The sequence below is a fragment of the Triturus cristatus genome, chromosome 1_1 (assembly GCF_964204655.1).
Source record: "Triturus cristatus chromosome 1_1, aTriCri1.1, whole genome shotgun sequence".
Classification (NCBI taxonomy): domain Eukaryota; kingdom Metazoa; phylum Chordata; class Amphibia; order Caudata; family Salamandridae; genus Triturus; species Triturus cristatus.
The window spans coordinates 534,293,119-534,365,207 of record NC_140579.1 but is presented as its reverse complement, the minus strand read 5'-3'; the positions used below and the strand labels follow the sequence as shown (position 1 = coordinate 534,365,207).

The 72,089-nt window shown below is 46.8% G+C and overlaps 2 protein-coding genes across 3 annotated transcripts; both read left to right on the top strand.

Moving 5' to 3' along the window:
- Positions 1 to 31,439: 31,439 nt before the first annotated feature.
- LOC146870561 (G protein-coupled receptor 37-like 1) lies at positions 31,440 to 32,186 on the top strand. Its single transcript, XM_085643217.1, has one exon. The coding sequence runs from the start codon at positions 31,440 to 31,442 to the stop codon at positions 32,184 to 32,186; it is 747 nt and encodes a 248-aa protein (XP_085499343.1).
- Positions 32,187 to 39,644: 7,458 nt separating this feature from the next.
- GPR37L1 (G protein-coupled receptor 37 like 1) lies at positions 39,645 to 69,582 on the top strand. Of its 2 annotated transcripts, none has more exons than XM_085643140.1 (2): positions 39,645 to 40,744; positions 67,595 to 69,582. In XM_085643140.1, exons 1-2 carry the CDS (start codon positions 39,965 to 39,967, stop codon positions 68,402 to 68,404), a joined length of 1,590 nt encoding a protein of 529 aa, XP_085499266.1. In that variant the 5' UTR covers positions 39,645 to 39,964; the 3' UTR covers positions 68,405 to 69,582. The 2 variants fall into 2 exon arrangements, 1 of the variants encoding a protein (XP_085499266.1); XR_014978320.1 differs by lacking the exon at positions 39,645 to 40,744 and adding an exon at positions 58,764 to 59,085 and having other exon boundaries at positions 67,595 to 67,731.
- The last annotated feature ends 2,507 nt before the right edge of the window (positions 69,583 to 72,089 follow it).

The following is a 72,089-nucleotide window of genomic DNA, read 5'->3' as shown; positions in this document are numbered from 1 at the left end:
AGCCAACTTTTGTGAACACGTCCCTTGCAGAGTGACATTTTTTATGAACTAGGCAATTCTTGGAAAAATCTTTCTTCTTTTAATATAAAACATGCGATTTAACATTGTAAAACAGAAACATTTTCTGGCTGGAAAAATCGTAGGTATTTGTTATTTTGTCAGATGTGGTCTTGGCTAGTCAAAGGTCAGTGAGAGATTTAAAAATCTTAAATAAACCCTTAAATAGTCTGATGTGACAATTAACATCTGGCAACATGCCGTCCGCATCTCATTTGGATTTACAGAAGTATGCGAGAAAGTGATTGCTGTAACCGTGGTGGCTGGTGACATTTGAAAGTGGTGAGGCGTAAAAGTTAGGGATGACTTTTGAGGAGCCAGCGAGCACTGCATTTTCATTTACTTTCGCCTTGTTATTATTTTGAAGACTGTGCACCCCCTTAATGGGGGTCCTATCACGCCCATTGGCACAGAATCACAATTACAACAGGAGTACATGACCACTGCCCTGTGCTCTCTGCAGAGAGGCCATGGATTGGATGGGCATGTATTCTGAACACATTTTTGACTGACTGGCACACACTGTGAGAAACTCGCAGTGCCTTCAGCCTCAGCTCTAGAGCTCTCAATTGCGGCATAATACATAGTGCTGCTGGTGTGACTCTGTTCAAAGGATGAGTGATCAGGAATGAAAAACTGCTCCGATGTGTTCTGGCCTGAGATATTGAGTGAACTGATTTATAAGGCAGCTGCATGCCTCTTCTGCAATATCAATTCTGTAGTGTAAGGGCAGCACCTACAATGCAAATCATGTAATGAAGCTGGCACTGTCTCCTTAACTGTTTATTTTGGCGTGCTGCTGGCGTACATGTGTTTCTGAACAGTGTGTGGAAAGTTAACACCACCTATGTTGCGACTGCAGTCAGACGTATTTGAACACATTCATTAGATAATGAGTGGGCCAGTGCGAAATGTTAACTGAGCCCCTTTATTGAGGAAACTACAACTAGTGCCTCTATTGGCATATATGGGAGCATAAAACGGCTTCCTGCAGTGGCTCACTGTGGGTGTACATCATGGTACGTACTGACTGTGTTGGTCTCCAGCCTTGCCACCGGCAGACAAAGGCCAGGCAGGATGCAATCACAGAGTCGGGTCCATACAAACAGCTGAATTTCATGCTGTTGGCAGATGTGGTGGCAGATTTGAGATTTAGTACATTCTGCTAAGTAGCTCTGCTAACAATCACAGTCCGATCTTTTTTTTTCTTATTTCATCCTCAGGTTTATCATAAACAGCCACCTCAGATTCAGTCCTTCGCTGAACTATGTATCATTACTATATGCATCTAGAGAGACCGATGCATACAGATTACGTCACATGGTCTCAGCCACACTTTGGAAAGATGCAGGCAGGCATGGCAAGGCAAGTAGTGCACCGGCCTGTCTGTCAGCGGCAAACCTCAATCAGAGCTCTCAGATATCAGCTACTACTAGTATGGATGTCAAGCTCAATCTAATATTAAATCTACCTCCCTGGCAAAAAGTGAATGCAGTGTGTTTTCACCTGAGCAAAAAAAGACTTCTACCCTATGTAGCATCACAAGTGTACTCGTGAGAGTCTGAGTCCCTGTGCCGAATGATAACCTTTCATACCAATTAAATAGCTTTCCAGATCCATCCCAGAGTAACTAGGGTACAGTTTTCTTTGCATTCTGGAGATTGCATTACAAGAACTACAAGTCCCAGAATGCAAAGATGCAGACATGTCAGCCCTTTAAAAAAATCTGTGATGGCTCACTGTTTAAGTGCACTCTCGGTTATATTAGAATAAGGACTTCAACAAACATTCCCTCAGTGACACAGATATAACTATGCATTTAAGCGCACTCTGTACTATTAGAAAAATATGTATTATCGAATTTATCGCTGCTGGAAAAAGAGGTAGCTGGCGCACATCTGAGGGGAGAGAGTGAGCAGGGGCCCCTGAGGTGGTGAACGGTCAGGCAGCTTGTTTTCAGGAAAAATACAGGTTTCTTTCAAGTACAGCACAGACACAACGCTAGCAAAGAACATATATGATATGGTGCCATGAGCCTGCCTATGGACCAACCGGTCCTCAGAATACTTCACCAGTCACCCCAATAGCGAGTAAAAAAGCTATAGCTATGCTTGGAGTGAACATTAGCTATACTGCTTATAGCTCATCAAAGGCAGGCCTGAACCCGAGTGACCACTGTGCCCTCGGCCTGGTCGCTCACACACCTCCCGCCTGCTCCTTACCTGCTGGACCTCCTGCTGCCGCCTGCCGCCTGAGCCTCCACAGGGCCGCCGAGCGCCGCCCCAGCCGCCACAGGGCCGCCAAGCGCCGCCACCGAGCCCCCTGGTTTCCCGCCGCTGCCCACGAGACCCCGCCCCCCCGCCCGCCGATTGGTTCCCGCGCTCCCCGCCTCCCCGCAGACCCTCCCTCCCGGCTCCCCTCTTAAGGGGACCCTCTCCCCCGTCCCAGGTGTGACCACTGTGCCCTCGGCCTGGTCGCTCACACACCTCCCGCCTGCTCCTTACCTGCTGGACCTCCTGCTGCCGCCTGCCGCCTGAGCCACCACAGGGCCGCCGAGCGCCGCCCCAGCCGCCACAGGGCCGCCAAGCGCCGCCACCGAGCCCCCTGGTTTCCCGCCGCTGCCCACGAGACCACGCCCCCCCGCCCGCCGATTGGTTCCCGCGCTCCCCGCCTCCCCGCAGACCCTCCCTCCCGGCTCCCCTCTTAAGGGGACCCTCTCCCCCGTCCCAGGTGTGACCACTGTGCCCTCGGCCTGGTCGCTCACACACCTCCCGCCTGCTCCTTACCTGCTGGACCTCCTGCTGCCGCCTGCCGCCTGAGCCACCACAGGGCCGCCGAGCGCCGCCCCAGCCGCCACAGGGCCGCCAAGCGCCGCCACCGAGCCCCCTGGTTTCCCGCCGCTGCCCACGAGACCCCGCCCCCCCGCCCGCCGATTGGTTCCCGCGCTCCCCGCCTCCCCGCAGACCCTCCCTCCCGGCTCCCCTCTTAAGGGGACCCTCTCCCCCATCCCAGGTGTGACCACTGTGCCCTCGGCCTGGTCGCTCACACACCTCCCGCCTGCTCCTTACCTGCTGGACCTCCTGCTGCCGCCTGCCGCCTGAGCCACCACAGGGCCGCCGAGCGCCGCCCCAGCCGCCACAGGGCCGCCAAGCGCCGCCACCGAGCCCCCTGGTTTCCCGCCGCTGCCCACGAGACCCCGCCCCCCCGCCCGCCGATTGGTTCCCGCGCTCCCCGCCTCCCCGCAGACCCTCCCTCCCGGCTCCCCTCTTAAGGGGACCCTCTCCCCCGTCCCAGGTGTGACCACTGTGCCCTCGGCCTGGTCGCTCACACACCTCCCGCCTGCTCCTTACCTGCTGGACCTCCTGCTGCCGCCTGCCGCCTGAGCCACCACAGGGCCGCCGAGCGCCGCCCCAGCCGCCACAGGGCCGCCAAGCGCCGCCACCGAGCCCCCTGGTTTCCCGCCGCTGCCCACGAGACCCCGCCCCCCCGCCCGCCGATTGGTTCCCGCGCTCCCCGCCTCCCCGCAGACCCTCCCTCCCGGCTCCCCTCTTAAGGGGACCCTCTCCCCCGTCCCAGGTGTGACCACTGTGCCCTCGGCCTGGTCGCTCACACACCTCCCGCCTGCTCCTTACCTGCTGGACCTCCTGCTGCCGCCTGCCGCCTGAGCCACCACAGGGCCGCCGAGCGCCGCCCCAGCCGCCACAGGGCCGCCAAGCGCCGCCACCGAGCCCCCTGGTTTCCCGCCGCTGCCCACGAGACCCCGCCCCCCCGCCCGCCGATTGGTTCCCGCGCTCCCCGCCTCCCCGCAGACCCTCCCTCCCGGCTCCCCTCTTAAGGGGACCCTCTCCCCCGTCCCAGGTGTGACCACTGTGCCCTCGGCCTGGTCGCTCACACACCTCCCGCCTGCTCCTTACCTGCTGGACCTCCTGCTGCCGCCTGCCGCCTGAGCCACCACAGGGCCGCCGAGCGCCGCCCCAGCCGCCACAGGGCCGCCAAGCGCCGCCACCGAGCCCCCTGGTTTCCCGCCGCTGCCCACGAGACCCCGCCCCCCCGCCCGCCGATTGGTTCCCGCGCTCCCCGCCTCCCCGCAGACCCTCCCTCCCGGCTCCCCTCTTATGACGCCCCCAGAGCGACCGCGCAGCGGACGCGCGCAGCGGGAGCACCGAATGAGCGCCGAAGGTGCGCCAAAGGTAAGCCCGTCTGCGCCCGTCCGCGCCTGGACCGCGCCCAGCGCCAGACCCCCTGGCCCCCGCGCCTGCCAGCCCCCCCGCAGGACCTACGATGCCGCCACCCTCAACGCACTCAACACCGGCCGAACCCCCGGGTGCTACCGAGCCACTCCGAGACGCACCCACGGACCCTTCAGCTGCCTCACCTGCAAGTTCACCTGCATCCGGACCTGCCCCGCACCAGCACCCGCCAAGCCGAACACCAGCAGCAACCACCTCAAGTGCATCCTGCTCAACACCCGCTCCGTCCACAGACACGCCGTTCAACTCTGGAACCTCCTCGACACCACAGCTCCTGACGTTGCCTTCCTCACGGAAACCTGGATGAACGACTCCTCAGCGCCCGACATCGCCATCGCCGTCCCAGAGGGCTACAAGATCATCCGGAGAGACCGCGACAACCAGACTGGAGGAGGCATCGCCATCATCCACAGAGACACCATCCGTATCTCGACCAACGCCGACAACACCCTGACATCCGCCGAACACCTGCACTTCCAGATCCACACCGACCCCAAGACCACCCTCAGAGGCACCCTGATCTACCGACCCCCGGGACCACGCACTCAATTCAGCGAAGACATCGCCGACTTCATCAGCCCGCACGCCCTCCCCTCGGCCGACTACATCCTCCTCGGGGACATCAACTTCCACCTGGAGAACAACAACGACCGCAACACCACCACCCTGCTTGACAACCTCGCCACCCTCGGACTCAAGCAGCTGGTGACCACCCCCACCCACCTCGCCGGACACACACTCGACGCCATCTTCTCGTCCAGCAAAGACATCTCCTTCAGCCACGCCACTGGACTCCACTGGACGGACCACAGCTGCATCCACTTCACCTTCAAAAGAACCACGGTCCACCACCACCAGCAACAGGCCGCACGAAGAAGCTGGAACAAGATCACAGCCGAACAACTCACCACATCCCTGAGCCAGCACCCTCCCGCCAGCTCACCGAACCCCAGCCAAGCCGCCGACAACCTCACGAAATGGATCTCCACCTGCGCGGACGAGCTCGCCCCTCTGAGGACCCCACCCAGCAGACCCGGAAGCAAGAAGGCCCCTTGGTTCACCGACGAACTCAAGAGCTCCAAGAAGAACTGCCGAGCCCTCGAGAAAGCATGGAGAAGAGACCCAACGCCGGACAACATGACTACCCTCAAGCTCGCCACCCGAAGGCACCATCAACTGATCCACGCCACCAAGAAAACAGCATTCAAGGACCGGTTGGACAACAACGCACACAACAGCAAGGAACTCTTCAACATCGTCAGAGAGCTCTCCAACCCCAACGCCGGAACCAACGACATCACCCCATCGCAAGACCTCTGCAACTCCCTCGCCTCCTACTTCCACAACAAGATCGCTGACATACACAACAGCTTCAGAACACAACCAACGCTCCCCACGACCAAACCAACGCCCCCCACCACCACCCTCAACGCCTGGACACCGATCAACCTCGAAGACACCATCAGCACGATGAACTCCATCCACTCCGGTTCCCCAACCGACCCCTGCCCTCACCACATCTTCAACAAGGCCGACGCTGTCATCGCACCCCACCTGCGGGACATCATCAACACCTCCCTCAACACCGCCACCTTCCCTGAGAGCTGGAAGCACGCCGAACTCAGCGCTCTACTAAAGAAACCAACGGCGGACCCCACCGAACTCAAGAACTACCGCCCCATCTCGCTCCTCCCGTTTCCAGCCAAAGTCATCGAGAAGACCATCAACAAGCAACTGGCAGCCTTCCTCGAGACGACTGGTTCCCTCGACCCTTCCCAGTCAGGCTTCCGGGCCAACCACAGCACCGAGACCGCCCTCATCGCTGCCACAGACGACATCCGAACCCTGTTGGACAACGGAGAAACAGCGGCCCTCATCCTCCTGGACCTCTCCGCGGCATTCGACACTGTCTGCCACCGCACCCTAGTGCAGCGCCTCAGCAACGTCGGGATCAAGGAGAAGGCACTGGAATGGATCATCTCCTTCCTCACCGGAAGGACACAGAGAGTCCGCCTGCCCCCGTTCAGATCAGAAGCCACGGAAGTCACCTGCGGCGTCCCTCAGGGCTCCTCGCTCAGCCCCACCCTCTTCAATGTCTACATGAGCCCCCTTGCGGCCATCGCACGCCAACACAACCTGAACATCATCTCCTACGCCGATGACACCCAGCTGATCCTCTCCCTGACCAACGACCCCGCCACCGCCAGAGCCAACCTACACGAAGGGATGAAAAACGTGGCCGAGTGGATGACGACCAGCCGCCTGAAACTGAACACAGACAAGACGGAAGTCCTCATCCTGGGCTCCTCACCCTCCGCCTGGGACGACTCCTGGTGGCCCCCTGCCCTGGGCAACGCACCCAAACCGACAGACCACGCACGCAACCTGGGCTTCATCCTGGACTCCTCCCTCTCCATGACCAGACAAGTCAACGCCGTCTCCTCGTCCTGTTTCAACATCCTGCGCATGCTACGTAAGATCTTCCGGTGGATCCCCACCGAGACCAGGAAAACAGTCACCCAGGCCCTCGTCACCAGTCGACTGGACTACGGCAACGCCCTCTACGCCGGTACCACCGCCAAGCTCCAGAAGAGACTCCAGCGGATCCAGAACGCCTCGGCGAGACTCATCCTCGACGTCCCCAGACGAACTCACATCTCCAGACACCTGAGAGACCTGCACTGGCTCCCGATCAACAAAAGAATCACCTTCCGGCTCCTCACCCACGCACACAAAGCCCTACACAACCAAGGCCCGACCTACCTCAACAGCCGCCTCAACTTCTACGCTCCCAAACGCCACCTCCGCTCGACCAGTCTCGCCCTCGCAGCCGTCCCCCGCATCCACAGAGCGACTACAGGAGGTAGATCCTTCTCCCACCTGGCCGCCAAGACTTGGAACGCCCTCCCCACCGAACTACGCCTGACCCAAGACCACCTCTCCTTCAGGAAGAAGCTCAAGACCTGGTTGTTCGAGCAGTAGCGGACCCCCCCCCCCCCCCAGCGCCTTGAGACCCTCCGGGTGAGTAGTGCGCTTTATAAATGCCTTTGATTGATTGATTGATTGAGTTAATAAAGGTTTCTTAAAAGGGTAAAATAAATGTAAAAACATTATTTTCCGGTGATATTCAGTCGGGCCTGCATCTACGCCTTCCTTCCACTGTTGGCCCTTCCTTCCCTCTCGCCGCTGTCTCTTCCTTCTCACTACCGTCACTTCCCTTTCCTCTTACTGCTGTTGCTTCCTTCCCTCTCACCACCGTCGCTTTTCCTCTCACCACTGCCTCTTCCTTCCCTCTGACGCTGATGCTTCCTTTCCTCTGACCTCTGTCGCTTCCACCGCTCTCACCGCTGTCGCCTTCATTCCCTCTTAGCGCTGTTGCTTCCATCTCTCCTCTGTTGCTTTCCTTACCTCTCACCGATGTCGCTTCCTTAGCTCTTATTGCTGTCTGTCACAAAAGATCAGCAGTCACTATCTTTCCTCCTGCCCTCTTTTGTTCTTGCTTCTTCTCACATCTTACTCTGTCCTTTTCCTACATTCTTCCTCCTTGCCTCTCCTCAGGCTTCATCCTGGCCACCTCTCATCCGTTTCTCCCCACTCTCCTCCCCTTATCTCGTCCATAGATCCGGGACTTTAAAGCGGACTCTAGTTGCTGACATCCCCTGAGGGCGTCAGAGGAACTCATAATATTTTATATTTATAATGCCGGTTACTGTTTTTAATTGGGAACAAGAACGGCAAGTGGTGTCATGTGGCAGGGGCAGCGGGGCTTCGGATCAGCAGATAAATTGCAGAATGCCTCTGGCAATTAACCCGCTGAGCCATCGTTCCGGATAATTGCATCACCAGGCACCCTGCTTGCAGTATCACGGAGGCACTGCATACTCACAGTATCACGAGGTACTGTGTACTCGCACAAACCCAAAGCACTCTAGAGTATCACCAGGCACCGTGCACGTAGTATCGCGAGCCACAGAGGACTCACAGTATCACAAGGCACTCTATTCGCACTAACACAAGGCACTCTACAGTATCACGAGGCACCGTACATGCAGTATAACAAGCCACTGTGTACTATCACTACTACAGAATGCGCATAGTAACACAACGCCTGGTTCAGTAGCAGCAAGTACTGTGTGCTCACAGTCCCACCTGGTACTTCTGCTCACAGCATCAGTGTCACCAGGCTCTGCGTGCTCACTGTGTCTCGAGGCACTGTACAGTATTACCAGGCACAGTGTGTCTCATAGTGCCTCCAGGCATCGTGTGCTCACAGTATCACGAGGAGCTCTGTACACACTACATCACAACTAAAGGCCCTGTACAGTATCACCAAGTATTGTCTGCTCAGTGCTCACAGTATCGTGTACGTTGAGGCAGTGAATGCGCAGCAGCGGGGAAAAGGAATCCAACTTTAAAACCGCCTGACCAGCTTCTCTGATCAATGCTGGCGGTTCCACTGTACCAAGTTATTAAATGCAAACATTCACTCACAGTCTGGTGGTGCCGGCCTAGACCGTCAGTCAGAGACAGCAAAGAACACTTGCGGACTCCTGCAGGTTTGCATCGAGCTTGTGATTGTGACCGTTAGCTCAGCCCTCATTCCCGCCCCCACGACTCGGGAGCCAATCTAAGTGCTGCCCCTTTGCTGTTAATGTTTGGAAACAGCATTAAAGCAGTGCAAGGATTGGCTTGGTCAGACGCTGCCAACGCTCCAAAGGAGACTTGGGGGCTGCGGCAGCAATCCTCGAGTCTCCGTACGTTGTGAATATATGCAAGGGATTAAGTGCGCATGTCTGGTTGGGCAGAGCAAGGCACCCGTCCAAGCCGACATGCCCACTTCACTCCAATGAGGCCGGGCACCTGACCTGTCAGTTACTCAAGCTCCCAGTCCCCGCCCCCCTCCCTCCCTCGCCTCACTTTGCTGAAAAGGAAAACTTTGCCAGGGTGATGCTGTGACACACACTACAGCTAAAAGAAAATTGAACACAGTAAAGTCAGCAACCATGATTTAATATGGGGCAAATAAACAGGGGGGTGACGCTACCATGCCCATATGGGGAAACCGCCACTGTCTTATAGGCCCATAAGTAAAAGACTACAATTGAAACTACAAGTCCCAGGATACTTTGTCCTTTCAGAGAAAAATGAGACATGCTTATTTATCCTAATAGGTGGCGGATGATAGTGCATCGCTTTGCTTTGGTCCCATCCTCCATTCTTGCTCCTTACTAGTTACTCAAGATCTGCACCTCATCCTTTCATGATATACTAGACTACAGCTAAGTAACTGGTCTCCAACAACATCCCTACAAGTGTTTGTGGTAGGCTGTGGTGTAGCTTTGGGAGGCTTCAGTTATAAAAGTGGAAGAAATAAATGACATTCTGCTTCACCGAGGCAACTGAACATGAAAGAATAAAACAATGCTGCACTTTATTTGCCCCATTAATATTGCCAGTTTTGCTCTTTTTTCACCTAGAGGTACCACAGTATAGTTTATGCTTGCTCTTTGCTGCCAAATGATTTAGCTTCGTTTTGCCACTGAAATTTTTGCACTGATTCCATAATAGTGATGCTAATAGCTATAACCAAAATAATCATCTAGTCATAATTTAAACAGCGCTGTCTTTCTATACCAAATAAATACCAGCTTATCTCTGGTAACAATGTGTGCGTGTTTTCATTTCATCATTGCTGATTGTAGTTATTGTAGCATCTTCCCAGCTGGGGCACCCGCCAGATGACTACGCCACACACGGAGCTTATTAATACACATCTTTGTTTGGGTGCCTGTAACTGCAAACTCAACATTCTAAAGCAGCCTTCACTGCAATACACTCTATTCATATCGTAATAGCTCTACAGAGTTCATCAGGAACCAAAAGGGTTCAGCCATTGTTAATTTACAAGACACTACAAATCCGCCTCTGTTAAATGAAAACTTGTCACTTTCACAAAAAGATACACATATATATATATATATATTCACTGAAAAAACCATAGGTTTCAGGGACGTTATAGTTAGGATTTAGCATTTAAAAAACCTTAGAAATTCACTGAAGAAACAATAGGTTTCAGGGGTGTTATAGTTAGCTGGACTTTTCACTCGTACAAAACCATTGAAATTCCCCCGTTATAGTTAGTTCAGCTAACTATAACTCGCGCACCCGCAATGCACTGCTGATGACGTCACATATTACATCACTCATCACATGGTCAGTGACATCACTCATGACATCACTGATGACATCTCAAATGACATCACTGATGACATCATCCTGTGAATGTGTGTTTTTCTGAAAATTACATATGTTTTATATATGTATATCTCAAGGTCGATGGAAGAATAAATGGGTATATAAGTGTCTAAATGGATAATTTGTTTTTGAAAAATTGATTGTATAACTGACTGCTTAAGTGTATCTTAGTGAATACATGGCTTAGTGAGTAATGTTTAAATATGTAAATATCTGTATCAGTCTCTCACTTTGTATATAAGTGGCTGCATGGGTTGGTGAGTAGCTACATGAGGGTCTATATAGGTTATTAGTTGGTTTTTTGAGTATCAGTATGAGTGTCTGTATGGTTCGGTGGGGGGTATTGCATAGTGCATAGGTGCATGAATTAGTGACTCACTGTTTGTATGTGTTGAAGACAGCATGTGTGCAGGACTGTATGGGTGGATGAGTGTGTGCATGGGTGTGTTAGTGAGTGAATGACTGTCTCAATAGTGTCTTTATGAGTAACTACATATGTTTTAAACTAGTATATGTGACTATTGGTGTATATAAGTGAGTATATGCGAGAGTGAGAGATTGGAAGAGTTCCTGTATGAATAAGTATGTGTTTCTATAAGTGATTGTTTAAAAGACTAAGTATGTGTAAGTTTCTGTAGAAGTAAGTGTGGTGGTGTGTGTATAGCTGTATATGCAAGTAAATGGATGTTTGATTCTTTATTAGCATGAGTGACTATGTGTGTGAGTAACTCTATGGATGAGTGGTGTTGTGTAACAGGATGTATAGGTGTATGAGTACATATGATGAGTGAGTACATGTATGAGTGACTGTATAGGACTGTTGGTGAATGAGTGGATGTGTATGTGGATCTTAGAATTACTGAATAGGTTGTTGTAACTGGTATTGGTATGTCCATTGTTTTGAAAATTTTAGTTTCTATTTTTGAATGTGTGTATCAAAGATTATATTAGGGGGAGAGGAGGTCTGTCACTCTATCACAAGGATGATGTCATCAGTGATGTCATTTGAGATGTCATCAGTGATGTCATGAGTGATGTCACTGACCATGTTGTGAGTGATGTAATATGTGCCGTCATCAGCAGTGCATTACAGGCGTGCGAGTTATAGTTAGCTGAACTAACTATAACGGGGGAATTTCAATGGTTTTGTACGAGTGAAAAGTCCAGCTAACTATAACACCCCTGAAACCTATGGTTTCTTCAGTGAATTTCTAAGTTTTTTAAAATGCTAATTCCTAACTATCACGTGCCTGAAACCTATGGTTTTTTCAGTGAATATCAAAGGTTTTTTAAATGCTAATTTCAAACTATGCCTACAGAGATAGGACATGTGAAGAAAGAAGAAAAAACGCACAGAAAGAAAAAAAAGAAATGCAGAAAGAAGCAACAGAAGCCCTCAAAGACGAAGAAAAGTGCAGGAAGAAGGATAACGTGCAGAAAGAACAAACAGAAGAGCAAAAAGAAGCCTTGTTGCAAAATCATCCTGTACCTTCAACTTTTTCAGACGGACACTAGTGGTAACTGAGTCTGACTAACCAGTCCTAGAGCCAGTGCTATGTTAAAAGACACTCAGAATACAGTTAAAACACCTACATACACTAGGGAACACTATGCGTTGAGGTCCCCCTGTGATTAGCATGACCTCCTCTGTAAGCCCCTAGTATATAATAGGGCAGGGGATTAAAACTACCTCTTAAAACGCGCCACAGGGCGTGTTTGCACACGTCACCTCAGGTCCCGTCCCCTCCCTTCACCACTGTGTAAACGCACCCTGTGGCCGTTCTAAGTTGAGAGATTAAGTCCCCTTGAATCCTAAGGGTCCCTAGGGGCAAACTAGCCCACTAGGTACCTCCAGTAAGCGCCACAGAGCTGCGTTGCATAGAGGTGTAAAAAGGGGCATGGCCTCAGAAAACCTGTCTGCAACGCAGCTCCCTGACGCATACTGGAGATACCTGTTGGGCTAGTTGGCCCTCAGGGACCCTCAGTATTGAAGGGGAATTAATTCCCCAACTTACAACTGGCCAGGGGGCGCGTTTGCAGAGTGCTGCAAGGAGGGGGCGTGGCCTCCGGCGCGATGACGGTCTTTCATTTATTTAATTTTTTGAAGAAGGAGGGCTGTGTGGCCCCCCTTCTTTTTCTAATTTATTGGCCCTGAGGACCCCATCCCCCAGGGCCTGCACCCTAATTTTTTTTGTTGAAAAAAATAAATTTGGAAGGAGAGCGCGTGGCCCCCCTCCCAAGGCCTTAATCGGCCCCAGGGACCCCAACCCCCGGGTCATGGCCTTTTTTCTTTTTTTATTCTTTAGGAGGGGGTCTGCGTTGCCCCCCTCCTCAGGCCACTTATGGCCCCGGGGACCCCATCCCCCGGGGCAGCCTTTGTTTTTTTTATTTTATTTTTTAAATATATTTATAGAAACACCTAGGACATGCTGGACAAACTGTATATACCTATCACCATGACGATTTGTGTGATATTCATTAAAAGGCGACTATGCATTCAATGAATCCACGTGGAATGTATTTACACCGCTAGTGAAGCTCTGACATGTCTGACGCCCTACCGTGCCTAATCCCGGCGCCCCTGCCGGTGGGTACTAACGAAGTAGACACCCTTGTTGTTTATTTATGCAAACATGGGTAGCTGTTGACGGGTACATTTAATACACACGCACACCAAGCCATTCGAAGGGGATTTGACAAAAATTCGACCACACTATGCAAGAAACCCCCCTCACGGTTAATAAAACACACATCCACCGCCGGATGTGTAATACTTTTTATTTTACTCTCTGGAAAGGAGACGAACCTCACTTGAGAGTCACAGCGTGCTCCTGGCTGAGCCCAATGCTATGTTACACCCACCAGTGCCCGCCGAGTGCCACACACCTCTGTGTTATATTCCACCAGCTAGTGCATATGCTATGACACTCTCTAGCCCATGTGCACTGTAACACCACCCCGTGAATATGTCATGCCACACTTGCCTTCGCACGGGTTATATTGCCCCATCTAGCGTGCCTTCCTCAATGCCTATGTTATAACGCACAGCTCTATGCCATACATATTACAATCTGGGATCTATATCTTTGTCACAGTGCATATGCAACGTTACACTCCCCAGCGCATATTTTATATTACAACTTTAGAGACTAGTTAGGTTACACAACACTGCCCTGTGCATATTACACTCCAAGGCGCATATCGCATAGCACGCGCTAGTGCCTGTGCTATCTCGCGCTCTCCAATGAATCTGTCATTGCGCACAATGTATTGCATATTATATTTCACGCCCCGGTTCATCTTATATCACACTTTTTGGTGCATAGTTTATACCATATACTATATCTAGTTTTCATTTTCAATCGTCCTCTCAGGACTATGTTCTATATAACACTGCGTCCACCTACCCTTTTCACGGGCATTACATTTTGCGATGGGGGGGTGGATGGTCAGGGGGTGTTTCTGCCAAGTGAGCCCGGAGTCACAGTCACAAACGTCCTCTTCTTCCTGAATAAAAGTGAGATTATGCTGCATACTTGTTCATATTTTAAGTAGTTCACAGACACACATTTTAAAAACAATAAAGTTCCTAATACCCACCTTCTCTGAACAGTTAGCTTGCTGCCCCATCCACCTCCTCCCTATCCTCTGTTGTCTGAATCCATGGACTAGCCTCCTCCCTCCTGCCATGTATGGTCTGATGTGCTGCCACTGCCCTCCATTTAGCATGATGTACCAGTTATCGCCTCCTGCCCTCCATTGCCCAATTCTATGGCCCATCATTGACCTCCTGCTTAGCCTCTGTGCTTAGCTTGCTGCCCCTATTCTCCTTCCCCCTGCCCTCTGATGTCTTTGTGCATGCCCCTGCTCCATCCTTTTTGCCCACCAAGTTCCATGGACCTGCCACTCCTATCTACTCTGAGTTTTCTGTTGAGCTGCCACTCCCCTCCCACCTGCCTAGCATTGTCAGATGACTGTAACCTGTCCCTGCCACCTGCACCCTGCCTGTCCACATGCCATGCCCCTATCCCCTTCCTCCTGTCCTCCATGGTCCATTTTACTGCCACACCCTTCTGCCCTCCATGGTCTGTTGTGCTGCAACTGCTCCTCCTGCCTGCCCCGCACGGTCTGTTGTGAGGCCCCGTCCCCTGAACTCTCTTGTCTGTGCCCAGGTCCTGACCCTCCCTTCTATCCTCCATGGTCCTTTGTGCATGCCCCTGCACCCTCCTTCTTTCCCATCACAGCCATTGAGCTGCCACTAACCCTCCCGCTTGCCATGCATGGTCTTCTGTGCTGCCTTGGACCCTCCCACCTTCCCTGTGTGGTCAGCTAGCTGCCCCTGACCCCCTCCCACCTTCCCTCCATGGTCTGTGTGTATGCCATCATAGTCTCACTGTTGCTCTCCATGGTGTGTCTTGTTTCTAGTGCCCATCCTGCCTGACCTCCATGGTCATCTTGCTGCTCCTGCCCTGCCCCCTTGCCCCCAGCCCTCTGTTTCCATGTGCAGACCCCCTATTCCCTCCCTCCTGGCTTGTCTGTTCCATTGTAATGCCCCTGATCCGTCCCTCCTGCCCTTTATGGTCTGTTATGCTGCAGCTTTCTCTCCTGTCTGTCCATTATGGTCAGCTAGCTACCATTGCCTCTTTCCCCTCTGTTCTCTGTTGTCCATGTGCATGGTCCTGTCCCCTCCCTATTGCTTTCTGTGGATTGTTGTGCTGCACTCCCGTCCCGCATGCCCTGTGTGGTGTATTGTGCTGCTGCAAACCCTGATGCCTGCCCTGTAGGGTCAGTTTGGTGCACGTCTCCATGTCCCTCCTGTCCTCTGTTATCCGAGTCCATGTCCCTACCCCAATTCCTCCTGCCTACCATGATCCAATGTACCATACTTGCGAACATTTTGAACTTGGTAAGAGGGAGATTTTGAAAAAAAAACTGGGGTATTGATTTTCCCCTTTGAGTTACATTGAAAAAGAGGAGATTGTAGACAGGAGACAGATCAAATAAAGCCCATTTGAGCTTAAAAACATTGGACGTTTCCTGGCTGAAACGGGTCTGTTGGCATGGATGGTTGTACTACCACTGCCTCTTCCTTCTGCCCACAATGGTCTATTATATTGCCACAGCCTCTCTTGCCAGTCCTGTATTGTTGGTTTGTTGCCCCTGCCCCCCTTTACACTGCCCTCCATAGTCTGTTGTGCTGCCACTGCCCTTCCTGCCTGCCCAGTGTGGTCAAATTGTTGCCTCTGCACTCTCCTACCTGCCTTCAATTTTCAGAGTCTGTGCCCCTGGCCTCTGCCTCTCAACAGTATCCCAATGAACAACTAGATTGCTAACATTCTATATTTATTACAAAAGTGTGGAACGCCTGACGTCATCTTGATTTAATCAAAACTGTAATACCTAGAGTATTTCCTTTAGAAATTACATATATGAGAGGGTCTTATTTGCATCAAAATTATGGTTAGTGTTCTAAAAAACTAAAATGAGGACATATTTTCTGAGTTTTCAAATAGCGACATTGAATTTTTAAATTATTTGTAATCTTTCTGTTTTTTTATCCAATTGACCACTTGATTAAATGTTGCACCTAGGGGAGAGGATGTGGTGTTACTTCCAGAGCTGCAGACTTTGCAACTGGGGAACCAGGTTGGAGTTTCTGCTTCAGCTCAACATTCTGTGATTCTGGTCAAATCACTTAATCTCCCCATGTCTACAACTAAAATGAATTTGATCTTGTGTGATGTAACCAATCCTCATGTGAAGCACTCCAATACCTGACAAGTCTGCACTATATAAAAATGCAAATACACAAAAAATAAGTGTTTTGCACACTTCTGTCATTGGGCTACATGTGGGCTACATGTGGGTGATATTTATGCTGCATTTGAGCTCTTTTGTCTCTGGTGGCCATCTTGGGAGATTTATTTGTTATGAAGTTTCCTAATTTCCTCCTTTACTACAGTCTCCTCAGTAGGAAATACTTTCAGTTTTTTACTTTGATTCCATCAAGAAGGTATTCAGATATGTCACACATTTGCCATCAATTCTGAATGTTAGCACTCTAGTTGCTCATTAGATCACTGTAGTAAAGCTACTGCTCACCACAGAAGTCTGCTGCTGGTATTAAAAGTTCATGTTTCAGTTTGCATATCAGAATTTTTTAATGAAATAGGATTTGAGAAGTCACTCAAAATGTGCCCTAATTTTTCTTTCTTCAGCACTAATTATAATTTCTATGGCAAAATGAACCCCCTCATTGTGTTTCTTTTTAAATTAAATGTTTTAAGTGTTACCAGTTTATTCCAATCAAGGTGGCTTCAGGTGTGCCATACTTTTGTCATAAGTAAGACAGTAAGCGCTCTAGTTGTTCTTAAGAACACTCTGGGACATTCTGTTATTGGACTATACTTGGGCTACATCTGGGTGATATTCGGGCTACATTTGGGCTCTTTTGTCTCTGGTGGCCATCTTGGGAGATTTATTTGTTATGAAGTTTCCTAATTTACTCATTTTCTGCAGTCTCCTCAGTAGGAAATACTTTCAGTTTTTTACTTAGGTTCCATCAAGAAGGCATTCAGATGTGTCACACATTTGCCATAAATTCTGAATGTTAGCACTCTAGTTGCTCATTATTAGATCACTGTAGTAAAGCTACTTCTCACCAGGGAAGTCTGCTGCTGGTATTGAAATTGCATGTTTCAGTCTGCATGTCAGAATCTTTTAATGAAATAGAAGAGGATTTGAGAAGTCACTCAAAATGTGCCCTAATTTTTCTTTCTGCAGCACTAATCATACTTTCTATGGCAAAATGAACCCCCTCATTTTGTTCCTTTTTAAATTAAATGTTTTAAGAGTTACCACTTTATTCCAATCAAGATGGCTTCAGGTGTGCCATACGTTTGTCATAAGTAGGACTGTTAGCGCTCTAGTTGTTCTTTGGAACACTCTGGGAAGCTGCAGTAGGACACAAAGGAATCAACTGACAGTCTCTGCCCTTGTTGGATGTACATGTTTTACTGAGAATGTCAGACTTCATTCTCACATGACTGAGAAAGATAATGTGAATTTACAGAAAATATGCTCTCAGTTTAGCTTATAGATCACCTTCCAAACCTCTGTGGGAAAAGCATGAGAAAATTGTTTTCTCTCAAACATGATTCATGATATCACAGCAGAAGGCTTTTTCACATGGTAAAATCACCTTAGAACACACCACAATTCCTAAAATGAGTATGGCACCATCAACAAATGATTTATAATGTAACTAAAGTCTTAAAACCTTCTATTAACTGCAATGCTTTTTAATGAGGTGCTATCATGTATATTGGTCCCAAGATGGCTGCCAACACTTCTTGGATTAAGTACTGACAGCCAATCAGATCTCACTATGAGATGTGTGGTTAGGCTCCGCCCAGATATATATATCTTTTTAACTCTTATTTTCTCAGGAACTACTTAACGGATGTACACCATTTAAGCAAAAGGCATGAGTCTGAACTGAGGACTACCTCTTTGCCAAATTTGGTGTAATTCCGTTCAGCAGTTCGGGCTGTAGCTGCGTCAACAGGTCCAATGGGAAAATGCATGGGGAAAACACGTTTTGTGACCCCCCTTTTTTCTCGGCCCCCGCTTGACGAATCACCGTGAAATGTTCTGAATAGGAGCGTACTGAAGCTGGCCAAAAGTTTGGAAACTTTTGCAAAGATTCGGCAATCGGCGCCAACGTTATTCCAAATAGAATGTTGCGGATTTCCTATGGAAAATAGGTCCTAACTATAACTACCTACTGGCGACTGCCAGTAGGTAATATATATACATTTAAATTACTTCAAAGAATCTCTATGGTGCTGTAATGGTTTGACCTGACCATGTCGTGCGAAGTTGAGACCCACCACCATCATGGTCCAAGATCTGCTGGGATGGTGAAAAGGCAGCAGCAGTCACTGGTGTTTCAGAATCAGTCTCTGCTTCACCATGGATGCCATCAAATGCCGATAATGAAAAGAGGCTCTGGTAATAGACTTCTCAGGGCACTGGGCAGTCACCATGTGCGCTTTGATCAACATGACTTGGAAAGGTTCTGCATCAAAGGGAGCATCAGAATTTCTTTTCCGCATCTGGAGGGCGAGAAATCTGTAAAGATGGTGTTTTTCACTTGTCTTTGATGAGCATGTGTTTCGTCTTTTGTTTCTGATCCAAGGCTGTCGTAAAAAATGCCATTCTCATCTCTTTCTCTTTGACTGATTCTCTGGGGTATCTTACTTGTCATTGCTCTCCTGAACATCAATGTTGCCAGACTTTCACTGTTGGTTGAGTGAGGTGTAGAACAAGTAAAGTGTCAATGTAGATTTTAACACAGTTTGTAAATTGAGCTTTTCTAGTGTAGCATGCTGCACCGCTTTCTTTAGCGTGCTCAGAAACCTCTCAACCAGTCCATTGGCCTGCGGCCACATAGGAGTGCTCTTTCTATGCTTTATACTCAGATGCTCTAAAAAGTCTTTGAACTCCAGACTATTAAAAGGAGGGCCATTGTCAGATTTTAGTATGGCTGGAACACCTCATGTCACAAAGATGCCATCCAGTCTCTCAATGACTCGTTCTTGAGTGGTGGATTAGAATTCCTCAAATAATGTAAATCGTTGGTATTCTACCACAATCACCATCAGGGGATGTCCATTGTCCATTGTTGAGTGGACCGAAAAAGCCAATGGTTATTCTCTCCCAGGCACGCTTTGGTATTTCTCACATGTTTAGGGTGTGTTGTGTAACTTTTGTTGATAAGCAGTTCCTTAGATGACAGGCCTTTAATTCCTTCTCAACTCACTAGTTGAGATATGGAAACCAGATTTGGCCTTGGAGAGCTCATTTTGTGGCAATTATTCCCCTATGTCCTATGTGGGCCCCTTCAATCGTGTTCTGTTTCAGGCTCTCCGGAATCAGGATTCTCGATCCTCACATTACAATTCCCTCTTGAGTTATTGGCAGTTCAACTTTGACATTTCTGTATTTTTGATATTAACTCTCACTGGTGAGAAGTCAAGTGTGCTCATTCCAAAACTGATGTGTAATTATATCTTTCAACTTTAGCATGTCACTATCGTGGCTCATGGCAGTGATAATCTGGGCTAACAAAATGGCAGCTGGTGTGTTTGATTTTATGTGGAAATTGATATAAGCTTCAGCTGACTTGGATAGAGTGCTCTGACTTTGGATGGGTACTCTGGAAAAGTAGTCAGCCGGATTCTCAACTTTTCCTGGACAATGCACAATGTCATAATTGTACTATTGTAGATGGAATCACCAGCGTTCGATGTGAGGAGGCATCTTGGCCTTTTGATTGCCAAATATTTAGTAAAACTTGATGATCTTATACCAGCCTAGAAGGCTTTCCATGCAGGAATACATGGAAGGGTTCACACGCCCACACCATGGCTAAACTTTCTCTATCAGGTTGTGGGTCAGCACGTTCTGGTTGGGACAAACTCTTACTGGCGTACGCCACAATATGCCTTTGAACATTCGGGTGTCCACTGTGCTGTGCAAGCATAGCACCTAACCCAACTGGACTAGCATCAATGACAACCTCTTTTTGAAGTTTTGTATTGAAATAAGCCATTTCAGTAGCATTATCAATCGCTTGTTTCATTTTCTTGAAACTGTTCTCACATTCATGGTACCAATATAAGAAAACATTATTTTTTGTGAACCCTCTCAATGGAGCTCTTACAATGGCAAAGTCACATATATATCTAGAACTGTAGCGGGCCATGCCAAGAAATGAACACACCATGGAAACATCTTGAAAGGGATCAGCATTTGACCACTCTAGTACTTTAGCAGGATCTGGTGTCATACTCCCATCAAAAAAGATATCGCCAAAGAATTTTAGCTTTCTCTTATGGAACTCATATTTGTCTGCATTCAAAATCAATCCTGCTTTGGCAAGTAAACGACATACTTGTCTTAGAGCTTAATCATGTTCTTTTTGGGTAGTTCAGAAACCCGCTACAATTGAACCATTAATGACAGGTTGTATGATACATCGAATGACGTCTTGAACAGTTCTGCAGTGGATGGCACACTAAAGCTTAGTCTTTTGTATCGAAACAGAACAACATGATTAGAAAAGGTTGTAATGTGCCTGCAATCTTCATCGAGGTCCAACTGATGATAACCTTTATTTAAATCAAGGTGAGAGAATACCATTGCTCCATGTAGCTGCATTTTCATGTTAGCAATGTGTGGACCTGGATGTCGTACTCGTTCAATTGCCTTGTTTGCCTGACGCATTTCAACGCATATGGGTACCGCCTCTTCACTATCCTTTTTGGGCACTACCACAATGGAAGAAACCAATGGCGCTGGACCAGTTGAATGCTCAATTATATCATGCTTAAGTGAGGTTTCAAGTTCTTTTTCAACAGGCTCTTATAAATGAAAAGCAACTCGCCTGTGTTACAGAGCAAATGGCCCGACATCCTCATTAATTTGCAGCTTTACTATCATAGTCTGATGCTTTCCCAAACAATGAACAATGAAGGAAACTGACTTACTATTTCATGTTGAGCATTCATGTTGTACTTCATGGAAATCAGTCCCATATCAGCAGCTGTGCTGAAGCTGAGTAGACAGGCACTTGACGCTGTCCCTTGAAGCACATGGATGGGTGCTTGAACCTTCGTTTTCTTGTGTTTCAATGCTGCTACAAATTAACCTTGATTTTTAAGGGTGTTGATGCAGCCCATGTATACACTTTGTTTTTCAATTGCATAAGTTGTGGTAAGAGATGCAATTCATTATATTTCTCCTTGAGCATAATGTTTATTGAAGCACTACTGTTGATGAAGAAAGTTCCGAACAAACATTTACTTTCAATGTAATTTACATACGATGTTGGAATGACTTTAGTGCTTTATCATGTGGACTGTTCTTTGACTGACAGTTTTCTTCACATGTGGCCTGTCTGACATGCACACACCTTTCTGAATTAAACCTCAATATGGCACAACCATCTTCTTCACTTTCACTTGATACTGATATGTATAAACTGTTTGACGATAATTTAGATGACAATCGACTGGGTCTTGTGGGTGCGTGTCGAAAATTCCAGTGCCCATTTTTCCTTCACGCCGCAATGCACTTGTTTTACCCTGTGCTTTGCGCATCGTCACAAAATGGTTCTCCTTCCCACAGCCCTTACGTATCTGTCCAATGGCGGTACATTTGTCTTCATGTGGAAACATTCCACATCTAAAACATAACTTATTTTTAAGTGTAGACATCACTGTGTGTCCTTCAGTCTTTTGCTTTGACTTGCTTTTCACACTAATGACTGATTCCTTCTGGGTATCTCTGGAATTCCATGTCAGTAGCTTGTCATGTCAACGGCTTGCATTATGGCCAGTGGCACCACTGTCGTGCCACCGGATATGCCTGGGTGTAAATCTCAGGTTATTGTTTTTGTGCAACCATGGGGGAAAGATTAATTGTAAAAAAAAAAGTAATTAGGAAACAGCAAACGATCAGAGGAAATGAGCATCAGTACACTGAATTCTGATGTACACTGAATTCTCATGAGTACAAAATAAATTGGATATATTTGCACAAACTTGGAAAGTTAAATCATACAGAACCAGCATGAATTTTAATAAGAAATACTTTAGAGGAAGGTGTTGTGGTACAAGACTACCGGAGCATTGATGAACGTGCATTAAATATAGTAAATAGATCATCCTTTTATGTCCTGTCTTTTTGAGGACTTACACGACTGAGACAAAAATTAGAATTGTGAATTTAAATTCAGTTTTTATATTATGATTAATACTAGATGTTATGTTGTCTTTGGAGCAGCTACATTTCTGAAAGAAATTAGAACTGAAGCCCAGGGAGCTGGTTATTTTGTCGAGAATCAAACAGGTTATAATATGGCAATAATGTAGAGTAATCGAATGGTTGAATATTGCTTAGCTAATTATGTAATCATGTGCTTTTATTTGTACATGTTTCATTAAAAATTTAAATAAATTGAAAAAAAGAGATTCACTCAGGTTATCCAAGAGGGGGACACAGGATTTGGACCATAATACCTATTTATGAAGTCAGCAAACTAGCCAGTTTGCGAAGTCTTCTCCTGGGCTATAAACTGGGCCATCAGAGCTTATTGGGGAAGTCTTATGCCCTTCTTACATCAAAAATAAAAGTGGAATTATTGAGAGAGGAGGCTACAATTTCAACTTTGCACTCATTACCTTTTCCTTGTTGGAAGGGAATGCCCAGAAGCAGAGTATCCTGCATTAACATACATATTAAGCATCATATCTATATTGTAATTAATTTTACTTTTAAATTTAGGGCTGGCATATTAAAAGTAAACAGTCAAAGGCCCTTAAAACCTATGATAGTCTACTCTATTGTGAAATATGTCTTCTGAGCATTAGATTTTTTTTTTGCAATTTTCCCATTACCCTACTGATATCTTCAATCATCACTTGATCCCCACTGAGTCCCACGCACAAAACACTGTGCACTGCTTACATAGCACCTAAAACAACTGATAGAGGGCTGATCTAAATGCTAGCCTTAGGACTTTGAGTACGCTGACACTGCAATTCAGTTTCAAAGTGCTGTGCTTGTCATATACATACTGGTGATCGGTTTATGCATGATTGACTTATTTGAGTTTGCTTTAAGTCCCTTGCCCAGTGGTAAGACATATACCTAGAGCATGTAACTCAAATGTTACTTGTTGGGTCTGCGGCACTGGTTGTGCCACCCACGGAGGCAGCTCTTCAAATGTACCACAGGTTTGCCATGACGGTGCCTGTGTTTGCAGGTATGCTACTATTACTCAGCTTGGCATTTAAAAGCCAAAGTTCTGCATGTCTCTCGCTACATCTGAGAACACCCTAGGGGCAGTGTGCAGGGAAGCGGTAGGGCATGTGCATGTGTGTGCTACATGCCCTAGTTTGCGAACAGTGGCGTAGCTAGGGGGGGGCGGTGGGGGCGGTCCGCCCCAGGCGGCACTATTTTGGGGGCGGCGGCGCGCGGCACTTGTGGCCCATGGCGGCGGCCTTTATCATTTATTTGTGGTGGACACTCACTGACACTACTGTCAGTCGCTACAGTAGTGTCAGTGTCCCAAAATAAATTATATAGGCCGCCGCCACTGAGGAGCCGGGAAGTGAAGGTCTAGCAGGCTTGGCTGTTATCCGCGTCCGTCCGATGACGCGACGGCTGCAGGCGCTGTCATTCACTGTGATGAAACCGTGACGTGTGCTGCAGCGGTCAAAATAAATGTAGGTTTAGTGCACATTATAATTGTGACTTTATTCCAAATCATTACCATGCCCACCTGAAAGGTGGTGAGTGTATTTCCTTTTAAATAGCACAGGTTTTCATTTACGTGGGCCTGGGCGACGGAATTCACACATACGGCGCAGTCTACCGGTTTGCTCGTTGTTTCTGGGTACTGGGGGGCCGATGTACAAGCACCTTGCGCAACTTTTGCGTCACTTTTCCCATGTTAAAAGTGACGCAAAAGTGGCGCAAGGGGCATGTAAATCTGCCCCTGTGTTTTTATGTTAGCATCCTTGACTAGCTTAACTCAGAGAGCTAACAAAGGAAGAGATGAAATATGCTAATGCGAGCTTTTAGCTATGTTTTTTCGTGCGTGAGAGGCAGAAACGCGCATTTATATCTGAAAAAGGAAGCTGATAAAATGTATCCTGGCTGATGGGTGGCAGGTGACAGACAGCCGTGCTCCGCCCACACCACGAGGTCAGAATATCGTGACCGCCTGAAGCAGACCGCCATACAGGAATGAAAACGCCACCCAGGTTTCATGGCTTCAATAAACTTAGCTTTATATCATTTTATTTTTTTTGTTGCAGTTTTATATAGCGCAAACTCGACCCGACGGTATCAGAGCGCTTTACATGAGCACCAGTTGCATCATAGACTGACATTCATTTTTTTAGGCACGGGGAGAATAATTGATTTGCCAAGAATCACAGACTGTTTGGGCCACCTGCCAGACTCAAATGGGGTTCCCCGCATTAAAAGTCGGCCGCTCTAGCCGTTAAGCCACATCCTCCCACAACCCTGGTGGGAGATGGGACTAGGGAAGTCACAGCTCCCTACGGCCTGATAGTATTTAAGGGCGTTTATTGATTTACATACATTTGCTGATAACACAGAGAGGGGGAAAGTACCAGAGACCAGAAAGAATAGAGAGAGAGAAAAAAAAACACGGACAACCAGGCAGAGATGCAGAGGAAAACAAACAAGAATAGCGCCTGATAATGGCAAAAAGGCAGAGAAATTTGTTGGAAGATGCAGAAAAACAGCGAGAAAGACAAAAACATGGGGCAGGAAAATCAATTTAAATAGGTAACATCCGTTTTCACCACCTCGCAGGCCCATGGGGCAGGAAAATCAATTTAAATAGGTAACATCCGTTTTCACCACCTTACAGGCCTCTTAAATGTAAACAGTAAGCTCAGTTCTCCAAAATTGGACCTGTTGGCGGGCAATACCAACTGCTCTTCCTTACCAAAGTGCAGGCTGTAGTTATCAGCTTTCGCATAGAGTCCATTGTAACTAGTGTTGAATGTTAAGCACCGTATTAACTTATCTTGACCGAGTGAGAACAGGATGTTACATTAACAATGCGCAACCTACCCCGTTTGTGATTGTGGGTCCCGTCCCAGGGCCGTCAATCTTGTAGCGCGCGAAAGCGCTACCAATGACGGCCTGGACGTAATGTTTGGCCAGCCCTTGCTGAAAAGTAGCGCAGCAATTACGCCTCACGCGCTCCTCCAAATCGCGCTCGCCTCTTTTCCGGCACAGGCAGTACAAGGGTTTTGCTGCAGGCATCAGAAGGATGATTTTCTGCTCACGGCGGTTCGCATCTGGTCCATCAGTTGGCGAGCAGTCGCGTCGCCGTGGTTCGATTCAGAATAGAGTCAAGTTGTTTCAGGTGAGCCGTGACTTCCATGCCCACGCCCGGTGTAATTTCCACATTGCGCCCGGCCTAATAGGGGGGCCTGCTTTACTTAAGTTGCTCTCCCAATGCACCCTCAAATCCCTGGGCGTTTTTGGCATGTGGTTGTGCCGGAGACGGAGATATATACTTTGCTGGTTTTGTAACCGGATGGCCTTCAGGCTTCAACGGTGCAGCGGGGGCCTGCCGTTCATTGAAGACTATGTTATCTTAAGTTACTCTCTCCAATCCACGCTCAAAACCCCTGGGCGTATTTGTATACGGTTGTGCCCTGGGATTTATACTTTGCTGGTTTACAGGCTGCTTATGCACAGTATGTAACTGGATGGCCTTCGGTGGAGCACCTGGGGCCTGCCGTTCGTCGAAGAAGATGTTTGTTTTGATCTGTTCTCCCGATACACTCTCAAATCTCTGTGCGTTTTTGTATGTGGTTGGACTTGGGATATACTTCGCTGGTTTCCGGCTTCACGTGCACAGCATGTAACCGGATGGCTGAGGGGGCCTTCGGCAGCACAGCGGAGGCTTTGGTTTCTCACAAGTTAATGGCAGCAGAGTGGCCAGCCGCCTAAGCGCCGACCGAGGCAACAAGGTCTATTGCTGCGCTTTGGTCGTAATCAGGTAGTAATGCTTGTTCTCAAATGCTGTCGGATATGGAACAGCTGTAACGTTCTTTTTTTACTGCGATGTGTGGGGATTTTGGGACGCAATCACGTATAGCGTGGTACTACGATCAGCATGGTTGAACGTTTGATGCCCATACAGGCCAGGTATGTTATCGAGATACATAATCGGTATCGCCATGGCAACACTGTCCATCCCTGGTTCGACCCAAAATGGCCAGGCGGCGAAAATGGCGGCCGCCTCATACATGATGTTCATGTTTGAGTGGTTGGTTGCAGCACTTCGTGGTAATGGTTCAAACAAACAAAATGGTTATTATGGCTTGGGCGTCAGTTTATTATCACAAGCGTTTATGTATTGTCCGATAGGTTCAGTATTTAAGGATGCAGAACCAGCGTTTCAGATGGCCCACCTTTTCACTGTTATCCCATGGTGCAGGCAAGTCAACGCGATGTGCTCATTCGCACTTATTTACTTATTGCATTTACAAAATGTATATAGCTTCGTGGCTGTTTTATTTAAAGCGAAATTTCCATTTTATTATCGGAGCAATGTGCGCTTATTTGCTTGCAGCACCTACACGTGCCGGGTGTTCCCATGGCCGCGCCGTGCAGGGGACAAAGGGGATAGCTGATTGGCACCTATTGGCTGACTGCAGGCTCGACCAGCGCAAACCAGCAGCGCGGCCTCTTGCTGCTCATCGAGGTCGAGGATATTTCACATTCTGTAATTGTGTGAGGGAAGTTTTTATTGTTACAGGGCGTCTAGAGGAAGCACAAGGGTGCTAATTCACATCCATCCATTCCGGAGGTATCTTGGCCACCAGATGACACTAAAGGCCATTTAGGTTTGGCAAAGGCAGCGCTTGAGTGGAATGGGCAACCGTAAGTCAATGGTTATATGGTTTTGTAGTAGTGAATTGTTGAAGAGGGAAGTTTGCCTTATGGTACAGAGGGTTTCAGGCCACCAGATGGCACTGACCCACTGTTGCTCGATAAATTAGGACGTCACAATGAATATTTGCACGTTGTTTTCAGTGTTGTGGCCTAAACATGAGGGCACTACAGGTATTTTAGGATTACAGTCTCTTATTTACATCTAATTCGGCTATCTGCTAATCTACTATTCCGCGTCAGGGCAATGCTGTGTGTTTTTGGGATTGCTGTTTAATTTATTTATGCGCCAGACTATAACAGGGTGTGAGAGGCCCTAACACAAATCTCAATTGCCTCAGGCCTATACCATAAATTCATTAGTCAGCTGACTCACGGACTCCGGCTGCCGCAGTGAGCATCTGCGTGATAGCATGATGGCTGGGTAAGCCTTGGGAGAGCCTGTGAGACACATATACCGATCAGTCAGGCGGGCTGACAAATGTGTTTAAAAGTATTTTTAAAAATCACACCAGTATAATTAAGGGAGTAGCCCTGGTGTGCTGTGCGCAGCCCTCCACAACGGCGAGTTCACATGGTTAACACTTACTTGCACTAGTTAATAGACCAATGTAAAACTAGCATTCCAATGATACATGCGAGAAATATTTGTGCCCGAAATTTGACAGTGAGTTGAGATTCAAAATTCGAGTCCGAGACTTAAGCTCACACAATCACAGGGCTGCGGATGCCATGGGCGGCAATCTGAGGGATAGCCCCGGGCGCCACAAGCTCTAGCTACGCCTCTGTTTGCGAATACCACAGGATGGTGCGTTCAGTACTGTGAGGCCTACTTCTCGCATCATTGATTACCATGGGGATCTATGGAAAAGCTATTGAGCTGTATTTCCTACATGCAGAAAAGTAGCAGTGTGGTCTTTGGTATTGATGGATTAGTAATGGCACATCCTCTCTGGTAGTGAGAGTGTTTAGACATTACTAATGTGAAAATACCATTTTGGGAATGTGGGTATTTCAATGCTCATGGCTCTCTGTTTGCCTGTCAGCCCGTTTCCAATCCACTTCTGGGTGCTGGGGGCAGAGCTACATCTGTGCATTTCTGATAGACGGCCATAAACAAGGGCACTCAAGGAAAACTGCAGGTCTCTGACTTTGAGGGGCCTTCCTGGGATGGATAAGAGGGGGTGGAATTGACATATGCATTCCAAGGGGTAGGGTCCTGGCCCCACTAAAGATATTGGTCAAGCCTCCCAGGGTAGGATGGGAGACAGGACTAAATTTAGAGGTGGTCTGTGCATTTCAAAGGTGGCTTTTTGAACTGATATAATCTTCAAAGGCCATTGTGGGTATATCTACTGGAACTCCGTCCTCAAGAGTTTAGAGACGTTTTTGGGATTGGAAACATACTATGCTGGTTTGACTATGGGACATCCGCAAGAGAAACCATTGGGGCAGGAGGGACTGCAAATGGAGTATTCGCAGACTTGTGGTGGGCTGGGGCTTGTTGTGCTCCAGAAAGGGGACTATCACTTGGTGGATTTTGCCTGGATGTTGCTGGCCTCCAGCTAACTGCCAACTGTTGTGGCCCAGGTCCCTAAGCACCCTCCAAGGGCCAGTTGTCTGGCCTCCTGTACACGAGATCCCAGGGACAGATATGATCTCCCTGTTTCCACAAGATCATAAAGATCACGCAGGATGTGGCGGAAACAAGTGGAAATTATTAGTGGTTAGAACAAGGACTGTACTAATGTATGCAGTAATCACACTGTGCAGAGTAGTGTGCTCGTAAAGATCAGCGGCCCACCAGGGGTGCCATAACGTGAGGATCAAGGAGTGCTTGGGAAGTTTGCCGAGTCCAAGGGACCTGAGCTTGCAACTGGAAACCTGTGCTAGCTCTCACTTCCTAGAGTGCTGTGTGCAACGGGAGTTTGGGGACATTTCCGAGTCCGTGGGACCCGAGCCGGGAGCCTGGACTGTCTTTGACCTCCATATCGGGAGGACGGCAGTCCCTAATGTCGCAGCCTCAGTCTGATGTTGGCGGGCTCCCTCTCTATGGACCCACACCACAAGGTGCTCTCTTGTTGGTAACATCGTGACTGGACCCAAAGGGTCCTTGCGTTGCCTTGCGTTCACCCACAGCTGACTGCCTGGAGCAACTGTGGCTCGCATTGCCAACTGCGGGGTACATTTCTCCTTCTTGGAAGTGTGCTAACGTCCGGTGCCACAGTCTTATGCCTACGGGCGGGATTACTGTTCCCACACTTGTGAAGGAGCAGCTGGGTGCCTTGACGGCCTAATCTGGATGAACAAAACAAAGTAACTGTTTCCTTCCACTGTAGGTGGTTCCGACAATCTGATCACAGTGTCTCCAGCGGGTGAACGTGTATCATTGGCTGGTGTAGTTTGAGTGGCTAAGGGGCTAGGTCACAAGCGTAGTCAAAACCTATGATTTCCAGACCATTACAACTGTAAGGGGGATGCAATATTTAGGAATGTTGTGGTTTATGCTAATGTGATATCACCAAAGTGGAATATCTCTGAAGAACCTGCATATATGTTTCTGTAGTTTTTGATGTGGGAGGGATCACTTGGATTGTGAATACCTCGGGGAAAGGATGCGCATGGTTTTCTGTCGCTTTTGAGGCTGGGGAAAATGGAGCAAGTGAATTCTTATAAAAGGTACATATATGTTCATTCCATCTGCTTCTAATGGGAGAGTTCGACAATTGCATATAACTGTAAAGCATATATCCAATGTGTATGTCCTTTTGATTTCAATGTGTGTGTGTAATACAAAGACCAGCGTTTTATACATACAGTGTGGAGTCTTTTTGGAGTGTACTCAGTGTGTTGCAAGGGTGGTGCTGTGCCAATACTTTACATTTTGACCTTGAGGATAAGCCTGACTGCCCTGTGCCAAACTACCAGAGGGTGAGCACAGGTTATCTAACGAGTGCATCGTCCTCGTTCTATCTTGGATGGTGTATTCTGTCTGGCTTTGGTGTGTCCCAGCTAGCCAGAAACCACTAGGTCTAACATTGACCCCTACTGAATCATTACTGGAATCTGGGGACCTCATTGGAACATTGGAAGCTGGATACCCTCGGCTTAAGCAATTTCTATGATTTAAACCTCACAATGATACACAAAAAATACGTAAACAATCATACACCAAACCAATGCTCACATTTTTTAATATTTTGTTTAATTCACAATCAGAAAAAGACAAAGTTTTCACATTTTTAATTGTGCTTCTTTATTTTTGCACGCTGTATTAACTTTGATATATTAATTTAATTATTATTTAATTTTGTAATACCCCCTGAATATGCCTCGCGGACCTCCCAGGTTCTCGGACCACAAGTAAAGAGCAACTGATCTAAACCCTTAAACCACATATGTTTTATAGAGCTATCCTGGGTTCCAAAATCAAATAGTATTATTCTGGAGCAGAAAGGGAATTGTTCAGAGATGTAAGGCAGAGGCCAGAGGTAGACCAGACTAGGGCCTACATGAGGCAGCAGCGCCTGCTTTGCATTAGTAACAGGTTAACATAACTTGTACTGTGCGGTATCTGGGTAAAGAGAAACCATAAGCAAAAATACTGAATAATATGGCCAGTAAAGAAAGTATGGATGTATTTTGTGAGTTTTATATTGCAGTGTTGTTGCGGTCTTATTGTCACATGGCCCAGATGTAAACCTGTATTTTTTTGCATAAAGCTTTATTATCATCACAAATTAACAGAACTCATTCATCTGTCTGGGAAGATGAAATGGCGAGTCGCGGATTGCTTTAAATTCGTTAGACGCTGTCACTCTTTCTGCTGCTGTTCCTGAGTAGTGAAGCACTACAGGGTCGTGGCCACCAGGGGGCCTTAGAACGCCAGACAGCTTTGGGATTTCATAGCGGGGCGGGTTGCGCGGGACATGGAGAAATGCGGGGAGTCTAAGCGAAGGGGAGAGGGGCGAGAAGAATAGAAGAGCCGCTTCATACGCGTGTATGGGGATCTAAATAGCACTCAAACCAGCAGGGGAAGCAGGCAGAGACGACTGCAGTCAGTCAGTGGTTTCAGTCCGAAAATGCATTTTCTCCTTAGTGTGTGAACTTGTGTCCTCGCTGACCTGACTAAAGGCGCATAGAAGATTGAAACAAGGCATCATCAGTTGCTGTGTTTTCTACATCTTGCTGTGGACATCTCGCTTTAGACCTCCTGCCTGCGGGCTCCTGAGTCGCCTGCGAAGAAAGGAACGCTAAGGCCTCATCAAACTTTTTTTGCAAACTTTTTTTTTGTGTGGAGAAGGCAGCATGTTGTTTGCTTGGTGGGTGTTTCATGGCCTCGTCCTGCTCCCAGGAGATATCATGGCTGTCAGCGGGGACTCCGAGGCGTCAGAAGTTGCCTCGTTTATGATGCAGACCCCGTGGAGGACGGGTACACAGACTGGGGAAGAGGTGTTTATGGATAACCAAAGGACGGGGAGTCAGTCAGTGGAGCCACCAAGGCAATATTGGCTTCGAATGAGCAGGTGGCAGAGGCGGACTGCCCCGGACACCTCTGGGACCCTGTTGCGTGCGCGGAGAGGCGCAGAGGATGACGACGCCAAGGCCGTGCAGCAGTATGAGCCGAGGGTGATAGCCGAGTACCCTCGACTCATTGACGCGGGCCACCTTAGGCCTACCAAGCCACTGCTCACGTCAATCACAGACGCGTCCAGAGTCAGGCATGGAGAGGCCTCGGAGACCAAAAAGGCTGAGAGGGGACCCCTGGGGAACGGAACCACGACCGGCCAGAAGCGCCCGCAGGTGCAGAACCCACTCTACCCCATGACGGAGAACTCCTACAGCGCCTACGCCCTGATGCTGCTCTCATTGATCGTTTTCGCCGTGGGCATCATCGGCAACCTGTCCATCATGTGCATCGTGTGGCATAACTACTACATGAAGAGCGCCTGGAACTCCATCTTGGCCAGCCTGGCCTTCTGGGACTTCCTGGTGCTCTTCTTCTGCCTTCCGGTGGTCATCTTCAACGAGATCACCAAGAAGAGGCTCCTGGGAGACATAGCCTGCAGGGTCGTGCCCTACATGGAGGTAAGGTGCAACATGCAGTGACATCACCGAATCAAGTGCAGTACTGTAGTGCGGCCACACGCCCATCTATCTATATGTCCACATGTTGAGTTCCGCATATAGCACCAAGTCCCTGCAGGCAGATCTGTCTAAGCACATAAGGGATCAGAGACCATGACATGTAGTGACCAGACCAGGATTCCTCAGTTTAGCCAAACAGGGTAGCTGAGATTAGAAAACTGGTCTTGCAGGGCTAATATTTTCGCGACTGCCCGGAAGCCTGGAACCCGTCAGTACGGTGCCTTTTCGTACATCGAGATAAGAGCGAGGAGCCCTGAAGAAGTTCTCTTTCGGGAACGAAACACGTCGGCTGTGGTTCTTTCTAAAAAAAGAGAAGATTTCGAATGAATAATAAAGAAGGATATTCAAGTATTTGCTGGATCCAATGTGGACTATTTAATTGTATATAATTGGAGCCGCTTCGCCTTTTGAGTTGTTGCTGGCGCTGCTGAGCGCTAGGAGGGACTCGAAGTCCCAGGATCCTTTTGGACACTTTCATTCCTCTCACCTGTGCCGGGGGCTACATCAGGTCCTCGCCCATTGAGTTGTTGCTGACGCTGCTGAGCTCTACGAGGGACTTGAAGTCCCAGGATCCTTTGGGACACTTTCATTCCCCTCACCTGTGCCGGGGGCTACATCAGGACCTCGCCTATTGAGTTGTTGCTGACGCTGCTGAGCGCTACGAGGGACTCGAAGCCCCAGGATCCTTTCGGACACTTTCATTCCCCTCACCTGTGCCGGGGGCTACATCAGGACCTCGCCTATTGAGTTGTTGCTGACGCTGCTGAGCGCTACGAGGGACTCTAAGTCCCAGGATCCTTTTGGACACTTTCATTTTCCTCACCTGTGCCGGGGGCTACATCAGGTCCTCGCCGCTGAGCGGGAGCCGCTTCGCCCATTGAGTTGCTGCTGACGCTGCTGAGCGCTACGAGGGACTCGAAGTCCCAGGATCCTTTTGCACACTTTCATTCCCCTCACCTGTGCCGGGGGCTACATTAGGACCTCGCCCATTGAGTTGTTGCTGACGCTGCTGAGCGCTACGAGGGACTCGAAGTCCCAGGATCCTTTTGGACACTTTCATTCCCCTCACCTGTGCCGGGGGCTACATCAGGACCTCGCCGCTCCAGCTGCGCGGGACGCGCGCGGGCGCGCCTCGGGCGAAGTCCGGGCCAAGGCGGGCCCGTCCGTGCCCGTCAGAGGCCGAAGGAGGTCGGGTCGGGCCACCCCTCCAACGTCGTCATGTTGTCCTGGCCGTGTCCACATTAGTCGAAAGTCATTTTTCGTATTTTGTCTTATTTCTGCTTTCTTTTTTTTTTTTTTCTTTTGTTGTTTATTTTAATCTATTATATTGCATTTAGCTTGGCCTAAGATTTGCTACAATAAATAGGAGGGATAACTAAAAGGTTGCTTCGTTTTCAGGGGAGGGGTGGCGGGTACTCTCGATCAATTTATAATAAGAGCAGCCTCAGTGCTGGAAAAAGAGATTGCTAACACGGAGCGACGGTTATCTCTGGAACCTTTGTTGAATAAGAGATCTTCTCTGGGTCCACTAGCTGTATCTCGCTCCCCTGACCACGTCTCCTCACTCGCTTTGCAGACGGTGGTCACTGAATCACCGGGCACCCAATTTCTTAGCATTAGTGAGGCAGCAGAGAATCCCTCCAACTCCCCCCCCCTCCTGTGCTAGTAGCGGCTCGTAGTAAAAAGAAAAGAGCCCCTGTTAGAGCTGCTGCTGTTAATAAGATCAAGCCCTCCGATGTTATTTCTGACTCTATTGTTAAAAGGAAGAGGGGTGGAGGCCCTCAAAGACCATCTGCCGCCAAAGTGCCGAGGCTTAATACTCAAGCCAATGTTGTGACACCTAATCAGGGTAACGGACAGGTCTTCCCCTCTACTTTAATTCCTGCTTCGAACTCCCCAGATATTGGAGATTTTAGCCTTCGAGGTGGAGAAGACATGTGGCGTCGACTAGAGAATCTTATGTCCACTTTATTAACTCCTATTACTTACAGATTGAATAAAATAGAGGAAAACTTAATCCAGCTTTCTATGACAGCTAACTATGAAAATAAGGAGCTTTTTGTTAAAGACGGCCAACAGGCCACTCTACAGCCCCTTGCTAATCTTAGCAATGTTAGGTATGACAGTATTCCTCTATCCCAGACCATAATAGATCCCTTAAGATTATCTGCTAGGGATCCAAGTATAAGGGGGGAGGGCATTGCCAAGCCTCCAATCATAAATAACAGGCCCTCTTCGCCTCCTAGGAACTTGGTCGACCAGGGTAATATGTCAGGTGAATTTGCACAAACACCTATGTGCTCCCCTGTGGAGCCTAAACTGACCCCAGTTATTAAGATTAATGGACACCCACATGACAGCAGAAGTGGTTCAAATAGCAACCCCCTATCTAGGGTAAGAACCCCCCTACAAGCTCATACGGATGGTGATAGGGGCATGCAAGGATCCTGGTTGAATAGCAGATCCCTTCACTTACCGCCGGCTGCAGCACCCTTAGTGGTTATTCTGAGCAATGTGCCCCAGAGTCAGAGTAGCCACCTTGAAACTACAGGGCAACTCCTTCTCAAAACTAGACACTGGCTCAATTCTAAACTAAAGGGAGCTGGATTCTGGGACGAGGATATTCTTAATCATATGATCATGGCAAGACGTACCCCGTGGGTAGGCCCTCGAAAGAAGGAACTGAAGGGCGACTGTGTGATAGTCAATTTTGATAACATACAGTCTCCCAGAGTGATACTGGACATTTTGGGTGGACCCTCAAGGCCTAAAGTTGATTTATTAGTGGTCCTACCACTTGGGTTCTTCTACAAGCAAGGTCCTCAATTACCTTGTTCTCGGAACTTTACTAAGGGGTATGGACCAATGAGAGCAAGTTTGAGGACTATATGAGGCCTCTGCCCACAATAGGTTTGCACCACTATCGGACTTAGATGCTTGCGATTGACCATCACAATGTACCCCTCCTACCATGGATTCCATTGAGGAGCGTGGAAAAGGCCATAGCCATCCGTCTTTTTTCCCAGTAGCCCCAAAACTCGATCAAGGATTTCAATCATTAAGAGTACAATCGATTCCTCCTGTTATGGAAACACAGGTTTTTAATGAGATTACATTCCGTGCAAATTCCTCCTCTTTGATATCTTGGAATGTTGCCGGACTGTCCTCCAAACTTCCATCCATTGAATGGTCGGACCTGGTGGATAGCCATGACTTCATTGCGCTACAAGAGACTTGGTCGATGACTATTATCCATCGTCCAGGCTATTTGGCTTTTGGGAAAGTGGCCACTACTAAAGGGAAAGGACGACCTAGTGGGGGATTATTAATCTGGGTCAGGCAGCATTCATCCCTTCATATTAGGGAAATGCCTATGGACGATGGCGACATCATGGCCTTAAAAGTCACGAGGGAAGGCGTGCTAGCTTTTATTTTAATTAACATCTATTCGCGAGGGCTAGCGGGGGTTAGATCATCCCCTATTATTCAGCACTTGGATTCTTTCATTGATGAGTTAGCAGGCCCTACACCATTGGTGATTATGGGCGATTTTAATTGTACTTTTGAGCCCCTAGGGTTCGAAGATGGCAATCTTAGTGCAGAAGAGGACTCTAACTGGGGTGTTCCATCTCTGTCTATAGCCCCTATTAAAAAGTGGACTGAGGCGGCCCTTCAACTCAAAAGTTTTTCTTTGGGACGGGGCCTGAGAGCTGTAAATGGGAGAACCTTATCAGATAATGGTAGTAATACTTTCTTTAATGGGAAGAGTGGCAGTAGGATCGATTACATTTTTGTTAGTTTGGACTTATGGTCTATTGTGCTGGATATGGTCGTGATTAATAGACCAGAAAGTGACCACGATCCTCTTTCTATGAGGCTAGCATTGAAGCCACCTGTGAGTAATAGTTTTCTTCGGGAAATGTTGGTAGGAGACATTGTAGTAATAAATGATCTTCGTCAATTGAAGTGGGCTTTAATATCTGAAAATGTAAGTATTCAAAGTCTGCTTCGAAAGACCCTTGAGGAAACACTCACGACCCTTTCAGCATTCAACTTCCTAGATGAACCTCCTCAGTGTTTAACGAGAGAACATGAGGCTCTTTTTGTTAAAATGAAATCATTACCCACTACTAAAAGAAAGGAAAGTAGACCTACCCTATCTAAAGCAGCTAAATGGTACGACCAAGATTGTTCAGCAGCTTTCAAATTGCTCTCCCTAGCGATTAAGTCAAATGATATCCAGGCAATTAAATCAGCCAGGGTTACGTACAAAAGGGTGCTCTTTAAGGCAAAAAAGAGTTTTGATGAGGAAAGATGGGAGGAGTTAACCAAAGCTTCCCATGAGAAGAATTGGTTGAAATTTTGGCATTTAATAAAATGGGGTAGTGGGGCGGCTGAGCCTACTCCCATAATAATGTTCCTCCTGATAAATGGGTTTCCCATTACCAAGCCCAGTTTACATGTCCCTTAACCTCTGTGTCTGGCTATAATGATATAGCAACCACGGAGGTTTTAACCTTCGGCCTGGCGGAGATTGAGGTAGCCGTAGAAGCAGCACCAGTAGGTCGGGCACCCAGCCCGGATTGTATTCCTACGGACCTTTTTAAATCAGATTAAAAAAACTGGGAAAATTACATTCTTATTTTGATAAATGCTTTGGCTCGGGGTGCATCATTGCCTGCCTCCTGGCAAGGTGCGGAAATTATCCCTATTTTTAAAAAGGGAGATCGTTCTTGTCCCCGCAATTATAGACCTATCAGTCTAATCGACTCTCTTCAAAAAATAGTGGCTAGGACCCTATTAGATAGGGTCAATGAATGGATTGATGAGTTTCAGGTATTATCTATTTATCAGGCTGGCTTTCGGTCACATGTAAGCACAATTGACCAGGTATTTAGGTTCCTAATGATCTATTGGAGAACGGTTATTTATCGGGGGGGGACTCTGTTTGCAGCTTTTGTAGATTTAATATCTGCTTTTGATTTAGTCCCCCGTAGCAAGTTGTGGGATTCTCTCAAGGAGGCAGGTATGCCTCTGGCGCTCCTATCCCTTATTGTTAAACTCAATACTTCTAACTATGCACAAGTTAGATGGGGACAACAGGGTGAGCTAACTGACAAATTCCCCGTAAATAGGGGCGTAAGGCAGGGGTGCGTTTTAGCACAAACACTGTTCTCCTTGTATATAAACAGGGTTATTTCCTACTTTGCAAATTATCCAACCGATGCTCCTTCATTAGATGGCTCTAAGGTCCCACTTCTTATGTTTGCAGACGATACGCTTATACTGTCCAAAACACAATCAGGTCTGCAGCGGGCCTTAGATAGATTTATGGTCTTTTGTAATAATTACGATCTGGCTATTAATGTTGACAAGACTAAGGATATGGTGATGCATAAACGCAAAATAATTAAGAGTAAAGTGTCAATGAATGGTATACCACTAGAACAAACTGAGACATTTACATATTTGGGGATCACCATGGGCAGAAGGTTGACCTGGAAGCCACAAATAGATTTACTTGTACTCAAACACAACCAATTAGTTGGCGCCTTATTGAAAGAACATAGAGCTTCCTATACAAAACCGGTGGGGCCTGCCATTGCCCTGCATAAAGGGAAAGTAAGAGCATCAATTATATACGGGGCGGAGATATGGGGCTTTGACAATTTATCGCCCTTAGTTAAAGCCCAAAACAAGTTTTTGCGCTCATTGACCGCCCTCCCCCAGTCAACACCCATTCAGCCTTTATTGCTAGACTTGGGTTGTAGGGCGTTTGATGTTGACGCCGGATTTAGACCTCTCTCCTATTGGAGAAGACTGTGGACTACACCTGAGCTACTATCTTATGCCAATGCAATCTGGCATATTAAGGACCTAGATAAACATAGGATAATAGTCTGGCTTCAATATATTAAAAGTGGGTTGTTTGATATGGGGCTGGGCCACCTGTGGTTAGATCCTAGGGGCAATCAATTTCCCAGCAAATTAGATTTCAAAGCCCTATATTGGGAATCCAGGTTTAGGAAACTATGGTCAGCGACAAATAGCAGTTCACTATCTGGCCTCTTTATGGACCATAAGTATATAAGTAGCTTTGAACCCTACTGGAACCTTATTTCCAGACCAGATGACCGCAAACTATATCATCAATTTAGAGTGGGGTCTCTCCCTCTTAATTCTTATAGGTACAAGTGGAAGGGTGGTGACGACAGGTACTGTCTCATTTGTATAACACAGGAAGAGTCAACCACTCACGTTTTGTTTGTGTGCCCTGCCTTTGCTCATCCTAGGCATAAATGGCTCAAGCCGATTTGTTCTAACTTAGGTACTAGATCGCATAAAACAGCCATGCGTATCTTGAGAACCAACACTCGAGAGGACATAGTTATCGCAATGGCCAAATTTCTTAGCTGGTCCTGGGCCATACGCAGATCCATCGAGAATAGGATTATTCCTTCAGATCTCCCTATTTTAGATACTTAATTGTATAAGTCGCCCTGTTATTTTTAGTTTTCATCATTTTTATTAAGTTAGGAAAGATCGCTATGTTGGTTATCTATGTTTTTGTAGTGATCTCTTGGGCAGGACCCATTTAGAGACATTTTAATACTCACAAGGATTTCCGACTTTGTGTCTGTTTCATTTTAACCTGTATTTTCTTTAATTTATTATTATTTTTTTTTGTAGTGTATCTTTCATGATGTAACAATCGAATAAAGATTTTTGATGATGATGATTTTGTAATACCCCCTGAATATGCCTCGCGGACCTCCCGGGTTCTCGGACCACAAGTAAAGAGCAACTGATCTAAACCCTTAAACCACATATGTTTTATAGAGCTATCCTGGGTTCCAAAATCAAATAGTATTATTCTGGAGCAGAAAGGGAATTGTTCAGAGATGTAAGGCAGAGGCCAGAGGTAGACCAGACTAGGGCCTACATGAGGCAGCAGCGCCTGCTTTGCATTAGTAACAGGTTAACATAACTTGTACTGTGCGGTATCTGGGTAAAGAGAAACCATAAGCAAAAATACTGAATAATATGGCCAGTAAAGAAAGTATGGATGTATTTTGTGAGTTTTATATTGCAGTGTTGTTGCGGTCTTATTGTCACATGGCCCAGATGTAAACCTGTATTTTTTTGCATAAAGCTTTATTATCATCACAAATTAACAGAACTCATTCATCTGTCTGGGAAGATGAAATGGCGAGTCGCGGATTGCTTTAAATTCGTTAGACGCTGTCACTCTTTCTGCTGCTGTTCCTGAGTAGTGAAGCACTACAGGGTCGTGGCCACCAGGGGGCCTTAGAACGCCAGACAGCTTTGGGATTTCATAGCGGGGCGGGTTGCGCGGGACATGGAGAAATGCGGGGAGTCTAAGCGAAGGGGAGAGGGGCGAGAAGAATAGAAGAGCCGCTTCATACGCGTGTATGGGGATCTAAATAGCACTCAAACCAGCAGGGGAAGCAGGCAGAGACGACTGCAGTCAGTCAGTGGTTTCACTCCGAAAATGCATTTTCTCCTTAGTGTGTGAACTTGTGTCCTCGCTGACCTGACTAAAGGCGCATAGAAGATTGAAACAAGGCATCATCAGTTGCTGTGTTTTCTACATCTTGCTGTGGACATCTCGCTTTAGACCTCCTGCCTGCGGGCTCCTGAGTCGCCTGCGAAGAAAGGAACGCTAAGGCCTCATCAAACTTTTTTTGCAAACTTTTTTTTTGTGTGGAGAAGGCAGCATGTTGTTTGCTTGGTGGGTGTTTCATGGCCTCGTCCTGCTCCCAGGAGATATCATGGCTGTCAGCGGGGACTCCGAGGCGTCAGAAGTTGCCTCGTTTATGATGCAGACCCCGTGGAGGACGGGTACACAGACTGGGGAAGAGGTGTTTATGGATAACCAAAGGACGGGGAGTCAGTCAGTGGAGCCACCAAGGCAATATTGGCTTCGAATGAGCAGGTGGCAGAGGCGGACTGCCCCGGACACCTCTGGGACCCTGTTGCGTGCGCGGAGAGGCGCAGAGGATGACGACGCCAAGGCCGTGCAGCAGTATGAGCCGAGGGTGATAGCCGAGTACCCTCGACTCATTGACGCGGGCCACCTTAGGCCTACCAAGCCACTGCTCACGTCAATCACAGACGCGTCCAGAGTCAGGCATGGAGAGGCCTCGGAGACCAAAAAGGCTGAGAGGGGACCCCTGGGGAACGGAACCACGACCGGCCAGAAGCGCCCGCAGGTGCAGAACCCACTCTACCCCATGACGGAGAACTCCTACAGCGCCTACGCCCTGATGCTGCTCTCATTGATCGTTTTCGCCGTGGGCATCATCGGCAACCTGTCCATCATGTGCATCGTGTGGCATAACTACTACATGAAGAGCGCCTGGAACTCCATCTTGGCCAGCCTGGCCTTCTGGGACTTCCTGGTGCTCTTCTTCTGCCTTCCGGTGGTCATCTTCAACGAGATCACCAAGAAGAGGCTCCTGGGAGACATAGCCTGCAGGGTCGTGCCCTACATGGAGGTAAGGTGCAACATGCAGTGACATCACCGAATCAAGTGCAGTACTGTAGTGCGGCCACACGCCCATCTATCTATATGTCCACATGTTGAGTTCCGCATATAGCACCAAGTCCCTGCAGGCAGATCTGTCTAAGCACATAAGGGATCAGAGACCATGACATGTAGTGACCAGACCAGGATTCCTCAGTTTAGCCAAACAGGGTAGCTGAGATTAGAAAACTGGTCTTGCAGGGCCAGAACTAGCAACTTTGCTACTAAAAAAGAGCAACTAAGATATCTCATTGGTATTGGCGCTCTTTGCTGAGAGCTGTGTGTCTGTAATTTACATGGTTAGGTTGGAATCTTGGTATGGCTGACTCTGACATTCATCCTTGAGTGGTCAATAAGCTGAGTGCCATGGAGCTGAATAGTAAAAAATACATGTTATTTACGCTTTTAAAAATCTGCAAAAAAAAGTGGAGGCCAGCAATATCTGAAATACAGTTAATTTCCCCATGAAACCACATCAGATACCAAGATATTATAACTCTGTGTGTTTGGGAGAGGCCAGCTGGGAGCTAAGGGGCATATTATCAAGAGACATATCGCCGCTTTTTCGGCACATAGCGCCAAAAAAGCGCCAAAAAAGCGGCGATTTTTTTAACTCCCTATTTACAAGGACTCGCTAACAAGCTTTAGCGCGAGTTTCCTTGAGTTAGCTGCCTTTTTCTTTCTGCTTTGCATGTCAGCGATATTTATCGCTAATGACATGCAAAGTAGGCGTTCCTCACCTAATCCTCATGGAATCCGTCGCCAACACAACATCGCCCTATCATCAATGCGGGTCAAGCGATAAAAAATGCCGCGCTAACCGCGGTTATCGCCGGAAATTAACACCTGCTTTAAACTTGACTAAGCTATATTCACAATGGGAGGTGGATTGACATGTTAAATCCACACTCCCCTATCAGCAAGGTTTTCAATAGTGCACTAACATTATCGCTGCTTTTCTCACACAAATGTCGATTATTGCTGTCTTTTGCTGAAGTGTACATCGCCATTGTGCAAAGCATTGTTAATACGCCACTAACACGGCAATGTACTCCAGTGATAGACTGCGATAATGTGGATCGCGCTAAGCGCGATTTGCGATACTTATCGCATGTCCTTGATAATATGCCCCTTTGTTCTTCAGCCCAGTTTATGAACAAAGGGAGTTTGTTGTTTGATCATTGAGTATCCGATGGGAGCTGCATTATTTTAGCACTTGATTCAATAAAACGCAAGCAGTGGCGAGCATGATTCTCTGATGGAAAGTGGGTCATGTAGGGAGGGGTGGAAGTTCTGCGGGTGCGCGGGTGTGTGATGCGAGTGATGAAGAGAGTGATGCAGGGAAGGAGAGGCTAAGTACCAAGTAACTGTGATTTGCAATGTTCAGGCTAGGAGGGATAGAAAAAGCGCGAATGTTTCTGCTATGAGATATAATAAAGTGACAGAATCAGTGCATAATGTCAGTGTGCTGGGGAAAGTATGAGTACTCCTACAGAGAGGAGGTGAAACCTGGTACCCCATGATAGGGATTCACAGTGGAGAAAAATATATGATGTATTTGTGGGATGTAATAGAAGGGAATCAGCCCACAGTGGTTTGAGAAAGAATAGAGGGAGAGGGAGAGAAAGACCGGTTGGGGAAGCATGAGTGTGTGCATGGGTGTGTTTGTGTCTGAGTTTGTGTGTGTGAGAAGGTAATATTGAGATTGGAGCAGAAGAAAAGCCTCGGTCTGGGTGATGGGGAAAGATGACTATATTCCCCATTCATAAATTACTCAACACACATTGGATTGCTTATTGGTGCTTAACAGTCCCCAATGCACTTCATTTCTGAGCCATAGAAGGAAGGGTGAAAGGCTGCGAGAGGCCAAGGAGTGCAAATCAGACGCCATCATTGTATTTCGATGGGAATTTTATGGAGGGCTTCTTCAATTTATGCGGCTCACTTGTAGGGGATTCTGCCGAGCCGAGGCCTGGCCCACACTTGGGCTGTTGTACGGTTTTTGCAACTTTTGTGTGTATTGTGCAGAGTTTCCGCTTGTGATGAAGCTTCACAGAGCGGGTTTTCTTTGGGTTAACTGCCGTTATAGGCGTGTGCCTTAAACAGCAGCACTATTCCTAGGCTACAGGATTGCATGTTGGCTAAGCGTTATACAGCAGAGTTATCCCCAGGTTGCAGAAATGGCGTTGGCATCAATCTTGAAGAGCAGCGCTTTCCTAGGTCAGAATTTCGTGTTGACTTGAGCTTTAAACAGCGGTGCTAACTCAAATATGCAATGCAGCAGACATATGTCTATGGAAGGCCATGAGGGCTGTGATGCATGGTTCATTTGGACCATCTAATCGACTCCTCTGATCTGTTTTTGATCGCATGATCACAAGATCCAAATCCTAGCAGGCTCACATAGCCTTTCATCCTTCCGAGGTTGATAAAATGACTAGCATTGAATAGTATGACAATAAACGTCCTTTATCTCAATAGCGGCAAGAGGTCTCCTCAGAGTAAAAATGCACTCTATAAATACTCCTTTTATTAAGGCTGAGGCAGGGTCAAATATAAACCAGGCAGTGTTTGGCTCTGCCCCTGTCCACTGGAGGTTCGAGGGCCTGTTATCCTGTTGGGAATTCTCGTGAATTTCTCCATAAAACTGTAACCTGATCTTTTATGCGAACTAATTACTTAAATTACATGCATTGTGGGTTCACGCTCGCCTTTATTCATTTCATTTCATTTATTAGTCTTTATTATCGATCATAATCATCATAAAAAGACATTTACAAAAGGAGCGTTTTGTACAGTATGAGAAATAAAAATACATACAGGACACAGGAGAAGTAAAAACATAAGTAAGCACGGATCAACTGGCTATTGCCTCCTGTTTCTAATAAACCAAACCCACCCCAAAAATTTAGCAACTGCTACTACAATACATTCTCCCGTGTTGAATCTTAGGATGTTAAGGGCCTCAAGCCCCTGTCTGGTACCCAGGGTTTGACAAATGGGTTTGAGCCATTTGGCCCGGGGAGCGGCGTATGCTGGACAAACAAAAAATATATGGCCCACAGTTTCAGCACAGTCTGAGCACCAGCGACAGGAATCCCCAGTCGCACCCTTCCAATTTTTGGTGAAAGAATTGATGGGTAAGGTACCAACCCTCAATTGGTGGTAGAGCTTCCTGTCGCTGGGCTTTGTAATGATATCCCAGTAAGCTTCTAGACATGGGGCATTTTTCTCCACAAGAAACCTGCCTGACAAGGACTCTGCTGGAACTCGGATTTGATGTTTTTGGCAAACCATAGTCCAATAGAGACTTTTAAAGACTTTTTTTGGGGGGAAGGAGTTGGAAACTGGGTCAGTCCAGAGAGCTCCCAGGCCCATGGATTCTAAGTGTGAGCTAACTTGCTTAAACCACAAGATATTTCCTGCGCCCAGGATGGAACGGACGTCCAGGAATGCCTTGGCGTAGGGCTCTAATTCCGGAACTGTCCATAATCTCCTCCAAAAGGACAGTGGTTTAAACCTGGCAATGTCATCAAAGGAATGACAGCCAAGATCCAGCATAAGCGGTTTCACAGGTGTCGAGCTAGGGAGGCCCGTTAGTAGCCTAAAAAATTTATGTTGAGCTTTAACCAGTGGGGAAAGGTCAGAAAAACCCCAGAGTTCAGCACCATAAAGGATTGCTGAGTTGATCCTAGCATTATAAATTTTAATAACAGGACGTATTGTTTTCGTCTGGGATTGTTTGTGTTCTTTAACTAGACACCCCGAAAGTTGGGCAAATTTGAGTGAAAGAACATCTATTTGTGGCTTCCAACTCAATTTGTTTTCAAGGACGATCCCCAGGTAGGTCATCACTTGTGTACGTTCAAGTAAGTCATCATTCATAGTTACTTGACCTTTCGTACCTTTCCCTTTGTTGAAAACCATGTATTTCGTTTTTGAAACGTTCACTGACAGATCGAAGTCAGAACAGAAGTTAGAGAAAACATTCAAAGCCGTCTGTAAGCCGGACATAGTCTGTGATAAAAGCAAGGTGTCATCGGCAAACATAAGGAGAGGGATTTTTATACCTCCCAACGAAGGGGCGTCTGTAGGAGTGGATAAAAAATACTTCACAACACTGTTAATAAATAACAGAAACAGAGTTGGTGCAAGGACGCACCCTTGCCTGACACCCCTATTGACGTTAAATCTGTCGGTGACCTGTCCTTGCTTCCCCCAACGAACTATTGCGATATTTTTTTCGTGCAGCCTGATTACAATGTGCAGAAGATCGGTGGGCATCCCTAACTCTGCTAGGACCGCCCAAAGTTTGGACCTGTTAACCAAGTCGAATGCCGACCGAAGGTCAACAAAAGCGGCATACAAAGTACCACCGCAGACATAGACTGTTTTCCAGATGATCAATTGAAACTTGAACGCCTGGTCGATGGTACTAGTACAGGGTCTGAAACCAGCCTGGAGGGGCGAGATGATATTCTCCTGTTCTATCCATGACTCTATTCTAGCCAGGATCATCCTTGCTATAATTTTTTGAACAGAGTCAATTAAGCTAATTGGGCGATAGTTCCCCGGGGAAGAACGATCACCCTTCTTAAAGATCGGCAAGATCTCCGAGCCCCTCCACGATTCAGGGATGGCGGCCCCCTTTGCTATTGCAGTTGCCAAAAGAGCGATATAGGGTACCCAATTAGCACGGTCTGATTTGAACAGGTCTGCGGGGACACAGTCTATACCCGGAGCCTTTCCACTTGGAACCCTGGATAAAGCCAACTCTACTTCTTTGCAGTCAAATTTAAGGTTCAAAAAGGAGTACGTGGTCTGAGATAATATGGGAACGGTCACCTCATTCGAATTCAAATCCGAGAACTGCCGTTCAAAATGTGTAACCCAAGTGTCGGGAGATACGTGATTGGAGGGGGTCTGCAAACATAGAGTGTTGCCCCATTTCACAATGTGCCAGAACAGGGTCAGATTTTTATGATAACTGGCATCCAAGAGATCATTCCAATGATCATTATCCCATGCTTTTTTAGCCTTGGTTTTAGCTAAGCTATAATTTTTCCTTGCAAGTCTGATAGTCGCCGGGTTTTTAGATTTAATGGCGAACTTCAATTTGCTGTAGGACTCGCGACAGGCTTTATTATACCATGAGTTGGTCTTGGGAATATGGGATCTCTTGGCCGTACAAGGTTTGGTAAACAGAGACTTAAGGTCTGAGAATAGAGTGTCATGGATGAGTGAGGACTCACCAATATCGTCCTCTCTACTCTGAAGAGTCTGGAGGTCTGCTACCGCACACAAAACTTTAGAGCTGATCGCTGTTTGTGTGGCGCTGTCCAAAGCTACCTTTTCCCAGCGCACTCTCCGTTTATTGTTGGTTAGTAGGGCGCCGGCTGTGGCGATCTCAGAGGGATTATTTCTGCGGTCAGTGCAGAACAAAAAGTCTAAAACTAGGGGATTGTGGTCACTCTCAGGCATGTCCTGGATCACCATGTCGCTTAATGTAGGCCAGAACTCGACTTTAATCAAAGCGTAGTCGATTCTACTACTACGTCGACCATCAGAAAAAGTGACCTTACCAGACTTGTCCGATGGAGTACGGCCGTTAGCTGCCCTAAAGCCTCGCTCCATACACAGAGACATCCACTGGATAGCTGATTCAGACCACTTCTTGATGGGCGGGAGGTCGAGTGGAGGGATATTCATCATTGCATCCACTTCCATTGTTAGTGAATCCCATGCAAAGAGCAAGGGCTCAAAACAGCAATTAAAATCCCCCACTATTACCACATTAGTACATGGATTGACGGTTTCCAGGAACCCATCTAGTTGCCAAAAAGTGTTGGAACCTTTACCTCCTGGGAGTCCCCTGTTATATACATTTATGATCAATATATCTGGTTCATGTTTGAGTTGTAACAAAATGATCAATATGTCGGGGCTATCGATTTTTACCTCGGTGATATTGTACTTTAGACTTTGTCTAACCCAAATGCAGAGACCGCCTGATGGACGGCCCCTTGCCCCACCAATAGCCGCTTTATAAAAATTGACAAAGCCAGAAAAGAAAATAGGATCCACCGCCCACGTTTCCTGGAAAACCAGAATATCGTGGGTGGTTGCCCAGGCGAACCATTCCTCCATTACAATTTTACTGCGTAATCCCACAATGTTCCAAGATGCCATTTTCAGGAGGGAAGAACTGGGCGAACCAGCCAGCTGTGGAGCATGAAGTGGGCCTCGGACCGCGATAGTATCAACATCTCCACATGCTAGCTCTTGTGGGCAGGAATCAGGGTAGGGTATTAATGGGCTAGCAATGAGCGGCACAAGAGTGCGGGTTATCGTCTCAGGGGGGGACGGAATACGAGTCACAGGGTTTGTAGCCGGGGAAGGGTCCTGACCATCCAAAACTGGGGGGGGGGAGGGCAGAGTTAATATAAAACGCATTAGAATCAACACATGCAATATTGGAGTGTATGGCACCCAAACCCCATTGTGGCCCCGCAGACCCACCCCAGCTTCCCGGCCCTGGACTAGTAGAGTGGGCGGGGATCACAGAGAACATACTCGCGATCCCCGGATTCGTCTGGATAGATGGCAGTCAATCAATCCCCTCCAAGGAATTCAAGGGAGCATAATGGTTGTGCAGGGGAAGGTGAAAGTCCAGAAAGGGCGGGCGGCAAAGTCCCCTGGAGACCCTTTCCCAACCAGTAGACTGAGGGCACAAGATATCGCTAGAGACACAGGGGTAAAAATAGGACAAATCTACGGTCTGGATACCAGTGGCACTCAAGAAATTGGGAAGAGAGCAAATATGGCTCACCACCCTGGGATCTCGGAAGTTGATAAGTACACAATCGCCCTCAACTTTCTTTGCCCCGGAGCCCAACCAACTCACCCTACGCACCGTTAGTATTTCAGCACATGTTCTGGGAGGCAAAGGCCTATTGCAATTTAACCAGTGGGTCACTTTATTCTTCAGCTCATCGTGTGACTCAGACTTGTCCACGGGGAGCCTTGGGACACCAACCAGTACAACAGTGTAGGGCTTGGACTCACGGGGAAGATTGATATGAGGGAGTTGCGGGAGAGAGCCTGCACCCTCTGCTAAGGGCTGTCTAGTTCCAAGGTTACTCTTATTACTAGCTAATTGGGAAGACGGGACAGCGCTAGCAGAGGTGTGGGAAACTACCATGACGTGTTCATTGTGGGCAGGTGGAAGGGAAGAGGCACCAATCAAAGGAGTGGGATCATTGGGAAGTGGCCCGGTTTTGGTAGTGGTGGGCAGGGTGGGTAAAATGTTGGGGACGACGGGAGGCACTATTGATTTCTCCAGTAGGGATGTATTAGTAAGCACCATACTCTCTAATTTCCCTAGGGAAATAGAGAGTTGCTTGACTCTCTCATATAAGGGTAGAAGAAGAGATCCAGGAGTTCGAGAGAGCAGAGCATAGGAGAATTAGCATTGGGCGAAGTAACTGAGGAATGGGGGGGGAGCTGGCACCCAGCAGTAGAAGGGGGGCTACGTAGTGAATAGGAAGGGGGATCAAGACATGGTTTAGCAGGTTTGGATTTTTTAGGGACTTTGGGACGTTTGCCCCCAAGAGGTGCTCCCACTCGCTTTCTTGGCCCTTTAATATACTGAGACTTGCTAACCGGAATCGGAGTGGCAGTGCAAGGTTGATCAGAGGGAGGCAGGGGGGAAGTGGCGCTACGGTCTGAGGAAAAGCCACAGGCTTCATAGATAATTGGGGTGTCAGGAGTGTCGTCCAGTGGGCTAGGTAGTGGGATGATCGACATCCCAGGCATCTTACTTGGTAATAGATCAGAAGCCGGTGGGGATTGCCTGCTGTCTGGGGAAGTGGCTGCCATAATATTGCCAAGAGATGATCTTTTGGCCGATAATTCAAGGGACAGACGTTTTTCAGTTAGTGTGATTTCGTGTTCGAGGACCCGTGTTGCTCTGGTAATAAAATTATCAAGGGTCCCCGAAACACAACCCCCAATGGTGCCCTGAACAAACTTCCTGCCAGATCTTAGAGATGTCATCTTCGTGGGAAAAGAGGGGAAGATAGCCTATATCGATGTTCTAAAACCCAGGAAAAGCAAGCTATTCAAAATACCTGCCGTCGCTTGTAAAAAGGAACGGTTAAATGGCAAAACAATGAAAGTAATCAATTACCAGCCCAGTTCGTGAATAGCACTGTTGGGTGTCCGTTGTGCTCAAACAACAATCAGTCTTAGGGGGGTGGCCCGTCCCGTCCACGTCCGGCCACGAACGGCAACAAACGGCCCGCTCTTTGCCCGGTCTTCGCCCCGGGCTGTGTCCCGCGCGCGTACCGCTAGCGCGTGTGGGCGTGGGCCTTGAAGTAGATGGAGGATCGTAGAGGAGGCGGAGCCGGGAAGAGGAGCCAGGTGTGCTAGGAGAAGTTGTAGGTGTGCACCCTGGGCCTCGCAGTCCCGTAGGAATTGCCTCGTCGCTGCTTCCCCTCGTGTGCTGCAAAGCGTCCTCTCAGGTCACAGGGCAAGAATCAACGGACCCGAGTCTGTCCCACAACTGCTGATTTAAATAGTCTATGCCTGCGAGCGGCCCCGCGAAGCGGGGGCCGCGAGGCGTGGGAGTTGGTTGGGAAATGGAGGCGGAGCCGGGAAGAGGAGCCAGGTGTGCTAGGAGAAGTTGTAGGTGTGCACCCTGGGCCTCGCAGTCCCGTAGGAATTGCCTCGTCGCTGCTTCCCCTCGTGTGCTGCAAAGCGTCCTCTCAGGTCACAGGGCAAGAATCAACGGACCCGAGTCTGTCCCACAACTGCTGATTTAAATAGTCTATGCCTGCGAGCGGCTCCCGCGAAGCGGGGGCCGCGAGGCGTGGGAGTTGGTTGGGAAATGGAGGCGGAGCCGGGAAGAGGAGCCAGGTGTGCTAGGAGAAGTTGTAGGTGTGCACCCTGGGCCTCGCAGTCCCGTAGAAATTGCCTCGTCGCTGCTTCCCCTCGTGTGCTGCAAAGCGTCCTCTCAGGTCACAGGGCAAGAATCAACGGACCCGAGTCTGTCCCACAACTGCTGATTTAAATAGTCTATGCCTGCGAGCGGCACCCGCAAAGCGGGGGCCGCGAGGCGTGGGAGTTGGTTGGGAAATGGAGGCGGAGCCGGGAAGAGGAGCCAGGTGTGCTAGGAGAAGTTGTAGGTGTGCACCCTGGGCCTCACAGTCCCGTAGAAATTGCCTCGTCGCTGCTTCCCCTCGTGTGCTGCAAAGCGTCCTCTCAGGTCACAGGGCAAGAATCAACGGTTCACGCTCGCCTTTATTCATCCTTGTTAATGTAATCTTACTCTCCTTTTTAGGTCTCGGCTAGGCAGCGCATGCGCTGTCTCGTCGAGAGATGCTGTATACAGTATGGTGAGGGAAGCTCCGCCCACTTTCCGTCTATAACTTTCATTGGCTCCCATCATAAATTCAGCATTCTGATTGGTTTTTAGCTTCTTACTCCTGCCTCCTGACGGCCATGTCGTCATTATTATTCTTCCGAGGCTATCAGCCCCTTTCCTGTAAAAATGGTTTTGTTTTCCTGCCACTCCCCGTTCACTCCCTCGGTCCGTAATTTTTTTGACCACCACCACCCCGCCTCCCATTCGTGCCTTCTTTAATACCCGCACATCCCTATAAAATGCAATAGGCTTGTGTATATACGAGTCCTATTGCATTTTCAGTGCTTGTTTGCTTTGGGATTGGTTGCTAAATTTGCACTCTTTGTCTCGCATGGAACGAGGTCTTACATCGTACGCATGCACGACAAAACAGTTGCGTTTTCCCAATTGGGAGGCAGAGACAGCACCAGCAGTGATCAGACACAGATCGGCCGCCATGTGCGAGCCAGTGAGCCGTCCCAGTGTACTGCAGCAGCAGCCACGCTCTCGCCGGTGCTCAGCAGCGCACACATGTCATGTCAGCAGCATCTGGCTGTCCCTGGCACCTGGGAAGTGACAGGCCGCTTCTGCTGATGCAGGCACCTGGTCAGCGAGAGGAGCAACGTCCGTGCACACGCCGCCCTGAAGGCCGCCCTGAAGCCGCAGCGCCCACAGCAGCAGCGCAGCCCTCCAGCCAGTGCACCTGCCAGGGAACCTTGGAAGCAGTGCGCGCACTGGCTCAAGTGCCAGGTGCTGCCCCACAACCACAAGGTAACATGGGACATGGCGCAGGTCTTCGATCTGGTGCAGACCTTGCAGGATGGGGTGCTGCTCAACAACCTGCGCCCCCTCTCCATCAACCTGAATGAGATCAACCTGCGGCCGCAGATGTCCCAAGTAAGAACAGCGCCCGCCGTTTATGGAAGTGTTATCACTGGCTCTGCATCATCTCTGAGTCCGGACGCCCATTTCCTGTGACTTGGCCATGGACACACTTTTCGTGTGTGCACCGTGACGTCACTCTGCACCTTTTATCACTCGTGCCTTAATTGAGAGACCTCGGTCTCTCATCACTTAAGCAGTAAATTGAGTGACTGTGCCTGCATCTTATACCTTCTGGGGATCGACATATAGTCGTATAGCTTAGAACTATAGAGACTTCACTGCCTACCCAAGTCTCCACCTAACCACACGTAACCTCAGTGTGGTTGCGGATGTCTGTTGCGCAGTGTGACCTTCGGCATTTCCCATTTTGCTGTAACTTCATTGGTTTTGCCTGTTACCCCTTGTGCAGAGTCAGACTGTAAAATTATTTTGCTGGTGTTATCCCTCCCCGAGCAGCGTTAACTTCTGCTTGTATCTGCACCCCTTTTTTGTGTCCCCACCATTGTGGTTGTGTATGCCACCTCTCCTGCAGTACGGTGCCTCTGAATTATTGCTGTATAACTCATTGCACATCTCCAGCTCTTCCTTTAGGTTGTGTGACTGTGGCTTAACATCTTTCCCAGGTAGTGTGCATTCAGTCTGCGACCCTGTGCATTCTGTTAATTTGCTGTGCGTTTTGTGTTTGGTTTATATGATTTAATCGAGTACAGTGAGACGAGAACGTGCACCCTGGTTTTCGGTGATAGCTGTGACTCAACTGGTTGCAGTGTGAAGTCAGTATGCGCCTCCTCAACCCCAGTATTTAACAGTTTACAGCTGTACCTTTGGTGGCACTGGACCCGTACCAGGGCGCAGACCAATGTACTGATCTGCATCCTTAAAGCATGTCTGTCACTTTAGCGGCTGTGCTCGTCCGTCCTTGGTGAGGGAACGCCTCTTAGCTTTCAGTTGCGTTGTTAATTGTGTTACCACAGGATGTGGCATTACGACCAGACCTACTGACTTTGAAACTGAGGAACAAGGCTCGAGTCTCGGCGTTGGCTCATCATCCCGTACTTCTGGGCATATCACTTAATCTCCCCTGCAAAAAAAGTGACCTTGCGTAATATAACTGAATCTCCTACCTTCTGGTCGAGTTCGCGCCTTATAAAACAAAAAACCAGCCCGCAGTCATAGGCTTCGTTTAAGGCGAGACTGATTGCATTGCAAATGCTTGTTAATTGAGTGCCAGCTCTGATACAGACACATATGCATGCTCACTGGGGGTGGGCAGAACTCACGGAGTAACATAAACACTCAGCGAGATTCCGAGGAGTTCCGCCCACAGGCGGCAATATGCATGTGGTGCTGCTCGCGCTGCAATTTAGCTTGAGTATCATTAGGCGCGTTGAAAAATCTGTGTGAACGGCACCATGCGTTGTGCATGTGTGCGCTGCCATTCAAGTTGATTTTTTTGCCGCTCGCGTACAAAAATATACGGGAACAGTAGCAAATCCACTCAAGAAGCAGCCCTCTGACCGCAACCGCCCACGTTAGAAATTGGCGCCAGGGGACTTGCAAGCAAAAATTCAGCCACATGAAGATTGATGAAATTTGGCTGGAACTCCACATTCCAAGAGTAATGTGGAGTCACTAAATTCTGTCAAATCTGCTTGCGGAATGAACCATTCTTCCCAGCCTTAGTACAAACATGCACATAAAACACACACATCAAACACAGACTGTGCAGAAGAAGTGTAATCTTCCCTGACATTCACAGCGTTATAAGAAGGCAGCATCAGAGCACACTTCTTCAAACACTTACACAACAAGTAGAGCATGTGTAGCAGAAGTGCAAGAATAATCCCTCACTTAACAGAACAATGATTGTACAGGCTTAGTCTCACACACTCAAACATACCGAGCACAGCAGAGAGTCCAAGTACAGCATGTGCAACAGTAATGGCACTGGCAGCAGCAGTGCATGCTTTTTTTGCAAACACAAAACAAATATACTGTGTGAAGTAGCAGTGTAAGATTCCTTCACATACACAGAAACCGTGAAGCACAGGATGCAGCAGTGCTTGATTCCAAGCACAGTAGCACTGCTGCTTCTCTCACATACACAGAACTTTAATAGTGCAGACAGCTACACTGCATGATCTTTCACATACACCAAAAGGACACAATTCTCGCAGGAGCAAGGCCAACTAGCATAGAGAGTTCGTGTGTATGAGGGTGCAGAGAGGTGTGTGCTACCATGTCTGGCTGTGCTCTATAATGTTTATGCGGTGGTTTGTGAGTGCAGGGTGTGTGTGTATGAAGTGAACGATTTGTCTGATGGTATGTGCTGTGTTGATGGTCTATTGTAGTGTAGTGTGGGCAGTGCTATACTTGAGCAAGTGGCTGCCAATGGGGGCCACCAGCACTTAATTTTGGGGACCAGAACTTACTTTTTTTGCATTGGACATTTACCAAGAGCAAGAGAGGGAAAAACAAACAAATGGAAAGACAGAGGAGAAAGACTGAAAAATAGTCATAGTTGGGAGAAAGCAGGAACTTCCAAGAGTGAGATAAAGGGACGGGGAATGTCTGGTAGTGGATTAAAGAGGCTTGAGGTGGAATAAAGACTGTGCAGCCTTGGTATTCGGGGCACCTACTTTAAAATGTCACTGGCCATGGGCTTCTGAGCAAAGCTTACAAATTAAGCACCAAGTGTGGGTGACCATGAGTTGGAGAAATGGTGTGTGAGACAGTGGTGATGTGATTGTGATAGTGTGTGAAAATTTGTTGCAAAAAGTTCTGAGTCTATTTGTCCATATCATATAAAATGAATATTTTGAAGTGTCAACTCTTTAGATAGCAGAAACACGAACAAATGAGAGAGGCAGGAATACAGCCAGCTTGGAGACACTCACATGTGAGGGACTGGGCCTAGTACAGTGGTGAAGATGTGCAGCAAGAGAGGGAAGCACAGAGAAGCACTAAGGTGAGGAGAGGGGCAGAGGGAAAAGGAAAGTGCAGTGTATAAGTTAAAAGGAAGAGCAGAGAACTGCGAGTCCCTGCCAGGCTATATGTAGTGCACCCCAGCAAAGTAGTTCTAAGGTGGGGACTGAACAGCAAGGTTGGAGAGTTCCCTGCATTCCTGGGACACACAAAGAGACTCCAAGCCAGAGGTGGTGGGAGTCCATCCCCAAAGGAAGCAAAATGGACAGGCCAGGCTTGGGCAAGTCCTGGAAGCCTCCTGACTCTTGTCTGCATGGCCCAACCAGTGGCCAGAGTGGGACCACAACAGTGGGAATGAACCAGGACTGGGCCCCAGTGTTCTTGGATCAGGGCACTAGGTCCGGTGGTGGATACATTTTCACGTACGATGTTCTTGCGTACAGTGATTGTCAACATGGACCCTGCTTTCACACACATAGGATATTTGAGACGTTCTGTTACGTCCCGCTGCATAGTTCATATTTTGCAAACGCCACATAGATAGTTTATGCCAAAATATAATAAGTAGGTGTTCCCATTCTTCTGCTTAAGAACACGGTCAGATGGTCTTTACGCATGACATACTATGTCATCACTGTGACACACCTCAATTAACTTGCGTGCTCCCTTCCCATCCTCAAACACACAGGCCTCCACTTAAGAGCAACATTTCACTATGCGTTCCTGGAACCGGGTACAGACTGTTAAACCGACAAAGGGAGACCATGCATTCAATATCTGATCCCACAAACATATCTGATGATATGTTAATGTCGCCCCAGAATCTCAAACTCTGTCTCAGTATCTGGCTGTTGGAGGTCCCAGGCACAGCTATTGTGGGAACGCAGGTCCAGTGCGCCCCATCTTTGTGACTTTGTGACTCTTTCTAGTCCTCCTGCTGAGTAGCATTTGAACCAGGATCTCTTCAGGTCAGAGGTCAAAGGGCATATGATGGGATAAAGGAAACGAAAATGACCTCAGACAGAAGAAAGGAGCACCTGCAGCGGTTTCTATGTGCTTTGTTCTGGTTTTGACAGTAGTCCTATTCATGGCATAAGGTGACTGCTTTTGTAAAGTCGTGGGAATGTTAGTATATTGCAAGTAAGCCGGGATACTGATGAAGATTGAGCCCTGGCATGGAGGGGCATCGGGAAAATGGCAGCAGGCGTTCCCCTGGAAATCTCTCTATTCATAGCCAACCATGAATGCATTATTAACTACAACAGAGCCACGCTGCATCACTGTTGCCTGTTGTCTGTAATGTCTTAATTATATGTGGCCGCTTACCCTTGACGTCATGCTGGCTTCTTTTATCTGGTTTAACTAACCCGCCTGCCCTTGCCCTCTGCACACACAATGGAGCTCAGTATAATACCTCGAAATTAATATGTTCTTTCTAGTCCAATAAAAATGCTCTTTATAAAAGCTGCTTATTTGAACTACTTCTGTTCTATTTCAAATACTTAAAATAAAAATAAAACCAAATAAATCATTTGATTCAAAGTTGCCACCTAGTTGGTATTTTTTATTTGTTATGCAGTGCATTAAGTTGTACTTAGTAGCACATTTATTTGGTGAATGGTAGAAAAAGCATTGGCAAAGTCAATAGGTTTGACTATTGTACTGTGTGCTTTTGACTTTGCTAATACTTGTTTGTGTACTAGCAAGCACATGCAGGGAAAACCATGTGATAAAAATGCGTATATCTTCGAGGTATGTGGATGTGGAGTTATGAATAGTAAATCTATACTTCCCTTTATGCACTTACCTTTCAATATTCTGTCCTCAATATTCTTGTACCATGATATTCTGGGGGTTGATATTCAATAGTAAATCTTCAGACCACAATATCAGACAGGAGGGTCCTTGTAAATTGAATAAAACAAGAAACGGGCATGCCATTAAATTCTGAATGAGTCCTTCTTGCACAGGCTTAAGTAGGTGACCCTTTAGTGTTCTACCAATAGGACTTGTCAGATTACCCCTACAAGCGTGAAGCATGGGGATTGCCCAGGAAAAGGGCATCAAAGAATCAACTGCGACTGAAAACATCCTTGTATCTGCCATGCTTGTTTCGAGATGCAGGATCACCATCAGTAAAGGAAGTGGAGCCGAGCTTTAAAAAATCAAACTTCTGTATACATCAATGAACAAATGACATTCAGCAGGTAGTTTGGTTGCTGCAGTCGGGTCTGGGCAGTTGGCAGTGCCAGCAGCTGAGGCCCCAGCCTTGGGTTGTAGAGGCTGGTCAAGTAATACTACCAATACAGGTCATGCTCTTGCAGAGAGTAGGCATGGGCCCCTCAGTCCTTTCTATACATTGTTATAGTCCTATGCCGGCCTCTTCCCCCAGCCACGCCCTCAGCTTTTCCACACCTGTGCCTAGTTAGGGCTCGCCCCGCTGGGTTCAGGCAGTTGAGTCAAACAGAACTGAACCTTGCAGCGGCAGGACTGACTGCTTAGGGAGAGACGATTCACATTACACTACACTAGACCTACTGCCCTACTCAAGTAGCAGCAAGCTACAACAGAGACCTCATTGTGCACGGTCCTCTCAGACCCTCTCGCTCCAGCATGCCTTGTGCCTGGTCATGCACCTGAGAGCACAAGAAAATCAGGGGATGATTGAGGACGAGAGGACAGCTTTTGTTTCAGTATCCACCCTCCATTGTCTGAGGTGGGGGACAGGTTTCAATTGTTGGAGAAGCTCCCAGCAGGTGCCCACAAGTCAGCAGTCAGTGATGAATTAAAAGCTGTGAGAAAATATGGCTTCATGGAGCTGGGAAGAACGAACCACAAGCTGGAGCATCAATTGCGTGTCTTTTGCTTTCTCGCCCCAAGTGCACCAGGTATGCTCAGACGTGAGTCCTGGGCTCACCGTGCCACTGGAATCAAGCTATCTTGGCTGAAGAGCGGTGAAACCCCGAAACCGGTCCCAGAATGCTTGTTTCCGGTCCAGGGAGGACCTAGCTTGGCAGTTCGGGCTGGACTGTTCCCATGAGGCATAGGGTCAAGACTGATTTGCATATAGCCAGGTCTAAACTGGGGTGGCAGAGTGAGCAAAAGAATGATGGATTTAACCCAGATCTCTTGACTGGGGGTGAATGTTTTGATTTGTTCTGCATTCCGTCTATCAATTGTGTGTCTTTTGCTTTCTCGCCACAAGCTGGAGCAGGGTTTAGCCAAGGGAAGGGGCAAAGGCCACAACAGAGAGACCGAGAGCAGGGCAGGAGACAGCAGATAGAGCTGTACAGAGTCAAATACACGCGTTTCCTAGAATCAACCCCTGTACTCAGGGAGGGATGGAACTAATACTTTCAACTTTCATGTGTTTCACTTCAATGTTAGGGCTTAGAATGATAAGTTATTGTTCACTAGTATTTGTAGAATTCTCTAAGCGCCAATAACAGGCAATACGATTACCTCAACCATACCACACTTGAGCACTTGTTTAACCGACTATGTGTGAATTACGGCCTGAGGTAGCCTTGCTGAGATTTGAACACAAGATATGAACGTTGCACACACTGCTCTGCAGCACACAGAATCATCCAATAAGTTATGTTACCTACTCTTTCCTTAATCAAGTGCCTTCATTGTTTTTAAACCTCATGAGCTATTTTCTCCCAAAACAATGAGCACATGCTCTGTGATAGAGAACAACTTGATGCAGAGTGGTTGTTGAGGGTGCTGTGTGCTTAATTAACTCTCTAATTGCAGGAGAGAGATATGTAGTAAAGCAAAGATTACTTCTGGAGCTTACTTTCTATACTGTCCCTGGAAACACTCACAGTTTAGCATGGAGCTTTGAACAATATGCACTTAAAATAATGAATGTGAGCCATTGTTGTAACTTATGAAACAATTGAAATGGATAGATCTAAAAGTCAGACTCAGTTACTCATTGGCCCAGAGACCTCCCACAAACCATATGCATCTGGTGGAGGTGTGCCAATGTAATCTGGCATGTGGGGGTGTGCCACTTGAATATCGAATCAACAATATCGCTGGGACAGAATATTAAGGACAAAATATAAAAAAAAACATTGACAGGTAAGTCAGTCTATATTTTCTATCCATAACTCCACATATATGTACCTACACTGTACATATATTTTTAAGGTCCATGGATGTGGAGTTTGAAATAGTAAATCTATACTTCTATACCTAAAACTGTATTTCCCTACAGGCATTTACCTTTCAATATTTTGTCTCTCATGCTTAACAAGAGGCAAGGACTAGTAATACACAGTATGTCCTCAATTCTTGTTTAAAAATGTGAAAACCCTTTGACATGCATCACTTGTCTGTATGTATGTGGTATTTTTGTAGCACAAACATAGCCACAAGACAGCGGAGCACTGTACAGGGTCAAAGAAAAGCGTGATGTGGCTGGTTTGTGTACTGTTAATGCAGTGTGATTTAGCGTTCTTTAAAGAGGTGCACCTTCATCTCTTTTATAAATTAGAGCAGCGTTGGGGTGGTCCATATCAGTGCTTAATTTGTGCCGGTGCTTGCCGGTGCTTAGCACCGGCAACTAATTATCAGGGCCGGGTCTACACACTCAGGTGCACGTAATTGATTTATACAAGTAATTTACTTGCTTCGCTAATGCTACGGGTCTTGGCAGTGGCAAAACTCAAGTGTTTTACTTCCTGTCTGACTCCGGCGGAGACACTGTCTGCAGACTGTATGACTTGCCTTCACTTCACACTACTTCTGAGTTCTTAATCAGATTCTTCCACATACTGCTCGCTCGCGTTTTGCGGCTCGATTGTTGATCCACTGTCAGTGGGCGCCGGGCGGGCGGGCAGGGCTCGATTTTGGTTCTCGGGCCGGGTTGGGGGCAGGGGCTGTACGCGGCAGAATTCAAATTCTGGATTGATTGCGCACGCCACGCATTCAGTGCCACGCCCCAGCATAGCCGCAGTGCCGCACCTAGTCTTGTGGTTCTTCATTCAACGGCCGCGGCTCAGCACTCACTGACACACTCACTACAGTGACCCGGTCGGACGACGTTGTGACTGAGCCTTGAGGTCTGGCAACAGCTGCTGCACCAGGTGAGAGTGAGACAGGGCCTCCTAGCAGGCCTAAGCCCTAATCAATCGTAGAAAGAGACAGTTAATGAAGCTGCGCAGCAGCCGGCAGTGAGTGCATAGAGAGAGTCCTACTGTCCCTCTCCGGCTGCCTAATGGTGTGAGAACCTTATGACAACCCTACAAAATATGTCAGTGTTCAGTTTTTGAAGGAATTACAGACGCATGTCCCTTTTACTTAATGCAAGCGCCTGAACCAGCTGTTGGCATGGACATAAAGAATTCTTTGCAAATGTACATGTATTTGAAGAACAGATACATTTAAATGTACTATGCACCTTAAACGTTCGTATGTTGCTTTATTCCTTTTAAAGAAATTCGCTGCGAACTGGAGGTTACGGCTTACGAGTCAGACCCTTTTTGAAGGCCTTAGCCCCATCCTTGCTGCAGCCAGGGTCTCAGATCAGAGGCACCTGATGCTCCTTGATTTTCAAAGGTGTTTCTATGCACAGGGCCCATCCCCCAGTCTGCAGTGTGAAGGATTCCGGCGGCGCACTGGCCTCTTCACATGCTAATGGGCCTTTTGTTATGCGCAGGTGACTGCTTGCATGGGGGCAGCTGCCCATCCTGAAGTCCTGCCTTGAACTTCCTCTCAAGGCTGATAAACGCATCTCCAATGGCTGACCGGGGAAGGACTTTGTGTAGTTGATGGGGCAAAAAACGGCTTGAATGCTGTAACTACCGCTCAAAAGCAATGTAAATAAGAATTTCTTCTTAAACATGAAATTCTTCCTTTCATTTGATGTGCGTTCACGTTTAAATTACAGGAACTATTCTAAATGCAGTGATTTCATGTTACAGACTTTTCTGGAATTGGTAATTGGTTAAAGAGGGCACTCGTATTTTAAAATAATATCTAATATATCGCATCTCTTTCTTAAAGATTCAGGACGTCCATGTGAAGATTCTTCCTAATTAAACAAATGTGTCTTAATTTAAACAGGCACGCCCAGAGGCTCTATAATGTGAATACTGCTTAAGCCCAACACTGAAGACATGTTTTAAAACATAAATGAGATGTGTAGAATGACATAAGCGCACATTTTATTACAAGTATATTTATGTTTTCTACAGAGTGCGCTATATATTTCTCATACGCAAACCGTTTTAACAATATGTTCTTCATTTTCCTCAAAGCAGAAAACCCATTATGTTGCTGGTGTCGTGTCCCAATAATCTCTGCTTGAGAGTTCAAGAGAAATGCTTGTGGCAGTTTTAAAGAGGGGCTCTGAACTGCAGGCCCTGCACCCCCTTCCCACTGCACTAGCTAAGAAGAAGGGATCTGGCTCCCTTCCAGCAGGAACCCACCCTAGCAAGGGGGTGGGAGAGCTGGACTCTTGCCGGAATGAACACTAGCCAAGGGAAAGGGAGACCCTGCCCCCCCCCCCCCCCCTCCCCAATGAAACCACACCACCGGAGAGAAGAGAGACACCTCTCCCTGACAGGACCCCAAATTAGGCAAGGAAAAGGGAGACCCCCGCTCCCTCCCAGAATTCCACGCCATTTTAGGTGGGTGCAGATCCCCCCCCCCCCCCCTCCCCTCAGCCTACACTACCGTGAAACAGCCCTCTTTCGATGCCTGGCGTGCAGAAGCAGAGCCCATGCTTGTGGACCAGAGAGCGACCCCCCCCCCCCCCCCCCATGCTCCCTTGTGATTCAGCTCTCTTTAGAAGCTCTGCATGAACACGCAGACCGGAGAGGTGCCCGCTCTCGTGCTACAACATAATAGGAAGCTTACCATTCATTCCTAGTGCCTAAGCAAGTGAAAGGGTTTGCAGCGCTCAGCTTGCACTGCCTTACAAGAAGTAGGTGTGTGCCTGGCCTGCCGGCAGTTTAAGCACTCTCTCCGCAGAGTCTGCACCCACTCACCTCTTCTCAGCGGTGCCCGGCTGGCTCTTGTCCAGGAAAGCAGAGCCTGCCTGGAAGCTGCTTCTCAGTTCCCCGCCACTTGGAGACAATCACAGAAGCATCCCTTAGAGGGAGTGGCATGAATGCTCCTAGCAGGAGATTTCACTTTTCCGGTTTGAATTTGATTACCTTGCGCTCTCATGTTTTCGTTAAGGGGTTGTTCTGAAGTATCCCTCTTTTTAGCCCTAAAAAAGGCAGTCTGAGGTACTACATCAAGCCTCAATTCCAGGGTACCCTTCACTCGTCCTCTGCGTGTGCTCTGGCTTATATCCCACTACTGCAAGTCACTGCACGTCTGCACCTCACATGTGCACAGCCTGACACCATGACAAGTGCAGGGCACTATCTGTACCCATGTCAAAAAGGCCCTACAACCCTAAACCTCTACATGGACTCTGTGTTACATCCCAATGGTACATCCTGACACTGTGGCAAGTGCAAGACACTACATCAACCCACGTCAGATGCCCTACAACCCTAGACCTCTACATGTACTATGTGTTACATCCCACTGCATTCTGCAAATTCACAACATTGTTTACTGCCTGGACAGCCTGCATGGGCATTACCTGCATTTAACTCCTGTTAGGAGGTTGCCCCAGTGAATATTGATGCCTTGGAAATATGTTCACGTTGCTCAATGATGTATTTATAAATAACTAAAAACAATGCTTATTCTCTCTCAGAATAATTTGCATTTCTGAGAAGCTGTGCATTCTGTAAATCAAACAATTTAGTCTGATGTGGATACCCAAATCTTAGGAGTGAGGGGTGATGGCCCAATTCATGGAATAATGTGGTAAAATACACCTTGAAACTGTGAGCTGCTAGTTCCTAAGATCACTGACTGTATCATGATGAGTTGCGCCCTCTAAGCGCAGAGTCCGGCAACTGGTTTCTTGTGTTTGAAATGTCTCACTTCATACACATGCAACTCGAGGTGATATTTTCTCATTTGTTTACAGATTGAGCAGAGTTAGCAGAGTGTGGCAGTAATGTGGTGACCCGATACTTCATGTCTGCGGTGCTGTGGGACTTGGGGGGGCGCAAGAGTTGTCAATGTGCACATTGTGCAGCAAGGCATGCAATATCAATACCCTAAAAGGACATAAAGCCAATTTGTGAAAACGGTAACTAGTTTGGTAACGTGGTAAATGGATACCTTACCATTTTCATTAGGGCTCAAGCCCCCACCTCCAGATATTTGTTTTTCACATGTTTTAATAATTATTTTATCAACGTGAAGGTGGGTCTCTTTGGAAATCACCCAGTGGCACAATCTGGGAAATTGTAGGCATAGTTAGGCAGGAAATGGGATGTGAGAAATTACTGACACGTATCATGTCATGAAGGTGGGGAGATGGCTGAGCCTTCTGGAGACCATGCTTTCATAAGATGATTACAGTGACTGTGACCAGGACATGGACCAGCAGCTGCAGATCCAAAGTAATGAAGGAGGAGGGAGAAGGATAGGGGTTGCAGATTTTCCAATTAATTTGGCTTAGAATCCATGCAGCGCTATCCAAACAGATCAATAGTTTTACCTCTAACTTACCGTACAGTTATCAGTGGGCGTAGGCTATTACATCTGACTTTTAGCAGTGCCAGTTGAGAATGTGGGTGGAGTCAAAGTGGGTGGAGCCAGTGGAGAAAGTAGGTGTGGCCTCCGACAAACATTTGAGCACCTGGACTTCATATTTTACAAATTAAGCACTGGTCCATATGGATACACAGATGATGTCCCAGACCCCGAGTGCACAGTAGAAAAGGCCTGCTGCCTCAGTTTTTCCTTTTAACACTTTTTACTCTGCAGTCTGGTGATGTCCTCATTGTGGTGTGGGACAGCAAGGGGAACCAGTGGAGATCCAATAGAATGTGATCAAATGTCTTCAGGCCGGGATGAGACATGCTGTGGAGTGTAGGATATCCTTAAGGGGTGCCAGTGTGGAGTCTGGGTGGCCATAGAGCAGGGCATTTCCACCATCTAGATGTGAGAGTACAATGGCTTAAACAGAAGTTCTGAAATTACTTCTGGAAGAAATGGTTTCACTTTCTTTAGAAGATAAAGCTGTTACCAGGTCATCTACTGCTTTAGCAATGCATTCCTTGATGGTGTGCTTGGTGTCCAGCGTGAATCCAAATGTCCTGGCATTCAGTGAAAGTTGGGTTCTAAAGACATCAAGGTTCATGTATTTAAGCCAAGTTTGGGCTGTATCTTGCTTGCTGTTCCTGGCAGATAGCAGAAATGTTGTCTTGGTAGGGATGAACGTGAAGGAAGTGATGGACATCCAGGTCTAGATGATATGCATGCAGTTCTTAAGACATTGGATGTCTAAAGCAGAGAAGACTTTCTAGCACAGTTTTCTATCAATTGCTTATTGGTGAATCATGGCACCGCACACTCATTCACTCACTGCAAAATGGGTATCACTCTGGATCTAGACACTTATGCTCTGATAGAGCAAGTAATATGATGACACCAGATAGCTGTGTCCTTGCCCTCTAGTACAGTAATCACCACCCTGGAGTAGCGCGTCTTTCCAGTGGGAAAACTTGAATTACCCATGCACCGGGCAGCCCTCTCTTCAAAGCAACCTTCTACCCTTGCACATGCCTTCTACTTGACAAAGTGAATAGCATTCTGACAGTAGGCAGCCCAATTCCTTCTTTCCCACCCCAGCAAATGAGAGCACTCTGGCTCCAGGCATCCTTTACCATGACAAACTGAATGCCTCAACCAGAACAGCAGCGATCTGCCAATGAGCACCCGCTTCTGACAACCAACAAACACTTGTGCACTCTGAACCACCTTGGCACCATGCAGCACCCACCCTCCCAAAGTTAGCAGTATTCTGTGACTAGGCAGCCTCCTTTACTCCCCTGGCAGAACAGAAAGTCTCCTGTTCTCACCCTGGCACAAGTGCAACAGTTCAGCCTGTGGCTGACCATGTACAGCGACGGTACACCGGGCAATTTCTCATATTGATGAGCGTGCTATGGGGGTAGAGCACGCTTCAAGTTTGCACGCTAATATTCTAAACATTCTGCCATTGAGCATGCATCAAGCTAAGATGAACATTTAAAATTGGAGTGCACTCGATCATTTACAGTCAGAGGCATTCCTTGCGATAGTCAAGCAGACCCAGCTCTGATACTGGCCCGCTGCCTGGCACAGCTGAGCAGCACAAGTGGCACACTTGAGCAGTCCAATGTCCTGATTAGTCTATTTTAATTGACCAGCTTACCGGCAGAGAGCAGCAGCCATCTCATATTGTTGACAGCCCTCTGGCGTGAAGTGAAACCAGTTTTATTGAAAAATCCCACATTCTAATTGAGCTGTGCTGCAATTATCACTGAAAAGCACCACTGACATGGTACCGCACCATCCAGCCGACATTCCCTCTGATCAGGATCATTCATGTTCAGATCAGTTTTACTCTAATGCTTCCTTTTCTCCCATTCTGTCTGCCATCCACCTGTTTACTTTTCCCGTAAAAGAGGGTGGCGACCAAACAATTTAAAATCTATGAAAATAGAAATAATTTACAGAATTAGACTCTTTCAAATGCTTTTTCCTGCTATTAAGGAATCTCTGCGCTTCAGACAATCCTGGATTTCATGGATTCTCAAATGTTGAATATGGTACACATTTCACTTATAGTAAATAGAATTTTCAAGAAACATATATTTGTGTGTAATATTCAAATTAGAAGATAAATAATGCGCTGTTGTTTAGCAGAAGCAAGCTCCTTAAATTCAATAATGAATATGAGAAAGTAATATTTATCTGCTCATGAACCTAAAGGTCAATTAACCAGAAAAGATAACGTAGTGAAGGAAGGAGCAACACAGAAGATATCCACGTGTAGGGGAAGGGCGCAAAAGAGGCATGCATGTCGTCTACTGATTATTAATATCTTTTGTAAAGTACATAACACATTCTTATATTTGGTAATGTAATATGTCAGTCATATAAGTCTAAATAATATCTTGAGATCTCTTTGAATTCATCTTCCTTGTCAATATTGCCGAATGTTACTTTTTCTGAAGACACTGAAGTAGTACTTTCGGCAAACCATTTAAAAAAACAAAGACTTGAATTCCATTGTCTTAATATGACTTTTATGGACACAACTGAACCGGTTGTGATCCATTTCCTTGCAGCTTTAGATACCATTGAAAGGCCAGTTATAAGTCTGGTGTTAGCCAAGACCTTTTGATGTAAAAAAAAAAATATATGTACTATATACTTATTTAAAGGGGCTTTCAGCTAGCTTTTTTCATCCATTGATCGAGTGATGTGTCATTCACATTTTACTTCCACCCACTACAGCATACAAGATGGGCCAGGGGTCAGCCCACTCTAGCTACTGGATAACTTCACTTTAAGTGACTGCATTTTGCTCTTTCAAAAGGAGCACATACACACACAAAATAATTCCCTTCTGTACCAATGCTTTTGTCTTTAATTTGTAACTTTGATTTTGCCTTTGTGTTTAGAGTCTGATGTGACAGCAGCACACTTTATACTAGATGTGAGCAGAGGCTACATTCCACACTTTATCAGTTCCCGTTTCCTGCCAATGCTGTTGTAAATTCCTTTTGAAGTGTATTTTAACTGACTGCTGGTATTTTACAGCATAATAAATTTCATCCACTTGAAACTGTTCTGTGTTAAGTTATTAAAAGCATCAATATTAAAAATGTGAATTCATAAGCAGACAATTCTTCAGAGCACATTTATTTTGGACTCAATTTCATCAACGGTTAAGTAATACACTTTTCCCAGGATAAAACCAGCTTTTTTCATGTTTCATTTTCAGCATTTGTAACACTTTTTGCAATTTTTTTCCTTCTTTCCTTTCTTCTTCCTTTCTTTCCTTCTTCCTTTGCTTGTTTGTTTCCTTTGTTCTTTCTTTCATTCCTTCTTTCTTTCCCTACTTTCACTCCTTCCTTTTCTCTTTTTTCTTTTTTGTTCATTCCTTCTTTCCATTTGTCTTTCATTCTTTCATTCCTACTTTCTTACTTTTCTTTTTTCTTTCATTCCTTCTTTCTTGCTTTTTTTTGTTCTTTCCTTCTTTCTTTCTTGCTTTCTTTCTCACTTGCCTTATTTCGTTCCTTCATCATTGCTTTCATTCCTTCTTTCATTCTTCATTGTTTTCATTCCTTCTTTCTTTCTTTTAATTTTATTTATTTTGAAGGTTTTGTATAGCGCGAACAAGACGCTTGCGGCTATCAGAGCACTTTACAGGGCAAATATAGGTGACATAAATACACATAAAAATAATATAGGTTATACTAATAAAAAAGTAGTAGCTATTACAAACTAGCAAAGATATACATGGTTGAATAAATAGTTCAAGTGAGTTTGGCCAAGAGAATCGATTTTCACTTCTTTTTTTTAAAATGCAGTGGACGGGTTCAGTCTCATTTCTGGGAGCAAGGCATTCCAAATCCTGGGTGCCATTCCTGAGACTGTCCGGTTGTATGTGTCCTTCCTTTCTTTCTTTCTTTCTTTCTTTCTTTCTTTCTTTCTTTCTTTCTTTCTTTCTTTCTTTCTCTTATAGGGGTTTTTAGCCACACTTTATCCATTTGGCTGTGATTGCGTCATTCACATTTTTCTCTAACTGACTTGAACATGCATCAAGGGGCGATGCGTCAACCCACTTCATTCATTGGCTGACTTCTCTATGAATTATGGAATGCTGCCTCCTTACACGGAGGACATCCACACACAAAATAGTTCTCTTCAGTGCTAGGGAGTACTGTGGTAATGTATGCTTTTCTGAGACCAAAAAACATGTTTGCCTTTAGTCAATGTATTTTTTTTTTAGACTGATGAATGTCCAGAAGCTTCGCAAATAATAATGTTTTGCAAAGCCATAACAAAGCAAGAATTGTCAAAATGCTGGGGGACAAAACCAGACCCAATTGGCTTTGCCAATTATTGTTAAGTTTGGCGTTAGTCATTGCCTTTTAAGTTTACTAAAATGACATGTATATGACTTATTTTGACTTTCAGCCAGCCCTCTTCATCCATTGGTCTATTATTGTGTCATTCACATTTTATTTCCCCCTACTTAAAGCATACAGCATGGGGCAATGGATCACCCCACTGAGGCCTTAGGCTATATTCACTGTGTGTGACAGCATTCTACACTTTTACAAGGAGCAAATCCACACACAAAGTAGTTCCCTTCAGTACCAGAGACTACTTAATGTACCCTTTTGAGAGACCGAAAATATTTTTGAATTACAGCCACTGTTAGACTGAAGAAGATCCGACAGAGCCCCAGCAATAAAGCTGGCAAAAAACATAACAAAATAAGCATATAAAAAGCCAAGAGGCTGCCAGCCAAAGAAAAATCTATTGGCTTTACCAATGCTTGTTAAAATTTAGTGTGAGGTTGTCATTTCTTTTTGTGGTTTATGCTACAATGCTCATCTGGAAATAAAACTGCAGTAAAATGTTTTATCAAATACAATTGAGACAAAAAATGAACAAAACAACATGTGGTACTTGAGTAAGACCATGCTATTTAATCTCTTCTACTTTTGTTTGCAGGTGTCTTCTCTAGGCGTTACCACCTTCAGTCTGTGTGCACTGGGAATTGATAGATTCCATGCTGTTACAAGTCCTCCATCCAAGGTGAGACCCATTGAGCAGTGCCATTCTATTATCGCCAAACTAGCCATCATCTGGGTGGGTTCCATGACTTTGGCTCTGCCTGAGATACTCCTATGGGCGATAACACAAGACACTTCTCCTGTCTCTGGTATGGTCACAGAATACTGCGTTATGAAACCATCCACAAACCTACCCCAGTCCATCTACTCTCTTGTTCTTACCTATCAAAATGCAAGAATGTGGTGGTACTTTGGCTGTTACTTTTGCCTACCCATCCTGTTTACCATTACCTGCCAGCTGGTGACCCGAAGAATTCATAGCACAGAGAAAATTGTGGAATGCCACAGCTTGAAGCATAGTCAATGTGAAAACCAACTCAACTGGACTGTGGTAGGCTTGACCGTTGTTTATGGCGTCTGCACCATTCCAGAAAATATCTGCAATGTACTGGTGGCCTACACAGCACTGGACATGTCAAAACAAACCCTGGATCTTCTCAATCTTATCAACCAGTTCTTTATGTTCTTTAAGTCCTCTGTGACCCCGGTGATCCTTCTGTGCCTCTGCAAATCCCTGGGACAGGCTTTCATGGACTGCTGTTGCTGCTGCTGTGAAGAATGTGGTCAAGAAAACTCTTCGAGTGAGGGTTCGGACAGTAAGCTCAAGACTGAGATGTCCTCCTCCATCTTCTTTGATAAGCCCAGGGATTCACCACCTCCAATCATGGCCCTTGGCACTCCATGCTAAGATATGTCATAAAATATTCATGCTTTGGGTGGATTCCCTGGCTAAGGCCAAGACAGGACATTATTTTTAGTTTTGGAATGTATATAATAAGCGAGAAGATGGAACTGAAGCTGGAGTGTGTGTTTTTCTTAACCAAGGACATTCTCTGCTGTCAACACGAAGCACTAATGGTTAAGACCTAGATGCTAGTACTGTAAAAGTGTTTCATGTTTATGAATAACGCAGTTATTCTCTTTGTGTAAACACCCCTTTTCTTAGCCTTCCCTTTAAGGACATATTTAAATAATCATCCACCTTTGTACTTTAATAATTCTAAATACTGCTGTTTGTTTTATTATATTTCTCATTTTGCAGCTGCTGTATAACAGCTTAGTCTCAAGCACAATACTCATTCATCACTTTCGGCAATTGAGCAATGGTACAATTTTCGACATAAAAAGGGACTAAAAGAGACCTGACACCTTTCATTCCCTGGAAATAGCTAGGATGAGATGGACTTGAAGAGACATACAGCAGGAATTAAGAAAACAGAGGCATTGCATTTTAAATTTGCGAAAAAGTGATTGTTCAGCCTAAAAAGAGAACTTTGGGTGGAGTGCAAAAGACTAAACAGTATGCTTTTTCAAGAGTTACTGGGGCACATTTCATGGCGCACAATTCTGAGTCGGACTTGCCATGGTGACGATTATGGGATTTCTAGTACAGTGGAACTTGTGAAACCAGATAGATGGTATTGAACTATCAGTGAAAGACTTTATTCCTGATATTGACTATGGATTCAGTACCTGTGGGGGGAAATCTGATCTGACCCAATAGTCTATTCTAAGGTTCATTAAATTAGTCAATAGGTACTGTATTAACTTGGGTGTCATATTCTTATATGGCCATAGAGATGTAGATAAAGCTCAAAAAGCTCAAGATGAAATGTATCATCTTTACATTGCATTCCGTTAATACTGGCAACCGTCGTTACCCTGCTTCTAACCACCATGTGTCGCTTTCACATTCAAAACTCAATGACTTATTATAACACTGTTAGCGATTTCTTATCCCGAGATTACTAGAATTGACAAAGACAAAGTAACATTTACAGCATCTAATGTTTAATAATATTTTTGTCAGGATTAATATTGATATTATCATCTGTGAATAAATGTAAAAAATTAGCGTATACCATGTTTTTATGCTTCACCATTTTCTCTTGCCGTGTCTGTACTAGCCTACGCATGTTGGACGTGATGGTTCAAGAAGCAGGTGCCAAGGCTCTGGAGTAAGATTTTGAATCCATTATGAGCACGAGTGGAATTCCATTGACCCATGAAATGCATGCAACTCCCATTACATATGTATATTCCATCTAGGTGGGATGCATGAACCTGAAGAATGAAAACAGCTACCATTATAGAAATGTGATTCAAATTAGGATCCATTGCGCTTTTAGAAAGAACACAGCTCCACTCATAGGTGGGCGTGGACCCACAGAATGAACACAACAGATGCTTACTACAGAATACACGAATGAACTTTACTTTATGTGATTTCTGGGAGGTGTCAAGGCTTGACTGAACCTACAGAAAGAATACAAATCCCCTTATGCATGCTAATTAGAGCTAGGCTTATGGATTACTCAGTATTATGGACAGAACACATCTCTCCATGCTGATGGCAATTCCAGAGAGCTGTCAGGTATCAGGTGAGACCATAGACTGAAGTTTATGTGTAACCATAAAAATACGTTTTCATATATTTTCCGGCAAAATTGCTTGGTTCTACAGACTGAACGTCGCACTGTATATAGATAATATTTTCTCATAGGTTAGAATACTGGAGCCCATAGACAAACACCACTCATACTTTCTCATTGAAATTCAAAATCAACTTGTCTATTAGGTAGAACACTGGCACTAAAGATGAGGGGGCAGATTTACAAGCCCCTTGCGACACATTTATGCCGCCGTTGCGTCACTTCTGTTATGCAGCGGCGGCGTAAATTATGCGCCATGTTGCGCCGTATTTACAACGTGACGCATCTAGGGAGATGCGTCACGTTGTAAACCCCTGCGTTCCGGTGCAGGGTGGGCGTTCCCTCGCAGGTACACCTCGTAAAAGTGAGACAGTGAAATCTACAAGATTTCACTGAGTCACTTTTACGGCCATGCTGCGTCAAAACCCTGCGCCTTCTTGAAGCAGGCGTAAGGATTGACGCAGCATGTTAGCCATAGGGCACCCCCGAGCCTTGCTGAAGCCGCGTCGCACTTGCGACGCGACTCCAGCAATGCGCTGCATTGCCACCAGGGGATGAGACACGCATCTGCCCATCCATGCGCCACGGTGCACCGCATTGTAAATGCGGTGCATCAGTGGTGGCGCACGGGTGGTTTTGCGGGTCGCAAGTGATCTGGCGCATCCCTGCTGATTTGCAGAGATGCGCCAGACCTTGTAAATCTGCCCCGACATTTCTAGGATTGTGTCAAACATTGACAAGACTCCATAGCAAGAGCTCCAGAAAACATAAAAATGTCCATTCAAGAATGGGCTTAAAATACCAAATAGTTCCATATATAGAAGAATGAGTGAGTCACCACCTAATCCTGTAGTCATAAATAAACTCACTATATCAAATATCTTACTATGATGGAGTCAAAGGGTGCTTGCTCCTGTAGCAAGACCTCAGCTCATCTTAAGTATGGCTTTTCTTGTCCATTCACCCTAAGGATTTCCATTATGGGAATTACATAAAGCTGTGTTCATTGAAAAGATGGAGTTTCTTTAATGGGTTTTAAGATCACATTATCATATGAAAATAACTATACCAAACCAAAATGATGGAGTAACCTCTTTCCTGGTTCTTCATATATCGAGCCTAGGCGATCTGTACCACTTTATTGTGCACATATATGTGCCTTTCTTTGGTGGTGGCTTGTGTCCCAAATACAAAAGCAGGCCAACATTCCTGAATTTCGTGTGCAGGTGGGTTTGGGGAGTGTATGTTTGTGTCTTCCATTTGGTAAAGTACAGCCCATCAACATCATTTGGGTTTCTTATTTTTTTGTTACTCTTTGTTTTCACAAATAAGTGTACTGTGCTTCCTGTCTGCCCACAAAATCACACATGCCTCGTATCTTGTCGCCTAATGCTACCTGAAAAAGTACCATGAAGGACATCTGCTCACTGCCATTCCCACATGCACGTGAAATTCTACCAAACATTTCCCAAACATATTGCAATACCTGGTGTCATGCCACCCTACCAGGTACCATACTAAGCCTCCCCAGTGGTGCTTGAACAATTTTTGCGTGGGGTGCCGGCCATTAAGGCTCTCTTACTTGAGGCTTTGGACTGTGAAAAATCCAAATAATACTTAAAGACAGAGGGGCAGATTTACAAGAAAGTGACACATCTATACTGATGCGTCACTTTCCCAAGCCACCCTTAGAAACCCTTGCGCCACCATAGATGCGCCGTATTTACAATACGGCGCACTATGGCGCAAGGATTGACAGATGCGTCAGAAATTCTGACTCATCTGTTGGCGGAAAAGTCACACATTTGCTGGAGTCGTGTCGCAAGCACGACGCAACTCCAGCAATGCGTGTTGAGGACTATTCCCACTACACTGTGTCACTACTTATGCCTGCTTGAAGCAGGCGTAAGGTTTTGACGCCGTGGCATCCTAAAAGTGGCG

Coding starts and splice junctions, on each gene's coding strand:
- GPR37L1 (XM_085643140.1), top strand. CDS start 39,965: ATGTTGTTTGCTTGGTGGGTGTTTCATGGCCTCGTCCTGCTCCCAGGA. Junction 40,745..67,594: donor GGGTCGTGCCCTACATGGAG/GTAAGGTGCAAC, acceptor TTTTGTTTGCAG/GTGTCTTCTCTAGGCGTTAC.
- LOC146870561 (XM_085643217.1), top strand. CDS start 31,440: ATGGCTGTCAGCGGGGACTCCGAGGCGTCAGAAGTTGCCTCGTTTATG.